This window comes from Lactuca serriola, chromosome 8, assembly GCF_051521515.1.
Source record: "Lactuca serriola cultivar US96UC23 chromosome 8, Lser_US96UC23_V15, whole genome shotgun sequence".
NCBI classification, from domain to species: Eukaryota; Viridiplantae; Streptophyta; class Magnoliopsida; order Asterales; family Asteraceae; genus Lactuca; species Lactuca serriola.
In genome coordinates, this window is record NC_136415.1 from 206,947,151 (window position 1) to 207,019,239 (window position 72,089).

Genomic DNA, 72,089 nt, shown 5'->3' on the forward strand with positions numbered 1-72,089 from the left:
CATAAAGTAAAAGAAGAGGAGTTGAACACTACGAGTATGCCTTTGTATGAGTAATCAGTTTTGGGAAGGATATAGCCTGATCAACTATATCTGTCCGAGAAGTGACTTACTCATATTGGGGGATAGTCGTAGGGGGAAACAAATCTAATAACCTAACTTCACTCTACAAAGAATGCTCTAAGAACCAAATCTAAAAATTTAAAATACTATAGGAGTATTTGTATGTTGCTATAGCGTAATGTTATTATTATTAACCGCTACCTGCTTCTTAAACCCCTATTCTCGAGCAGACGACATAGCAGGATTCCACTTACCAGAAGACCCATACTTTCCCAATCAGGGAAATGCCGGCTGGATTGAAGAAGAGCCCGAAGAGCTGATTGAAGAGGACCCCGAAGAGCATCCCGAAGAGGAATCCGAAGAAGAAGAAGAGGAGGTAGACAAACAAGAAGAAGAGGAAGATGACGAGGTAGACATGGATGAGGACGAAAGTGAAGAAGAACCAGAGGAGGAAGTCTCCAACCCTCCTTACATCGCCAAGGTGCCGGCGAACCGCTTTGGCCACAACGGGCCTGAGCCCTGTTGGGCAACCATGATCGAGAGGTGGAGCTGACAACAATGCCAACGGTCACCTTATGGCGACCAACGAGGTTACTATGACCTCAGCCACGGGGGACCGGCTGACAGAGCCCTCCCCGTCATGGTCCAACACATCACAAATTTGGGGAACCAAAGTAGGGAAATGGCAGATCAGGTTCGAAATCTTAGCGCTGTTACGGCAGCCACCGACGCATCCACCAGAGATTTGGAGAGGGACTTCTATCCAGTGGACCAACTTATCGAGGACCTTACCACTACTTGACCGGAGGTAAGGGAGTACCAGGAGAGGCACGCAGCTCTCGAGGAGATAGTGATCGTGGTCAAACGTCGGATTACGGAGCTTCAGCGAGCCTCGACCTCATCTCAGGGCCACCATGGACCAGATGCCACCCGCCACGAGTAGTGTTCGCACTGCTCATGTTTTGTTATAAATCTAGGATTTCTAGTATACGTTGGTGCTACTCTTTATTGCGAATAGGTTGACCCCGCGACTAAGTGATCACATTAGTCAAAGGGGCTTTTGTACTGCCAAAACTTTATCTTTACATTGATGTAATGTGGACCCCTATGGGGTCAAACCTTTCCCAAAACAATATTTACTAAAATTTTATCAATGAATTTGGCATGCGTTTTATTTCATTGGATGTTTGAGTCACTATTATCACATTCATAAGTTATTTGTATAGACTCTCACTCTGAATGGCTTGCAAAAAAAAAAGAATATACAACAAAGTCGGGACATAATGCTAATGAGTTAGAACAACTAACACTCGACTCATTATTACTATCGAAACCCTACCGACTTTCCATCTTTAAAAATATATGACAGAACCATGCCGCCAAGGAAGAGACCAAGACCATCCGGCAGCGCAACACCATCACCTCCTCCAACGCCACCTCCGCAGTTTGACTCCGTGATGTTCCAGACTGCGATAACAGCAGTTGTGGCAGCCGCAATGTCGCAAATAGGTACGACGGGGAGAGTACGCGGCGTACGAAGGAGTGCACTTACAAGGACTTCACAAATGGGAAACCCGATTCTTTTAATGGAAGCGGGGGCATCACTGCACTAATGCAATGGTTCGAGAGAACCGAAGCAGTCTTCGAAATTTGTGCTTGCCCTAAAGTGAGCAAAGTCAAGTACGCGGCACTCACTTTCACCGGAAGAGCTCTCACTTGGTGGAACGGCAGAGTTAAGTCGCTTACTCCTGCAGTGGCTAACTCTATAAGCTGGGAGGATTTAAAAGCTTTGATGCTGAAGGAATATTGCCCGAGGGGCGAAGTGCAAAAACTTGAAGAAGAACTCTGGAACCTCAAGATGTCGGGGACGGATCTCGAAGCTTATACCAGCCGATTCAATGACCTAGCACTCCTCTGTCCCGCAATGGTCACTCCAGAGGAGAAAAAGGTGGAACGATACCTTTGGGGGCTATCATCCCAAATTCATGATAGTGTACTGGCCTCGAAACCCACTACCTTTGAGAGTGCCAAGGAATTTGCACAACAACTTATCAACCATAGGGCCAGCCATGGTACCGTGATCACCACCCCCGGTCAAACAAAAGGAGGTAACAATAAAAGAAAGTTCTGGTGTAACAAAAAGAAACAGTCAGCACCAGAGTCCGCCAAGAAACAGCAAACGGTCACCATTCATGCTGCCACTACTCCATCCACTCCGGCCCCACGGAAGTGTTGGGCTTAAGGATTATATGAGGTTAGGGGTGTGACAGTTTGGGCCTTAATGATTATATGAGGTTGGGTCTTAGAATAAGACCATGTATAGGCTTGGGCCCAATTTGGAAAATTGGGCAAAGTGTTGGGCTTTGATTCCTAATTAACCTTGGGCCTATGGATTGGGCCTTGGGCTTGAATAAACCAAGATAGGGGTAATGTAGTAATTACCCAAAGAATATACTTATGGTTATGTAATGGGAGCCAATTATTAATTGGGTGATGTTTTAATATTGACAGATCGGGAATCTGTCATCCATCAGTTGGGGTTGAGTCTGTGGGACTTCAGTAGTGTGAGGTGAGTTATCTTCCAGTAGAAGTGGGCCTAAGGCCACAATGTCGGCCCACTAGTAGGAGTTGTATGATAGATGATTGTCTTTGTGATAATCATATGGGTTTGCTACTACCTGATATGTTTATGTGATAGCATGATATGATATGATGTTATGTGATAGCATGATATGATATGATGTTATGTGATAGTAGGTAGTAGCTGTTGGATTAATGTCTAAGTCCATAACTATAATTGGTATGTACTTGACCCGACTCGGCATGGTCCATTTGGGTTGCACTTCACCCGAACAATTTATATGGATAATCTTGTGAGAATAGTATAAGTTATGATTTATTAATATATTATAAGATCTAATATATTAATATGAAATCGTATTATTTAATTAGTATTGATCTTAAATTAATTTGGAATTAATTTAGTGATCATAAGTATGACTAATTAAATATGGGCTCAAGTATTTATATATTGTGGGGTAATGCTTATTTGGAATTGGCTAGGCTTGAATGGTAATACCATGGATAGTCCATGGAGCTTAACCCATGGATCTCATGGAAATGAAAGACATGGGTATTAGGGTTTACATGGATGTAACCCTAATCCACCACACTATATAAAGGAGTATTTGGCACAAGAAATGGAACTAGTGTGTGAGGACATAAGAGTGCGCCAATTTTAGTGTGCATACATATTCTCTCAAGTTCTTCCAAGGTGTTTTGGTGATTTGTGATTCCACTTGAGGCTTCCATACTATTGGGGCTAAGCTCATGAAGCTTGAAGACATCAAGCTACATCAAAATGTATGCCATCTAACTAGAACTTTGTAGTATAGGTGCATCATAATATGCTAGTTAGGATGAAAGCTTGGAATATTTAATATTTGCATGTATAATAGAGAAAACATAAATCTAAGGTTTATAGGGTTGCATGTACACCATAGGAGTGTTAGAATGCTCAAAACCCAACAGTGGTATCAAAGTCATGGGTTGTTTTCTGTTATATTGATGCAAATGTTTTATTTTCAAAGTTGAAAAAAAAAGGGAAAAAAACATGACGTTTGTCAAATTTTAAGATAATTACTTGTTTTTGTGAAAAACTAATTATTTGTAAAATTTGAATCATTTACTATATGAGTTGAATTAGGTCAAATTTAGTAAAATATAAAATGATATGATTATTTTAGTAGTTTTAAAAGTTTGATCTAAAGAGTTCTTTTTTTGAAACCTCCATAAGTTATGGATATGAAAAGGTTTTAAAAAAAATTGATTCAAAATTTTATGGAGTTACACAAATTTGGTGTTAATGTTTTATAGAATTCCATAACTTATTCTTAAGTTATGGAACATGAAAAGTTTCATCATAAAACAAGCATTTAACTCCATAAGTTATGGATTACCAAAAGTTTTATGTTTCCTTGATTTATGAGTTAGTTTAGTTAATGGAAAAAAAATTGTGTTTTAGTTGTTTTCAATCCTAATTAATTTAGAGGTAGTTCATAAAATGTGTTTTTGTAACTTTTCCTCAAGTTACATAAAAGGTCACATTTATGAATCTTAAAACTCATAAAAGTGTCATATGTTACATAAAAAAATGAAGAGTCTTTTTCATTAAATAGTATTATGACTCCATAACTTGTCCTCAAGTTATGGATGTTTAAGAGTCACTTCTTTAAAAGTGTTATTAAAGAATAAGATGTTACATAAAAAATGAAGAGTCTTGATTTTAATGAACCATTAAACTCATAAGTTATGAAATGAAAAGTTTTGAATAGTTTCAAAAACTTGCCCTTAAGTTTTGGAATTTGTAAAGTTTTCCCATGAATACTTTAATTCTAAGTTAAGCCCTTAAAATTTTAAAAGTTAAAATTCAACCCTTATACTTTATAATATTATAAGTTGATAATATATATATATATATATATATATATATATATATATATATATAAGAGCAAGTCGTCTTACCATTAGTAGGCCTCATTCACGAAGTCGGTCTATAAGGGGAGTATAAGGTTACTGGCTATAAAATGGTAGTTTAATGGGTGTCCACTCTCACCCACCGCTTCCTTGACTGGTGGAGGGTCGTTAGCCGAACGGGTAGGACAAGGACTATAATTCTCCCTTCATTAAAAGTATTAATGAAAATATAAAGTAATTAAATGTTTTTTATAATTCCCAATCTTAGTTACTTTAGGAAAATGTGAATAAGGTGCTAATCCATGAAATTACACTTTGCACTTTGTTTAAGTCGGTTAGTGGAGCATGTGTGGTTAACCGACACACTAACTCGTATTTAACAAGGTAGGAAAAGGGTAACTTAATATTTATCATAGTATCGATGGAGCGTGTGTGGTTAACCGGCACATCGATTGAGGGGTAAATATTAAGGGTACCAAGTAATTTGAATGGTTACTTCACACCTTGTTTTGTGATCCTCGGCATCACAGTTACAAAACCTAAAGGGCACACTCGAGATTGAAACATTTCATTAAACAGTTCAATGAATCTTAAAAGATCTAGGAGTTTCAAATAAAAACCTAATAAATTATTTCATTTTTCATGGTGGAAATTGGTGAATCGTCATTCCCCTACCTTCAAATATTCTATAGCTTGGATTACGGCATCCTTCTTCCAAGTTATAAAATATTGTGTTGGGTCCTAGCCTTAATATTTCATATTGGGTGTTATATTAAGGACTTTAAATCAACTATCTTGAATATCTCCCAAAAGATGTTTAATTCAGACATCTATGATCTTCCCAAATCTCTTGGAACTTCACTTCCTCCATCTCCTCCAATTATTCTCCCTAACCTACAAGTTCAAGGTCACTCAAGCCCTATTGGCAAGCAAAGTCTATGTGTGCTCACATCTTGGAGATAAAGTCACATATTGACAAGCCGGGAGAGTTGGGTGTCAAAATCTTGAGAAAGTTTGATGTTCAATCACTTTCTATGTCACATAGTGAGTTCCTTTGGGACTACTATGGAACAGACTATGACATGACCCTTAATGATATTATCTATTTGTTTGGTGCTTCTAAATCAGAAATGATTAGGAGGACTAGTAAAGCAAATTTGATTAGAAGATCAACTTCCCAAACTTCCATGGACATTGACAATGGTACATGGTAAGGGGCATTGGTTACAAAGCTGTCAAATTTACCTGAAAGATCTTCAGGTAAAGTCCATTATCAAACTCTATTAAGTTTCTATTTTGAGGTTCTTATTACATGATGTGACTGGGTCACATATTGATGTTTTAAGAATCAAAGAAAAAGTGAAGAAGGAAGTATATGCTGATTCTGATCGCGAAGATGGATTTCGATCGCATGGTTCAGTGATCAGAATTTTGAGCTGTTACTTAGGAGTTATGTAATATTGCTTAGGAATAGATAACAACAAGTTTTTCATATGCTTTTGCATTGTAAGGATAAGTTTTCCGCAGAGTTTTAAAAAAAATGGTTTTATTTATTCTAAGTATCCTTACAATGGCATTTGTGAAAAATTGTTGTTTATATGATTCCATTGATGGCAATATTGGAAATATGAATTTGATTCTATCATTTGTGGTAGTGTCTAAATTTACCAAATAAGGAAAGATTCTCATCACCCAAGTTTCAATTGGACCGAAACTTGGAATCATACAAGGTGTTTAGTGTGATTTATGAGAATTTTCGACTTTGGAAAATTAAAACTAGTTCCGTGTTCACATGTATATGTGACTCAAGAGAAGGACTAAGGGATCAAGTACACATTCTTGTGCACTAGCCAAAGTTTACCACAAAATATGGATATGACTATTCATCATGATTTACTAAGGTTTAGTAAATATGATTATACTTACAAGCTTAAGTATAATTCTAAGACATTGGAAAAGTTTCAATGTATGACAGAACGAATAAAAAGAATCAAATTAGGCAGAAGGATAAAAGCTTCTCAAATCTGAAAAGATGGGAGAGTACTTTATTATCATGTTTTAAGATCATCTTAATGATTTTGAGACCTTATCACAATTCATCCTCTAAGTGCATTATAATAGTTAAGAAGAGGAGTTATGAATTGTTGAAGTGGTTAAATTAAGAAGATGATTCATACTTCGTTCCAAAAAAAATTCTTAGAGTTATACTCTAAGATTGTAACTTGAGTGAGATGTCTTAAAGAAGGTTCAAAAAACTTTTCAAATGTAAGAGTAAAAGTTTTCTCCTCTTGTACATTTGAAATTGGTAAGTAGTGATGTTTTGGATAAAACAAAGACCAACTAAGGTCACTTGTGTTAAGTGTCTGTCTTGATTAGAATCCACACTATCTCTTGAATATTTGGTAAGAAAGTCTTATAGGTCAAGGAGGCAGTGGGAGTCTAAAAGATCCTAAAAGGGTTTCAAGAAGTAATCAAGAATAAAACTTGTATTTCATCACTAACACATAACTAGAGGTTTATAACCTATCGTGCTGACATTTCTGTGCCCATTCCAGTTAAGTTGGATATACATTTGAATTCTACATGTTCTCAATTGTTTGCATAGCTACTTGGAAGCAATGGCAGGCCCTTGAGCTGCCAGGTGGCAAGAAGTTAAGATTGCACAAGTTCAATCCATATGAGTTAGGATTTGTCACTAACCTAGTCTTGTGATTATGGTTTGACAAATTCACATAGATAAGAGCACATACACCATAAAATCTAAGTGTCATAAGGTTTCTCTCCAATTCATGAAAATGATGGTGAGGAAATTCTTTCACTACGTAGATTTTAAGTAGATAGCAATTGTGATATTTGCAATTCTCAAAGTCGTTAGTGGAGCATGCGTGGTTAACTGACACACTAACATTGACTTATGAGAAATGGCAAAAAGTCTAAACAATTCAGACTATGATTATGGCATCCCTTTTCATAGTTCTGAAATTGTTTAGACACACCTATGATCTATCTAAGATAAGGTGTATGATTTTGATAAAGTCTTATCAAACCAATCTAGTATCAGAAATCTAAACTTTGGTAAGAATGTCAATAAAGTATTGTTTTCCTATAAGTCCAGCTGATTTCTGAGTACATGTCAAAGCTAGTGGGAGCATAAGTGTTATGCTAATAATCATCATGTTAGTGGGAGCATGATAATTATGATAAAGGTTGCAAGTTAGCAATGTTAATTATAGAAAACAAAAGGTTTCAGTTGGGAAAAGTTGGTTTGCTATAATTAAGGGAGAGGAAATTATACTTCATCTCAAATCTATAAGCTTAGATCATGAGATTTTAATCAAATTTAGTCAAGAATATATATGAATTTCATAAGGAAATTCTATATATGGGTTCATTATTTGCGTTCTTAAATTCGATTATGACTACGGCATCCCTTTTCATAATTTGAATTATGAGAACTTGGCAAATAGAAATGGAAATACTATAGCAAAATACTAGTTTAGTCTTTATGTGAGACATCATGAATCGTGTCCCATATGCTTCGGATATAGGATCGATTACATGTGCTATATTCATCCTTTCTAAAATTTTCCAAATGCCTAGGGCATTAAGAAGGGAAAAGGTCTAGAACTGGATATGACTAAAACGATTAATCAATTGTCGAGAACAATCTAAGGTTTACCAAAGATTGGATTTATGCACAAGCTTTTCTTTGATCACTTTCTCTCTTCTCTTTATTTTGTTTGTTGTACTCATGAGCAAGTTCCATGATATCATCCTTCATGAAATTAATTTAAGAACTTATCAATGCATAAGCATATTTGGTTCTCACCCAATCCAACAACGCATCCTGAGTTCCTTCTTTTGGGAATCCGGTTTTGTAATCTGTTTCACCCATATACGTTTCCATGTATCTCATCACAAATACTCCACAATTTGTTTTGTTATCTTTAGTTTTACATAGCAGATGTAGTATTTGTGGTTTGATATATGGGTCTTCAAGGGCATGACATCGTGGATGATTTATCTCATTGAGATATCTCAAGAAGTATTTTTCTGAAAATTATAAAAATATATATAAAGTTAGTCAAATACAACTAAACATATAAAAAATGTTATTTACATTTATATAATCAGATGTGAATAAAAATAATTTACATAATCATATGTGATTAGAATCATGAAATAATGTTTTAGATAATCACATGTGATTACTTACCAGGTTTATAAGTCCAGGCTTGTACTTATCTTTGATTGTTGCTGTTGAGATGTTGTTGTCCAGTATTACAATGCTTGCATTTTTTATGTTAAAAACAAATACAAACAAGTGTTCCTGCCGGCAAGTAAGGAAAAATATTTGCATTTAAATATGTATTGTCATATTTAGGAAGGATATACACTATAATAAGAATAATAAGATTTTTTTTAAAAGTTACCATATCAACATCTTTCAATTTTATTTTTTCTTCATCTCCATTCAACCAATCTACAAAGTATTTTTTGAATAGATTGTATCTATTCTCATCTTTCTCCTTTACCTCCTTTTCCATTTGTTCTTTTACTTTTTTGTCAATCCTTTTCTTTTTGTCGTCCTTTTTTGGTTTAGGAAGTTGCTCATCCTCAATATAGTTCGTCTAAATGTTAAATCATTTGTGATTTTAGTGTATAATCATATGTGAATTTAAATATATGATATAGATGATATTAATTTAGTGTTAGAATCATATATGTTTTACTTACAGTCATTTGGACAGACAAGAAAACTTTGTATGGAGAATTATTAATGTCTCGGTCCTTCTCGTTGTAGCTGAGTAGTTCAGACCATGAGTCTATGACATCCGAAAATAGATATTCTCCGGGAAACAAACTTTCAAATACATATCGAAATACCACTCTTTTGTTTATTGTGAATAACAGTTGATCACTGTAAATATTAAAAAAAATGTTATTTCATATTATTATATACATGAATATAATCACATATGATTTAATAAAATATGTTAATATGATTATTATATTCATATCTTTAATCACATGTGATTTACTAATTATTAAACAAGTATATTTATATTTATTTTTGTAAATGTTAACTTACTATACACTTCCTTGCAAATTGAAAAGTCGAATAACCAAGAATTTCTTCTTCTTTTGTTAATTTTGTTTTCAAGCAAATGGCTCTCTCTTTATATGGAGATCTCTTATCTTCAGTTGGCTTCTTCTTTCGTTGTTGCCGAGGTTCCTGAGTTAGATTTTGGTTTTCTGTAAGCTCAGGCAAAGACTCTTTGTTTTGATTTGTTGTCGAGGTTCCTTAGTTACTTATCTTTGGGTGGCTCTTTCTTTTTGGATCCAGCATATCTTTCACCAGATCTTCTTTTTTACCTTCATCTTTTGCAATTTTCTGCAATTCATATATGATTATAACCGTTAGAAAAATATTAGAATCATAATTTTAAAATATTTATAATTACTGTTAATCACATATGGTTGTAAGTTTAAGTAAAGTGATAATTAGTTTCAATCACATGTGATTGTACCTTTAAGAAATAATAAAATCATATGTGTCTTTATAAAGATATGATACTGTACAAATAGACAAAATAATATTTACCTCTATCATGTCTGGGTGGTGGCTCTTTGTTTTTGTATCTATCACATCTTTCACATCTTCTTTTTTACCTTCATATTTTTCTTCATCAACGGTATTCTGTAATTTATATATGGTTATAACAGTTAGAAAAATATTAGAATCATAATTTTAAAATTTTTATAATTACTGTTAATCATATATGATTGTAAGTTTAAGTAAAGTGATAATTAGTTTTAATCACATGTGATTGTATGTTTTAGAAATAATGAAATCATATGTGATTGCATTCATAAAGATATAATATTGTACGAACAGACAAAATAATATTTACCTCTGTCATCTCTAGAGGTGTCTAGTGACTTATGTTGAGATCATATGAGGGCATCATACTCTCTTCTTTTTTATCTTGGTATTCTTTCATGGTCTTTTCATAAAGAGAATTGAATTCATCATCATTTAACATTTGGGTACTATTAAACTCTAATTTGTTTTCAAAAATACTTTCAATAATGTATGTTATTGTTTTGTTCACATCTTCAAAAATCAGATAAACAAAATAAGTTAGTAGAATAATAACTTGTGATTATATAGGAACAAATGTTGTTCAATGAAGAGTTTTTGTACATATTTATTTAATGATTAGTTATATTGTTGTTTACCTTCTCCTTCTACATTTTGCTCTTCTTCATTATCATCACCTTTTTCATTTTCAACACCTTCATCATGCAAATTCATGTCATCCAAACCTTGATCATTATTGACTGTCTTTTTAAGTATTGTAATCAATTTTGTTAAAAGCTATGGTTATAGTAAAACAAAATATTTTTTGTTGATTACGATCACATGTGATTAGTTATATAGGTACAATAATCACTTGTGATTATATAGGAATAAATGTTCTTCAATGGAGAATTTTTGTATATATTTAATTAGGGATTTTAATCATTTAATTATTTGTGGTTATAATCATATAATTAGATGTGATTATAGATGAATATTGATATGATTGAACACAGTCATATGATTTATCACCTTCATGCATGTTATTTTAAAAAAAATCTTTTTGTTTCAATCATAAATGAGTATAAAAAGGAATACATGAATAAAAAAACGTTAAATCGAGAAATTAAACGTTAATATTAGTAAAATTGAGTTTTATTTTAACTAGTAAACTTAGGTAAATTGTTCGACATCGAAACTAGGGTTTGATTTAAAAAAAACTTTTGAATAATGTCGATTTCTATATATTGATGAAACTAACAGTAGGAAAACTCGAAAATCGAGTGATATTCATAATAAAAAAAAAGAAAGAAAAATGAGAATCAAGTGATATTTACCTTTCAATGAAACCTTCGACAGCGTTTTTTTCTGTTTTTGACGACATATGTATCGTTTTCGTTGAAAATGGTTGAAATGTTAGAGGGAAGCAAGGGTTTCTGTTGAGAAAAATAAGGGTTTTTGATTGCTTCGAGGATTCCGACCATGTATGTTTGGAACCAGCTTATATTTTTTTTACGATTATAACTCCTTTATTTTTTAAATGTGATGTGTTTTGGAAGCAATTAACTTATTTACATTTATGCCACCGTACCGGATACAACTTTCATAGAGATGGAAAGCCCCAGCAATATAACTGGACAGCCCCTACAATATAACTTTTGTTCTCAAATGTTCTCACGGGATTGAATGCTCCCTATATATATATATATATATATATATATATATATATATATGTAGAGGTTCATTTGAGACCACCTATATTTTGTGAGACATGGGGACCAAATTTGAGCCTTTGACCAAAACTGATCTTGTGGCTCATAAGAAAACGTGATTAACACTAATTAATCTAAAAAATAGTTAATTAGGGGTAGATTAGTCGCTAGGTTAAATTTTAGATCATCAGATCTGTTCTCTTCACATTATCACAAAACCCAGCTGCTTAGATTCTTTCTACCAGTTCACACTAATGGATCAACATTCCATAATCTTCGATTCATGCTAATCAATCTTCTATTTGCTTTGATTTGAGTGATTGAGGTTTATGTTCATCTATCGACATCAACAATTCATTACAAGATTTTTATCGATTTTAGCTCTGTGATCATCGATTTCATCCAAGGTAGAAGTTCAAGCGTTCAGTCGATTTCTGCTAATCTTCATCTTCAACAATTGCTAACGATCTTTCAAGCTGTGCTTTTTACTCTACATCATGATTTTATCAATTGATCAAGGTTTGAGTTTTCTTCGCCTGAGTTTTCGTCACTTTCAGATCAATGATTTTTAGCTATTCATCAACATTGGTAATCAATCATCAACTGATATCGATGTCCATCACATTGATGCTTCAAGTTTACTCTCAAATCAGGTGTTTTATCAATTTAACTTCATCTTAAATTTATTATCATTTCAAGTATTTGATTTCAACCATCGATTATCAATTTCAAGCTTTTGGTTTTTTCTGTGCATTTGAGCACATATTAAATGAAGATAAGCAAGCAAAAACAACGTATTTTTGTGTTATTTTGTGCTCATTCTATAAAATCAATGAGGTGTGTATATAACTATTATTTTTCTTGAGCCAATTCTCTTACATTATACGTGCACTCCACTTGTTTGATGAAAGTCCTGAATGAATAAAGAGTCTGATGTAGAGTCTAATATATCACTCCTTCTTTCCTACCCTTAAACTTTGTTACTATTTAATGATATTGACCCTAAATTCCAAGCTGATTTTTCTTAAATTAGTGATGATTGGTGTACTTCTTTTTTCAGTGGTTGAAGGACATACAACTATCATCTATGCAAATGTTCAGTGTATATGTTGGAAGAAGCATATCATCCCTATCTTGCCACCATTAATTAATGATGAGAACTTCAAGATTCAAGAAGCATATTGACATGTTGGTTTCAATGGTTCTTGGTCCATGCTAAGAAGTTGATGGATGATGAGGACTTAGTTCATTTTTAGAATCGAAATCTGCAATGAAGATGTTGGTTTAATTTACTCCCTGCACTCTCTTTATTTATTTCTTGATGAAATTGTTCTCTATATTTGTGCAACTTTAAACATTGTTATTGCAGTAGATATATATCCTAATACCCATCAAACCCCTTTCATCCCTCTTACAGTGTAAAGTGGTACATACAATTATTAAATTAGCTAAATCTCTCATGTTCTCTATCATTACAACTTTTTAGGTAAGTCTTGAATGGAACTGTAGAGAATGTGGCTCGATAATAATTCTTGTAGTGTCTCATTCAATGTAGTGGGATGTTATAAATTTGCTTATATTTTTTTATTTTTGGTTTCAAGTGATGTAGTTGAGGTAACTGAATAAAACGATAACACTATATTCTAAGTTTTTTACTTTTCCATTGGTATTTACAAATAAATTGTGCATTATTTTAATTTTCTTACATATATATTGCTATATTCTAGTTTGATATTTGATATTCATATAATCATTTAGTGTTACATTATATTTAGAATGTTCTACATATACAAACATCCTATAGCATTATTCTATAAGAATATTAAGTTGTAACTTGAATATAGACAACCTAATTAAATTATTCTTTTAGAATGGTATGTATATTCAGAATATTAAATATAACATTAGAATCTTATGTAATATAAGTTCATTTTATATGTTATAACACAATTTAGAATATTACACTTTAATATTATAATATTCCATACAATTTCATAATATTATGTATCAATTAACAACATATTAGTAAATACTGTAACCTAGAGATATATTTTTTATAATACAAACTTGAAATTTGGTTTTTAATCTATGAGGTTTTTAGAATACGTTTCAACTTCCAGAGAAAAGTTTGATATTTATCCTAAAAGTATTCATTTCATTTTATAAACTTATATGTTTCTCACTCGTTTAAAAAGTTTATTAGTCTAGGTTCCTACATATTATTTGGTTTCCTACACACTTGAAGGAAATGATGGTATGAATTAGAATATTTCATATTATAATAAAATATTACATCATATTACAATCTTTCAGATTATTACATATTAACATTATAAACATTTCTTTTCTATAAATCATTTTTTCCTATAGACTATTCTATATATTCCTATAACACTATAAGTTGTAAATTCATAATATTACATAATATTTCATATACTATTAGAATCTTACATAATGTAAGTTAATTGTACACATTACAACATAATTTTAAAGGGCAAACATCTTTTGTATGATGATTGCAGTATAATCTTATATAATCTTACATAATTTTTGCATTGAAGTATATATGAATAGTCTTATGTATGATAATTAGAGTATAATGTTTTGTTACCAAATTATTATAATACAATATTATACATGTAACAATATTATATTGAACATCTTTTATTATTCTAATAGGATAATGATGCCTTTAACATTATTCTATTAGAATATTCTAAATTTTTTTTGTTTACTATTGAATATTCTACCATGACCATTAAGAAGTGATCATAATACCAACTATTCATTAAGCATTAATCACCTAATAAACCATATCAAATTTCTTACATAATACTAGACAACATTTTTTTGTATAATTTGTTCAAAATAAGATAGATATTACAAAAGGAATTGTTGTTTACTCACCATAACTACATTTAAGTAATTCCAAACTTATATCAAATCCTATTTATTACCCTTTTTCGACTAGAAAAAAGTGTAGTTGAAAATATGTCTCTAAACTTCCTTATCATCTCCTTCGTTCTATTGTCTTCAGAGAATTTCGATAGACAATGCAAAATAATATCTTCCATATTATCCTTTTCAGTTGAGACATTGTTGAAAATTGTTTCATACTTTTCGTCATACTCCTGGGAAAAAAAAGGCATTAGAATATTTTTCTTATATTAAGTTAGGACATAATTAAAATATATTCTAAAACATAATTAAATAATATATTCTACTTAGAATATACCTCAATACGTGTGTCCTGATTCTCATTCTTATCATGTTCTAAATTTGAACTTTGTTCAATTAGATTTCCAACCCCAAATCCACCAGCTTCAATCTCAAAAGATTGTCTTTCCTTCAACTTATCTGTTGTCCACATCGTAACTAATGGTGTTTTACGTTCTATTTTTTGGAGCTTGCATTCAATTTCATCACAGTAAATTAGCTGCATTATTTCAACATCATATTAGATATCCATTTTTAAGAAAAAAATAAGTATATGAAAAAACATACCAACAGCAACAAAAGTGGGCCTCTGTAATAACACTTGGGGTTGTCTGGACGCCATCTCCCTTTTGAATTTTTTACACAGTACAATAAATACGCACACCAATCGATTTTAGAAATGTCATCTACTTCAACAAGTGCTCTAACTGGAAGTAAGTTGTTTGTCCCCATAGGAATGGATTCTGCAAACGTATTAACAAATAAAGCTATGAAACCCAGCTTAAAGTTCATATCCACTTGTTTGGATTTTTGAATAATCTTCTTGTAGTTTGTTGCATTTGCCTTTCCACCTTCAAGTTCCTTCATCCATCCATCAAACACTTGATGATCTTCGCTAACCATGTCCAAGTCAAATAAGCATTTTCCAGTTTTGGGTAAACCAAACAATTTATGAATTTTTTTCCTTTGTGATCTTTATTCTTTTTCCTTTAATCGGAATACTGTTTGTGCCTTCATCATAATGCTCAAGCATAAAATGGCAAAGTTTTAAGGGAATACTCTTAATGTTGATCTTCAAAAATGCTTTAAATCTCATCCGTTTTACCCACTCTTTTTGTTCTGATGTCAAAGAACTTACAGCATCTGTCATTAATCCAGGTGTCGATCTAGTGTTTATTAAAGGCAACTCCTTCAATATATCTTTCACAGTCTTTTTCTCTTTGACGGTTTTTTGCTTCTTTATTGCTGCACGATTGTCCCCACTTTCTTCTTCCTTTTTGCAATCTTTGTCACTCCTTTAACATATTTTCTATCGCCGATTCTCTTTTTTACATAGATTCCTTCATTAGATTCATCATATAATTCATTACATTAGTCATAAATGTTAGTAACACCACAAAAATCCAAAAATCTTATATCATCTAATTACAAAGTAATATTCCAAAAGAATATTATACATATACACTTATTATATCAGAATATTTGTATGGATCAAATGGGTGTTTTTGTGTGCTGAACGAAAAAGAATGAAAATTTCTGTTCCTGCCCCTCTGTGTCTTGATCTAATACCAAAGTCCCATTCAGTTATTCTATTAGAATAAGATTAATAGAATGCAGAAAATAATTAATAGAATATAGAATATTTTATTATAATACATAGAATAACATAAACAAATGAGATAAATATTTTATTAGAATAGAATAACTGATAATGTACCTTTTTTTCTTTTTCTTTTGAAGTTGTAGTTGTTGATTCATCGATAGACTTCGATGATTTTCTTTTTTGAACCAACCATTTGCCTGTTGAAGTTTCCACTTCATTACTTCTACCCGCTGTCATCATTTTTATTTTTGATTTTGTCATTCTTGTTATAATATTAGCTGCATGAAAATAATTAATGTTAGTACAAACAGTTGCATAATATTATAATTATAAACTATAAAGTCAAAGATTGAGCTTAAAAGTGTAGCAGTTTAAAAGTATTTTCTTCATTCTTTAATTGATCATCATTTTTACCAATCAAACGATTCTAAAAATCTCTCAAACCAGCCATTTTTGAAACAGGGGTAAAATCTTCAATACTTTGCAATGCATTTGCACAAGGTCCTTACTCCTGCTAGTTTGATTACTGCCGATTTTGTAGATTAATTTAATGTTATTTTCTACATTTTCGCTTTCTTCTTGAAGGTATGGTATATCTTGCATCTTATTTCATTTCGTTTCACCTATTTTACTTTATGATCCTAATAATAGGTATTTGCCTAACCCTAATCACTAACAGTGTGTAGATTTGGAGAATGGAGCAACAATAGAAGACCAATTCTCGAAGCAACATCCTTGTTATCAAACGAGAACAATGATATATAATGATAATTAACAGAACTATTGAAATTACCTGGAATTTCTTGAGAAGTTTTGGTAATAATGTCATTTAGATGATCTGATGGTGTAGATTCTGAAGCACGTGTTGATGTATCCATTTTCTTTGATGGAAATATTCGATAAGAATCAAAGTAAGTAAGTTTAGGGTTTTATCGAGGGATTAAAGTGCAGAACTCCACAAATGAAATCAATCCAAAGAGAAATCGAAGATGACAAGTTCAAAATCACAAGACGTTAGTGTTCTAGTTGATTATCGAGGGTTTTCGTGTAACAATCGGAAGATGAATTTCAGGAAGCAGAACGATGATTGAGATTTAGATCAAATGGGTTTTAGTGTTCGTATCTAGGGTTTTTAAGAAGAATATCGGGTGTTTTTGTGTGCTAAACGAAAAAGAATGCAAAATTTCATTTTTGCCCCTTTGTGTCTTGATCTAATCCTAAAGTTCCATTAATTTACAAAAATGTCACCGCCTATTTTATGGTTTAATCTAAATTAATATCAGCCTTTCATTATTCAAGATGAGTGGTCAAGATTTGGTCTCCCAGTCTCACAAAATCTAGTGGTCTCACATGAACCTAACCCTATATATATATATATATATATATATATATATATATATATATATATATATATATATATATATATATATATATATGTGAGTTAGGTTCAAATGTTTTCACTATCTATTGTGTGCATGTAAGATTAATTCTGAACCAATCATTTTAGTTATTTTAAGAAAGAAATTAATGCATATTAAATGTTGAAGATGTAATTAATATCAATTATATCTTCAACATTTAATATGCATTAATTACTTTCTTAAAATAACTAAAATGATTGGTCCAGAATCAATTACATGCACACAATAGATACACAATAGATAGTGAAAACAAAATAACCTAACATATATATATATATATATATATATATATATATATATATATATATATATATATATATATGTATATATATATATATATATATATATATATATATATATATAATTTTCATTGATATTTTAGCAACTTTTGAAAGAGATTATACTGTATTTATGAACAGTAATTACAAAAGATATACGACATGTTTTAAATTTTATTATAATTGCACCAATATGAATAGTTTTCTAGGTTCTTGTTAATCATCTAGTTAGTTGAGTACTAACTTTGTTCTAGAAACAAAACAGATTCTCAGCCTAACATATACCTACATATAAAAATAAGAGTTGTCTATTTTTTTGCTTAACTAAATTTATGACTCAACAACGTTATTGAATTTGTACATAGATTATAAACCCTAGCTTCAAATATAATCATTACTTTGTACATATTAGAAAAAGCACACAAAATCATACCTTTTAAACAGGGAAATCACAGCCACAGTACTCTGGATCGAGTCGGAAAATCCATTGACAATAGTTCGTGAACTAAATTCATCGAAAATACCATATAAATATCGAAATTAACAGAAAAATTAATGATTCCATCCACCATGAACATTACGATAACCAAATGATTCTTGAAACTCAGATCCATAGCGGCTAGGTACAAGCCCTAATCCCGTACACTATTTTGGAAGCATAAGAAAGAGGGTTTAGTAGTACCAGGTTAAACAATTTGAAAATTACCAAATTGACCCTGGAAGGATCTGGAATATTTTAGTGGCGTCAAATTCGAAATCAATGTAAAATCCATATTTTATGCCTCAAAAAATAATCCTAATAAAATATCATCTGTAAAATTTAAATATAAAAGATTGGTTTCATTTTACAAAATACTTTTTGTCAATAATACGATTTTCAAAAAAAATAAAAATAAAAAAAATTATTGAAGATTAACTGTATTTGTAAAAAGAAAATGTAAATATGTCAAAATAGTATTGTGTTTGCTATTTGATTTTTTTCTACTAGAACTATATATATATATATATATATATATATATATATATATATATATATATATATATATATATATATATATATATATATATATATATATATATATTACCATGTTACCAAATGCTTAGATTTGAAGTGAATGGAACTTGATGCATATGCTTGACTCGCATGCTAGACATATATCATTAAATTTGTAATAAGCTTGTGTTCAAGTCAACATACAAGAACAAATAATATTTACCTGTTACATTAGAGAGCCTTCCATAGAGAAACAAGAGAGATCCATGCCACAATTTAAATCTCGTTTTAAACTTCCCAATAAAGATGAGGTTACTGCAAATTTAAGCAAACAAACTAAGTTTGTGGTACCTGATTTCATTGGAAAATAATGATAAAGCCGGCAACCATAAAGAAATTGAATTAGTGTACATATGAGAGTACCCAAATCAAGAAAGGTTTATGTTGTCAAAACACAAAGGTTTCTTGTTCGGAACACCAACCACAATATTTGCCAAAAAAATAGTAATTATCCAAATCAAACAAGATTTCTTTTCTTGTACACCGTTGTGGTTGGATAAAGACGAAATATGTTTTTTTATAGAATTTAAGAAACATACATACATAAACCCTTGAAAGAAAATATATCAATAGTCTAATTAAATTCAATATCATTGTTGTACAAGCTCTTCAATGGCTAAATCTTCTCCGCATTAAGACGAATAGGAATGAAATATGAGAACAAATCTAAAGCAACATGTGATTTGTCTATAAAACATTTAAAAAAAAGGTTGTGATCTCTTGAGAAAAATGCATAAGAGTGTCCTTATAAAACTTTACATCGATATAGCATAATAATTGTGCTTCAACATTATATCTCACCACTCAAATAGCATAGTATTATACAAGCAAACAAATGTATTAGAAGAAAAAAAAACTACAGCTACAGCTTCAGTAATCTCCAATGACAGAGACCACAATGTTATGATATAATTGACTTATGTACTTCAAGTTTATATTCTAAACAAGATTAAGTTTTCTTTTTCTTATTTACATTTTTCCATAATTCATATATGGCTGTTTGCGATGATAATATGGTATCAAAAGCCTTCGGAGTTGGTTATTTTCATTTCTTTATCTAATGGGTCTTATATTTTGGTTTCAATTTACGAGCATCAAGGGATGAGAAATATATGGGAATTGGATTGTCTGAAAGAAGAAAATTTTGCCTTAATACAAACTCCCAAGAATTACGCACATAAATAAATTAAGACCTTTGATGGGTTAACCCATTCAACATACAACAAAATTTTGGTAGTTTTTTTAGAACACTTGTTAGTTAAACTTTTCCTTCATATTGGAAATTCAATTTGTAATCATGTTGTAGATTTGCCAAGGTGTTCCTGCATGGACCCTCTGGAACATAAAAAGGTAAAACAAGTGAATTAGTGTTGGTGTTTATAATAATCATTTTTTTTTAAAAAAATAGTTTAATGGTTTGAATATATTGAGAGGGATTAAAATAAGAAAGGGAATGGGATTAATAATTACCTCCTAAAACTGTATGAATATATTGGAGATCATCTGAAGAGCAAGCATCTATTAAAGCATAAACACCTGGTCTCAAAGCTTCATCTATCTCCCTGCAATCAAAAAATTTCCATCAGATGTTGTAAATACAGAATGAAACGAAAGTAAAATTACAAAACTGACCTTCTGATTCCGGCTTTCAGAGGACCATATCCTGAAAACACCACTATGTAACTGGATAAAAACAGGCGACAATCCTGCCCAATCACATCTTTCTGTTGTCGTATCTGCCAACAAAAAAAAATTTAAAAAGATCATATGGATTAATAAAGAATGAAACTTAACAAAGTGATTGAATGAATAAACAAACCTCTTCATAAATTCTTCGAAGGAAAGCACCACATTTTACCCCCTCTTGTAACCCCCATACAACACCTTCGAGGGTAGTTTGGCCATTGTTTACCATCTCCAAACAATGAAGAAGAACAGAAACAGAAGCTTCAAGCAAAGCAATGTGCTGTAAACTTTCCCTGCAATGTACTTAGTTTTTTTACCTATAATTCAATCGAATATTATCCACATTAAAAAAAAAAAGTAAAGATTTCAAACCTTTTATGATGCCTAAGTAAAGTATGCAGCATCCTGCAACATGCTGCATATAATTCAATCGAATATTCTCTATCTAAAACCTCAGTTTTCACACCCTTATTCAGAATATTTTGGAAAAGTGTAGCAGGAATACTAAGAGCTTGTGCCACATGGCATGAATCCATTTGATAAAGCGCGTGTTTTCCCGACACTTTTGTAAGTACTTCAATACACATAAGAACAACACATCCAGAATCTGGATCAGCAGAATAATGTGTAACTGAAGTGGGGTCTCTGTAGAAGATTTGTGGGCCCTCTAAATGAAGAACAATGTTGAAGAGACAACAAAGTGAACCCAAGATATCAGTTTTCACTGTGTTCAGACTCTTCCTTCCTGTTTAAAGAATTGAAATTTTCAGTATACATTATAATTCTTCACTCTGATATCATATTATCAAAACTAGAAGAAAAAAAAAACATGCTACGCAATGGGGTTGGGTTTTTTCTTCTTTTTATGTATTATCAGCAGTTTAGCAAAAGCCAACGGGGACAATTTTTGTAATTAGTTTTGTACACAGGGGCCAAACCTGCCAAAATACAAAAATCTTACACATACGGACTGTTTTCGAAAAAAAAAATTACAGGGAACTTTTCAATAAGTTAAAAAACTGCAGGGACTAAATCTGCCAAAATGTAAAGCCTCTGTTGCAGGGACTAAATCTGTCAAAATGTATAACCTTTGTTGCAGGAACTAAATCTGTCAAAATGTACAAACTTTTTGCCAAAAGGTTTTGCAGGGACTAAATCTGTCAAAATGTATAACCTTTGTTGCAGGGACTAAATTTGCCAAAAGGTTTTACAGGGAGTAAATCTGCCAAAATGTAAGACCTTTGTTGCAGGGACTAAATCTGCCAAAATATAAAATCTTTGTTTGCAGGGACTAAATCTGTCAAAATGGAAAACATTTGTTGCTGGGACTAAATCTGCCAAAATGTAAAACATTTGTGGCAAAAGTCCAAAAGTGAAACATCACTATTTATAAGCACGATGAGAATTAATAGGTGCAGGGACTAAATCTGCTAAAAGCATAAAATCTTTGTTTACAGGGACTAAATCTGTCCAAATGGAAAACCTTTGTTGCAGGGACTAAATCTGCCAAAATGTAAAACATTTGTGACAAAAGTCCAAAAGTGAAAAACATCATTATTTATAAGCACGATGAGAATTAATAGCATATATAATGTTTTCAGAAAAATAACTTTACCTGTAATGGCCTCAAGGACTAAATCAAGACAATCAATTCCAGCTGCAACAAGTGAAGAAACATTTCCTCCACCTGAACTCCTCCCAATGCCGCCTTCCTGCCGCCCAACCAGGGCTCTTTTAATAGACTGCATAGCAGAAGATATATACACCTCTGAAGGTTTCCCAACAAAAACTTTGAATGACATTCTTAATCTGTTTTTGAGTTCATCTAAACAAGAAAGTCCACTAGAAGAATCATCATTCATTGTTTTTGTACTTGATTCAGTCTCATGAGACTCTAAAGCAGCTTCTTTTCCTTGTAAAGAAATGCATTTTCCAATTGCCTTTAAGTGCAAATCAATCAATCTTTCATAAACTTTTGGAGGCAAAGTAGGGTTAGATGAAGAAATATGGTTTCCCAATTCTTCTAGAAACTTCTCAATCGCATCCAACAACACGAAAGTTAACTCTGATGGTGGTGTTGTTCTATTTCCAGTGTTCTTTGAGAATCCCAACAACAAAACTTCTGAGATTTCTAGGAATATAACAACCACCTTTGACAACAATGGAGTTTTCATCTGTGAATTTAGCCTTAGAATAGCGGAATAGGAAATGAATAGCTGTCTAAGAAACAAACTTTCTCCTTCTAGAAGACTCTGCAAAAAGGACTTGTTTATATCTGTGTTTCCCATTTCTAAAGTTTCCAAATTTAGGCGTTTTTCATACCCATCAGAGGAAATTTCGGAAAAAGAAGCTTTCAGAAACAGCTCACACAAAGATTTGTTTATAGAAGCTGTGTAAGTGTCTATGCAGAGTTTCAATTTGTCAATAGGTTCAAATTTTCTTCTAGAGAAAATGGCTTTGAGATTAATATTCTTTGTGTCCATATGAGATAAAGCAGATGAAAGTCCCCACAAAAATCCCTGAAAGCAAGAAAGAACAGAAGTCGCCTTTCCATAACAACTGGTTTCCCTTTCCCCTAACATAATTTCCGCATAATCTTTTAATTCCTCAGATACATGAATCAGAAAGTCTGTTGCATTAATTCCATCTTCTTGATCAGATGCAGATACAGATTCAGTATTCTTGTGAAAAGGGTCCCTAGAGGATATAAGGGAATGGCTTGCATTGACAAGAGTACCCTTGATGAGAGTGAAAAACACATATGATGTGTAATCAGTTAGTGAAAACATCAGATTCTTCAATTCAGTGTTTTGATTTGTTGAAAATGTGTTTTGTAGTGAGAGTAATGACTTTAAGAGCCATAAAGCTGGAAACTTGCCTTTAAAATGTAGGGCATTAAGAGAGTTTTGATTGGTGGAAATATTCTCTTCACAGAATGTCATCATTAGATGCTTTAGGGTTTTTCTACAACAAAGAAAGAGCCTCAAAAGCTCAAGATGATCATGCAATTTTTCACCCAATAAAGTGTTGAGTATAACCCTGAAAAAAAAAGCATTTTTAGTTGTTAATCAATAAGAGGAAAGAGGAAAGAGTATTTTGTAATTGTTACCTTTCAAGATTTAATATACAAGTTGCATAGAGAGAAAAAGATTTAGAATTTATCCATCTTTTGGGCATCCAACAGAGAAAACTGAGTGAACTTTGACAAATTTTATATATCTGACTTGATTCATCAACTTCTTGCTTCTTGATAGAGAGAGAAGATGATTGATCAATTGAAGAACAATCATTCACCTCACTGATATTATTTGCAACTACTGAAGGAATTTTAAGGGAGCTTAAAACCTCAGGCCAATTGGGTTCCTCTTGCAATTCAATATCTACTCCATTGTTAAATAATGGTGACACTAACTCTTGAAGAAAGCTGCAAAATCTTGATGCCATATGTCTTCGAATAAACTGATTTAAAGAACAATGTGAATAATATTAGATGCAATTATTCTTCAACAAAGAATATACATACACAAACACTTATCAAGTAGAAGGATTAATTTTATAATACCATCTTACTTTTTCTTCATATAGCATTGTATTGCTGAGAAGCTCCAATGAGATTTCATGTATCATGACCTTCTTCAAGTTTCCACCTCCAACAACACTCTTCTCTCCAAATTGCTTCAAATTACTCTTCATGAATGGAAGAGAATTTTGAAGAAGAATTGAAAGAAACATCTTCACTTTCTTCTTAGCTGAATGAGCACTCCAAACATCGATATTCTGACATATCATGCACCAAAATGCAGAAGGGAATGACTTTTTATCTATGGAAGCAACCGAAAAATCCCATCCATTTTCATAATTTGGCTCAGATTTATTCAATAAAGACAGGTGTCCCATTATATAACTTGTAAGACCTTTCGCCTCTTCTGATAACTTCATAAGTCGCTTTCCCAATCGTTTATTTTGTTTACCATTAATACCCTCTGCTTCTTTCCCCTCACTAATTCTCATTTCATTCCTCTTGATCACAAACTCAAGGGAGTTGACCAATCTATTCAAGTCAACAAGCCTCTGAAGTGCCATAGCACTCAAAACATATGTTAGAGGAGAAAGATCGGTTTTGCTTTCTTTACTACATGCATCTGAAATTGCTTCTAGAATGAGAAGAAGAGAGACTGAAGGTTGGAGAATCCAAGAAAAATACCCTTTGTCCTTTTCTGTCTTTTCCAACCAATCATTTCCAGAATAAGCTGTAAAGGGGTCCCGCATTATTTCTGACATCTTTTTGGATGTAGTAGGAGGTGCAAGAGTGATGGCTTGTCGATATAAGCTTCTAGAAGACATATATAAACGAAAAAAGAAAAGAAAAATCCAATGAGATTTCACTTTATTGGAGAATTTTCTTCCGGAAACAACAGAAAGAAACTCATCAACTCCTTTTGGTTGTGAGATCAAAAGACTCATAGTAGGAGAAATTAGTTTCATCAAATCATTTAGAGAAACTCCAACAAGACTACTGTTACCTGTAGTGACAACCAATGAGTCCACAATTAAAGTGTACACTTCGGATAAACCACTACCAAGAACCTCTGCTTTCAACTGGACATTATGATGTGAATTGTCTAAAGTACCCTTCATCCATTCAAGGGATTCGGAGACATCAGTAGCTAATTCTTTAATAGATAAACCCACTTGCCCTTCAGGTATGGACTTTACAGCATTATGAATGGAAAGTTTTAACTCTGGTGAGCATAATATCAATCTCAATGAATTTGCCCATGATTTTGAATGATTAGATTCTTTTTTGTTTGCAGATGATATGAAACGCCTGATTGCTTTACAAAGTGCAAAAACAGATGTTCCCACCTATCAAAAATAGATGGTTTATGTTAATAAGTCTAACTTCAATTTGAGATAACAATTTACATAAACAAGTTAAGCTTATTAATATGTCAAACAAGTATTAGTTCAAATCAAAGAATGTTCCACTAACCTGACGAAGCTCACTGTAAAGGTTAACCATGTGGCATCCAAGATGAAGAATTTCTGGAATTATCGAGGGCTTATCCTGCAAATTGGTCAAACTGTGTCCAAGTGTCCCATATGAGAACATCAAAAGCCATAAACTTTCAAGATCATTCCCAAGAACCTCATAATCAATTTCCAATAAATAATCCAGGCATGAAATAACATCTTTGGCTACCAACTCCACCAAATCCTTACATGTTCCATTGTTTGCATCAAAAGTTGATGAAACTAAATGATCTATTTTGGAAGAAAGTAGTGTTATTTTATCACAGACCAATTTCAAGAAATTAGCACAAGCCCCTTCAGATGCATCATCTACCCTTGTGTAGACTTTTTCTTGCATTAAGTTGATAAGAATTGAGTTGAATGATGTGAGTGTGCAATGAACATCTTCTAACATTGTTCCTATTTCCACTTCATCTTGAAGGTAAATATCAATATCAGACAACAAAGGCTCTAGAATTTGTACAAAGAAATCAAACAATGACTTCCGAGTTTCAGCATTTAAAGCAGATAGACTATCTTGCCTTTTGATACAATGGACATACATACGAAAAAGCTCCCCTTCACCAGATAATGCCAAGGCTTTCTTCTCCACCACTATTCTTCCCAGTTTATCAAACAAGTGTCTGTGATAACTTCTGATAACTGTTTTTGAGTCTTTTGGCTTTCCTTCATCGGATAGTTTATACTTAGATAAGCTCTGTAAGCTCAAAAACCCATCAATGTGTGAAGGATGAAACAGTCCCTGAGAGAAGACTTCTTCAATTAGCTTCAATAATTTACTTGTGGCAAGTTCAGAAGAGTGTATCACATGCAGTAAGCACAGCAAAGGTTCCAAAAGCTTATCCACAAAATCTTGAAAACCATTTTTCCGATTTGGATGAAGCCTTAAGAACTTGATGAATGGATCAAGTAATATGCATGTCAAATTCATGACAATTGTTCCTGATATGGTAACATTGAGATTACTGGTGATAACTTTCAGAACAAGATCAAGTAAAGTACTAACTAACAAAATCCACAAATCTAGATTTTCATTTGAAACACCACCATGTGATGTGAAAATGAGTGAAATGCAATCAAGAATTGTGTTGTATAATGTTAACTCATCTTCATTCAAATCTTTGATTTCCATGTTTCTGGTGATGCAGTGAATAACTTTTAAGATATCCTTAGAAAAGCTGAGTGAAACGTGTAATTTCATACCCTCCTCCAGGCAGAACTTGAAAATCTTCCAGCATCTATAATCTAAACAAGAACCACTTACACCAAACTGAGGAGTAAGCCCTGAAACCCTAATTTCTTTCTCTGAAGAGATTAATGTTGATTGGACCCAATTGTTGAGAAATGTAATTACTCTATCAAAGCTAACAGCCTCTGATGGATGAGTTGTGTCATCTGCTACTTGACTAAAACTCAAATTCACAAACTTATATGCGAGTTCTACCTTTCTGCACAAAAAGTATTCGAGTATCAGAAATGTATAACCCAATATTACAGTCAATATAGCCATGTTCTAGTTACAAACCATTTGACCTCAAATTCATTCCGTTTCTATGATTTTTCCCTAACGTTTTTCATGTAAACAAGCATAAAACCTACAACATACGCACACACGGAAATGGAAACAAATACCAGGAGAGTAGAACAAACACTGTTGTACGAAAAGAGGCTTACTTCTCAATATTGAGATTCTTCTTCTGTAGTGACAAAATTAACTGCAAATTTCTCCACGGAGTTGCATCTTCAAGCAATTCTGTTGGTGTTTCCTTATCTTCTTCTATTGGTTCGTTTACCAAATCAGCCGATTGATTGATACGAGATGATTTCGAAGCCTTGTCCTCGTATTTATTCTCCGAATCTGGAAGCTTTCTCTTCTTCTTCCTCTTCATTGCGCTGCTACTGCTGCTCTTTTCTGCTCGCGGCGACTGATAATCCGCCATTGTTGAAGTTCAAGCTTCCAAGGGTTTTGTGGTTTCAAGGGTTTAAGACTTTAACCAAAGTAATGTTACACAAATCATCCTTTAATGCTCTTAAGAATTACATTTAAGCCCACTACTCATATGTTGTTACACAAAAGTTCCTTCTATTAAAAGGAAATACATCAAAAGTTCAAAACTCTTTGTTAGATGAAGGGTGTGTTCAGCACAGATCGTTTGGAAGCATTTGAGAGCTTCTAACTTTTAGCGCTTGACAAAACGCTTCGTTTTGAACAGAAAGTCTTGTTTGGCACTACAAACTTCTAGCGTTTAGTTTAAACAAAATGTTTTAAATTCAAATGCTACTTCATGTAGCGTTTAACTAAACGCTACAAGCTACAGTCTACCTGCTACGCGCTACAAGCTACCTGCTACCAGCTAATTTTACCGAACACGCCCAAAATACGTATACAAACCATCCTTTGTTAATTCTAATGATGCCTATACGGATTCCAAACAAAGCCAAAGTATGTTACATGTGTATTAAGAGATATAAGTTATAAATACAAAAACTTGGAAACATTTTATGAAGAAGTGAGGTGTTGGTTATTAATACTAAACACTTATGAAGATGTGAACAAATGTGTTGGTTTCAAATGATAGGAGAATACAAACACAAATAATAATGTAATATAGAATAATAAACCCAAAAAAATAAACAATTGCAAAAACACAAAGATTTAAAGTGGATCATATCTACAATAAGAGACTATTGTATTTTATCAAAATAATTTCGTCTATGAGGTAGATTTAATCTCGAAAAAAGACAAAACTACAAATTTGGTCCTTGTGGTTTGCAAAAACCTTTGGATAGGGTCCAAAATGTTTCCGGCTTGCACCGAATGTCCAAAATCAAGGTTTTTCATTGTTTTTGGTCCAAAAAAACTTGAAAAGTCGATTTTACCCTTTTCCATTTCTTTTTTCTATTTTCTTTATTTAGTTTGGTATTTAAATAATTAAAAAAATAAAAAATAAAATCTTACCCAGCACTCTCTCTCTCTCTCCCTCCCTCCCTCCCCCTCTCCCTCTCTCTCTCTTTCTCTCTCTCTCCACTGAAGAACTTCCCAAGTTGAAAAGGATTTAGGGCTTTTTCCCTCGTCACTTTGATTGATCGAGCAAAAGAGAGACGGATACGAAGTTGCGAACGAAGCAGACGAACGAATAAAAGGGAAGCAGGATTGTCTCCTGGGTCGACGAGACCGAAGAACGAAGATGTGAAGAAGCAAGCAGCGAAGCTTCGATCGTTCTCATCCGGTTGTGAGGTGCGAAGGAAGGAGGGTCAGAGGAGGGAGGTCTTTGATTGAAGAGAAAGAAAGCGAGGGGTGAGGCCAGAAGATGGGTTCGGTGTGGCCAAGAGGCTGCAAAGGGACGGAGGTCTTCGATAGGGCGAGACAAGCAGCAATGGTAATGACTTTGGTTGTTCGATGTCCAACAGGAGGTATGCGAGGGCCTTTTTGCTCCGTTAATTCCTTGCTTCATCTTCTTTTTGATTTGGTAGGAACAATGAAAAGGTGAAGGGAGAACGAAGGGGGTTTGTAGCTCCCTTGCTCACCGGGAACGCACAAGAAAACACCTCCGACGGAGGTGCTTCTGCCGAAAATCGGGACAGAAGAAGGAAAGAAACAGGAAGAGTTCCTTGATTGTTTTTTTTTTTAATCTGGTCAATTTTTATGTTCTTCAGTTAAGAGAGAAGGGAGTTTCATTGTGTGTTTATGTCGATTAACAAGATGATGATCAAAGGGAGGGGTATGTCGACGGATTTGTGGAAGATGAATAAGAATAAACCTGGGTTAGGTTAGGTTAGGTTAGGGAGAGAGAGAGAGAGAGAGAGAGAGAGAGAGAGTTGGGTAAGATTTTATTTTTTATTTTTTTTAATTATTTAAATACCAAAAACAATAAAGAAAATAGAAAAAAGAAATTAAAAAGGGTAAAATCGACTTTTCAAGTTTTTTTGGACCAAAAACAATGAAAAACTTTGATTTTGGACCTTCGGTGCAAGCCAAAAACTTTTTGGACCCCATCCAAAGGTTTTTGCAAACCACAAGGACCAAATTTACAGTTTTGTCTCGAAAAAATATTCATTAAAGAAGATGAATCACATAAAGGTGGTAAATCAATCTATCTAACTTTCCATCAAACCTTAGTTTCATCAAATAAATTCATATAAAATCTAGGTTATGTTTCCTTACCTTCCATCTATGTTTTTATTCAAATCTTTCCATATGGTGAAATATTTTTCACATTGTTAACTTAAGGGATAATGACTTAAAAGGGTAATGTATTTTCCGATTTGTACACATTTAGTTACTGAATTTTTTTTCCGTCCACATTTACCCCTTCAACTTGTTAAACTGTACACATTCAATCCTTATGACCGGCTACTCCAGGTTAGCCGGTAAAAATGACTTAATAGGGTAATATATTTATCACTTTGTACACATTTAGTCCTTAATATTTTTGTACACATTTAGTCCTTAATATATTTTTTTGCAAAAGAAGTCATTTTTATTTTTATACTCATTAAATACTTATGACTGATTTTTTTAGTTTTTTTCTCACGAAATCTTACGTGGGAAATTCATTAATGTAGTGTTCGGGCCTTTTGATGCTTATGTCCATCATGATCTCAACTACTTGGTTGCTTAGGTCATGTGTTCTGAATGTTATAACTTCTTCATACGATCTCGAATTTTAACGATTTTTATATCCATGTAAACGATCTTTATATCAATGTGAACGATCTTTATATCCATACGAACTCGTATTTTCGATTTTTTTTCGTTTATAGCTATTTTTCATATACCAGCAACACCTGTTTCATCTTGGTAACACCAACCATGTATTCCTGCGTTTGCCCCTGTCCATATTTTTTATGAATGCATGTATGGATTTTTTTTTATAAAATCGTAAGTAAAGATATATTACATTTTAACGGGAGTAATCTTAATGAAAAAATGAACACGTGGATATAAAGATCGTTAAAATCTGATATCGTATGAAGAAGTTACGACATACAAAATACAATACCTGAGCCAAACCACAAGACCTACACAACTAAGCAGTCGAGATCATGTTGGACATAAACATCAACAACCCCAAACAACTCATCAATAATTCTCTCACGTAAGATGTCATGAGAAAAACTTAAAGAAATCATTCATAAGTACTGAATGAGTACAAAAAAATGACTTATTTGAAACAAAACAAATATTAAGGACTAAATATGTACAAAAATATTAAGGACTAAATGTGTACAAAATGAAAAATATATTACCTTATTAAGTCGTTTTTTTTTCGGCTGACCTGAAGTAACCGGTCATAAGGACTAAATGTGTACAGTTTAACAAGTTAAAAGGGTAAATGTGGACGAAAAAAAACTAAGTGACCAAATTTATACAAATCGAAAAATAAATTACTCTTTTAAGTCATTATCCATTAACTTAATTTTACATTTTTACTAATGCTCGTCATTGGTGACATGTTTTGAAACACCACTTTTTGTATAGGTGGTTTAAAATAGCATTTAAAAATATTTTTTAAAACTATTTAAGGAAAAATTGTAAAATAAAAAAGCACAGAACAACCTCTTCCTTTGACAATAAAAATAATTTGTCAAAAAAGTATACTATGCATTGCAATCAATATAAGAGATATGGCATCATAATAATGTATAAGTATTTCAAAATTCAAACATATAAAAAGATTTTCAAAAATCAGTGTAAGCTTCTCGATCTTCGAGATGTCACTACAAGACTATTGATAACCTAAACACATGTCAAAATAATGTTATATATATATATATAATATCATAACCCCTTATGTCTTCAAAAACTTTGACAAAAATTCAATGTGGGGAAAACATTACAAAAAGATTATTACCTTGTCATTAATACAAAAACTTTAATAACATCATAGAAAAAAAAAAGTAGTGCTTAAAATGTAATGATATGGAACAAGTATCCAAAACACAAAATATTGTTCTACACCTCACAAAGTGAGTATACATTGCTCTTCAAGGACTCTCATTGTAAGTACATATAAAAGGTATGATGGTTAAACGAGGCATACAATGAAATTAGCATAAGGTATGATGGTTAAACGAGGCATACAATGAAATTAGCATATAACATTGTAACATGTGTATTTTGCGCATAATAGTTTTGATATTTCTAGTGGAAAAAATATTTGGGATATAAAATAAACTAAAAAAATAAATTAAATCCAAATACATAAACAAAAAAGGAAAATAAATAAAATAATTTATTATAAAAAGTTTAAAGTCACCAAGATGTTTTAAATCGCAAAAGTAAGGTTAGAAAAAAATCTTATGATAGAAGGACTAAAAGTGTCAAATTTGAGGAATTTACATAATTGTATTGATTTTTGAGACTAAAATACTGTGAAATCAAATTTTGTGTGTTTAAAATGAAATATTAAAGGTAAAAATGTGGATATATGTTCTTTTGGGAAAAATATTGTAAGAAAGACTAAAATTATACATTTGTAGAATTTAAGAGTTGACCTATATGACTTCAATAGGACTTAAGATGTTTATGGATGTTGTGAAGAAGGGTCAAGATTGTAAATTCATAAAAACTAGCTAAATAACTATATTAGGTGGTAATAAATTTTCAGAACGTAAGCGTATGAGGATAAACATGTAAATATTGGTTATAAGACCTGCAAACACATTTCCTTCTCATTTTATTCTATTCAACTGATCTTTGGAGTATATGTATTGAGAGAATCTTGATTCCAAGCAATCGATAGATTGTGGTGTGAGATTTGAATGAGATTTTGAAGATTGTATCTCTATTAAACCATTAGAGGTTCACATATATATATATATATATATATATATATATATATATATATATATATATATATATATATATAAAAGAATAATTTTGTCACATGTCCTTCTCTCATTTAATTGGCCACATGTCATTTTGTCATAATTTTGAGATATATATTTATTTTCCACTTGTCAATTATTTCATTATTCATTTCCATTATATTATTAATTTAGTTTCCATAAATTAAACCTACTATAATAACTATTAATTTCAAATTTGAAATTTCAATTTAAATTTCAAATAAATTTACACTTTAAACATTTGTATTTAACATTTTATTATAATAACTCGTTTAGTACACGGGTCTAACAATTAAACACATAATTTTAATTAATTTATTTTTTGCACGTTTTTTTAATAATTTTCACTTATTTCATATTTCAAATTCAAAATAAACTTTTCATCTAATCGCTCATGTTTAACATTATGTTTTAATTAACCCGTATAATATACGGGTTTCACAACTAGTATATATATAGATTCTAGATCAAATAAGAAGTGAATTATTTGTAGGAAGGTAGGAAGACATATATATATATATATATATATATATATATATATATATATATATATATATATATATATATGGAAGTTATCTTACAGTTAAATAATGAAATATATAAATACGTTACAACTGTTGTAACAACAAATAACAACTTTCATTTAAATGATGAATTAAAATAAGATAAATTCGCTTAAAACTTATCTCTTTGTTATCCCAAATATTATCACGTGTCTTTATGTCTTCCTTGCCCTAATTTCCGCCCAAAAACGAAGTCGGCATCAATGATTGATAAAGAAAAACCAATAGTTTAAATGAAAACTATCAAATTGAAGATCATGCTCTACGATATTGAATTTCTACTCGAAGGGTTTATACCAAACTTCAATATTCCTCTACGAATCCGGTTATACAGAACAATAATTTTCGCCCAAAAAAATCATTCGTATTTGCAAATTGAAAAAGAAGAATCGATGGTTTATTATTGGAGATTAGATACCATTAAATTGGAGATATTGTATTACGGATTTTTCTGTTATCATGGTTTTACAAAGATTAAATGGCCGGTAAAGCAATATAAAGATGGTCGAAGGCTTCATATCGAAATTCAGCAATCAGATACAATTTCTTATGGGTTTTGCTCTGGTGTTTGAATTTTTTTGACTAATGGAGTATCCTGGTGAAGCACAAACTCATACAGACTCGATGGGTAAGTACTTTTTGATAAGCTTATTAGTATTCACTTGTTGTGAACAAGACGTCAGTGCTTGACATTATTTATGCAAGTTATATACATTTGTTCTTAATGATAATAGTTGTCAAGTGTTTAAGTGAATCTAAGTGTTTTTTTATTACTATATATGATGTGAATTTAGAGTCCTGGTAATAAAACCTAGGTAGTAAAGTGATTATGTTAGTAGAAATGATTTTGGTTACCAATGTTTATCTGTCAAATGAATCCGGTTAAACAGGTTTTTAGTATTAGGGCTGTATAAGTTATATTGATAGATCTTTAACTGATTCAAAATACTGTAACATATATTCAGTTAGGTATTCACGTCAAATTTATTATATTTTCTCTTTAATTTTACATTAATAATTGTTTAAGTAATTTATTTTTACATATTTGGTTCTAAAGTGATTACATCAGATACTTATTCTCGAAAGCGTCCAAGTGACGATGACGACGATTTTGTAAACCCGCCACCTGTTACAATGTCGATACAAAAGATTGTGAAAAAGCAAACCAGAATAGAAAAGCCAAGAAACGTGGAAGATTCATTAAGATGTTTGAATACCAGGTTCCCTCCGGAACACATAACCAAAACCATGACCTTGCTGAACAAAGATCAACAAAGATGTGTACAATCTATTGGATTTGGATCAGCTCTAAATATGCATTTAGAAAAGCTACCTCGTAGGATATGTTACTAGGTCGTTGAAAACTACAACCCAACTAGCAATTCCATTCATGTACAAGACCAAAGACTTTTAGTGACAAGGGAAAGAGTACACGAGGTATATGGGATTCCAGTGGGTGACATACCAATGTCTAACCCTTCCAAAGCAAATTATGAAAATAAGGTTGTCAAACTTTGGAAATCCCAATTTCCAAAAACAATAAAAAGAATACGGCTAACACATGTTATTGACATGATAGTAAAGGATACAAATGTTGGTCCATTTTTTATCATTGAATTTTCTTGTGTTGTTTGTATCGGTGATGATTGAGTATTCAACGATGGGGACTGTCAATCAAGGGTTTTTGGAAAATATTCTGGGTGATATGGATATCAAACAACTAGAGTGGTGCGGATTTGTTGTGTCATGCTTGAAATCAAGCCGAAAGATGTGGAAACCCTTGGACGATAAGTGCGTTTACACCGGTCCCATTGTATTTCTTCTGATAAACAAATTTCCTTAAATTTATCAAAACATTATTGAAGATGCTTATATATATCTTATATATTCTTCATCAACATATTCTTTGCAGTTGTTTTACCTTAATTTTACAAAAGTTGAGGATGGCACAATTCAAAGTCCAATTGTTGGAATGATTCATTGGACAATAGACATGTTGAAAAGGAGGGAATTAGAAGAGCTATCTAAAGGAGGTTTCGGAAATGTAACCATATCATTACAACACATGAACATGAACCGAACTGAACAAGGTATATTCGAGCATTTTCAAACTATTTTTGTGGCATCAAACAAATAAAACGTACAAAATATTAATTCACAGAAGATAATTACAAAACAGAAGATGGCGAGGATGATGATGTTGTTGGATCTGAAAGAGATTGCATATCTCCTGATGGGTTTATTGGAAATGTAGTTCAAGAAACATCAGAAAATGATGCAGACAACAACTTTAAGGTAAAAAAAACATTCTTTTTTTAATTACTGATTCGCGTGCTTCATGTATAAACTGATTCAAGTTATGATGACATTTTGTTTATCAATAGCATTAAACATGGTAAACATTGTGGTTTTAGTGCGTCATTTATAAACTCATTCACATAATTTTTATTTTACGTTCTTTACTTTTTAAACTGATTCACCTAATTATTGATTCAAGTACTTCACTTTTTGTGACACTTGTGAAAATTATGCTTTTTAGTGATTCGTTATAAAACTAAAATGAATCAATTGCTTCATCACATTTTGTTGTATTGATGCAAGTGCTTTTTAGTGAAACTTATGCCATTTGTTTTACGGATTCAAGTGCTTCACTTTTTGTGACACTTATAGGATACTTGTGAAAATTATGCTTTGCAGTGATTCATTATAAAACCAAAATGAATCAAGTGTTTCATCACATATGTTTTACTGATTCCAGTTCATATATTGTCACAATATTACTTTTATAGCATTCTACTTATGTTATGCTTCTTCCCAGGAAATTATGAGGGAAATAAACTTCAATTTCAATGCATATCACAATGTAAAGAGAGCTATAGATAATTTGTTGATGCGAGGTATAAAGAAGTTTCCCGATTCTGTCGAACTGCGCATGCTAGTAACAAAAAGAAATCACGAATTCAATCTGGCATGGCCAGATTTTTCAACTTCCGATGATTCTGATGATGGGACAACTTCCAATGGCACCACCACACCTGTTATGCATTATCAACAAAATACAACCGCAATTATAAATGATCAATTTCAGGAATCAACAATGGTGGGTGATGATGATGCAGTTGCTGATGTTGTGTGTACACCTTTTACTCAAATTCTAAACGAAGATACTTTTGACATGCTGTTGGAATCAGCATTAGCTACCTCCATTAGACATTCAAGTCATCACCGTCTCACTCATTCAGATCAGCGTGAACCAAATATCAAAAATGATGATGTAAACACTGTTCCTGTTACTATTGTGGCACCAAGACGGTCGAGAAGATTGGTTCAACCAACTGACAAACTTAGATCACCTCATTATAGGAGGGTCGTTGATCCAAACCAACCGATTAGATCAATTGAGGAGAGAGTGGCAGGTTGGATTTTCGCAGGGCTGGAAGATGAATGGTACATTTTCTAAATTAATATATCCCCTCTACATTAAACAAATAATCACACTAACTATATAGAAATTGATGCGAGCTTATTTTGATTTAGGGATCCTGTATTTGAAACAATGTTTGGAGATAGTGGACCTCGGGAAATTTTTGAGAGTATGATTCCTGGATCCAAAATCCATGGAACAATAATTGACATTTGGGCTACTATTCTAAACCATCTAGAACTGCGCAGAAATAAAAAGTCACCGGCAAGGATGTTTTTATCATGCACACTCCTGGTAAAATTACACTTAGGGTGTATACTTACTTTAAATGATTCAATAATATATACATTTTAATTGTAGAGCAACTTCATACTGGATGAGGCGATTTGTATAGAACAACGATACAAAATGTTCATTGATCGCATGAATGAACATATCGAAAAGTTCAAGCAATGCACAAGCTTTAATGACGTGGACCTTGTAAGTCATTTTCATTACACTAATTCACTTGTTTTAGACAAACTGCATTCAACCAATTTTGTTATGGACATCAGGTATTCTTCCCGGTGCTTGAAAATGATCATTACTACCTTATTGTCTTTGATTTCAAAAAATCAGAATGCGTAATAATAGACAACATTTACTCTCAAGAATCGATTGAAGTAATTTATGGAAATGTGCCTAACGATCTGGTAAGGAAATTTCATTTTAATTTAACTTACCCATGATCATATATTATATTCTAATCACCTATCATATTTATTCCAGAAAATATTGTTTACTCTGTACATCGACGCTTTGAATCATCCAAAAAGAAATTCAATTAAGCGTGCAGTCACAGTTCGATTGTCCATGGCATGGATGACAAAAATGAACTACATAGATTGTGGAGTATTCGTTTTGAGGCACATGGAAACATATAAAGGTGAGGATTTGGATAAATGGAATGTTGGTTTAGAGCCTGAGTTCCCAGACAACGATGGCCAACAGATGCAGTTAAATGAATTGAGAAAAAAGTATGTTACGAAAATTTTGACATCCGATTTAAACCTTATCAAACCATCTCTGCACAAAAAGTTAGCATCATACAATAAGTTATCTGATTTGGAAAAGGAAAACTTCAACACCGAAGAACATCTCCAACGGATTGAGCGCAGAATCAGTTTGTTTTATTAGATTTTCATTAAGCTTTCAAGCATGTTTTATGCTCTTTTTTATTTGGCTTTGTTTTTTATGTGACAATGATTCAGTGTTTTGTTATCTGTTTCAAGTGAAAATGATTCAAGTGTTATGTTATCTGTTTTAAGTGACCAATCTTTCCTTATTATTCATTAATTTATTATGCATTTTTGATGATTATTGTAATTTCCCCTATCAAAATCGTTTATGATATTTCTGATATCAAATTCGAAACGAAGTTACAATCTTTGATATTTACTGCACTTACCTGTTCAATAACATTTTTATGATGTATGTATTAATCACATGGATTATTAAAATAAAACTAAATCTTAAGCCTCAAGTTGATTCCTTTGATTACTTAGGTTGTCAAATCACTTTCAGCAGTTTCTAATTCATGCCATTAAACTACATATGCCACATAAAGTAATTCTCAAGTTTGTTAAGGCATCACTTATCATATAAGCATTAGAGCTACTATAACATGTGGTTTAGACATATGCACTGACTGTCTTAATACATTAGAGCTACTATAGCATGTGAATACATTAAGTAAACTTATCATGTAAGAATTAGAGCTAGTATAGCATGTGATCTACACAAATGCACTTACTGTCTCAATACATTAAGTAAACAAAATTAGCTTCATGTCTTGCTACTTAGTGTGTTATATGGACAGAATGAAATATTGGATTCATCCAAAAAAGTTGGCTTAATTTATTAATACTCTTACCATTTACAAATACTGCTACCATGTCATATTGAGTCTACTTATTTTTTGACCAATCCTTTTAAGCAATAATTAATATATTTAAATCATTTTTTAATTCATGCCATTTAACTAACGTATGCCACATAAACCGATGCTCCATGTAGTTATGACATCACGTATCATCTAAGCATTAACAATACCATAACGTGGATTCAGGCATAGATAGTAATTTATTAAAAATAACACTTCAACTATCTGCATTTATTCTTGCAAGTACATTGCATAAATGTAGAACTCAAACATTCATTTTTATTTGTAAAATAACATTTTTTTTCTTGAAAACTTAATATATAAGAAGGAAAAACCAAACTATTTAGAAGTAGAAACATTAGCTTTTTGTTGGCAAGTGCGAGTATTATGATCAACATACTTTCCGCATCGTCCACATTTTCTCGAACCCTTTTTAGCATTCACAATCACAGTCTCTTTTTGTCCTATCATCCTTTTCTTAATCGGGCCACTACCTTTGTTTTTGATTCCTTTTGGATTTTTAACTGTTACTTTATCTCTCTTCTCAACACCAAGTACCGATCCGATGAAGGCTGTGTTCATCATGGGTCGTGCATTTCGTGTTTCTTCTTCAACATTTTTCGTCAACTCCTTTACTTTCTGTCTATATAACTTTAGGTTTTCCATATTAGAAACTAGCCGATCAACACAATAATCAACTGAAAAGTATATGTCCCAGATCATTGCTTTAAAATCTTCATTTGCATCATTTGTAGGAAACTGGCACGTATTATATCTGCTTGCTGATCTCGGCACCACATCCTTTGTCCATCTTCTTGAAACATATTTTTTAGGGAAATGTTCCACACCCGACATCCTTAATACATAAAAGCAGTGTCTACATAGACACCCAGTGAATTCGAATCATAAACATGAGAAACTAACAGTGCAATCGGATTTCATGAATGAAACCTGTCAATATTACAAAATAATAATATCAGTTTTTTGTCATCCAATACTAGATACAACGGACTAGATTATACATACCTCAAAATCACCAAAATGTTTTACATCTTTGTCGGTATCCTTGATACTGAATTTAGTTATTCCATCAAATTCTACTACTTTAATTGAGTACCATGTAAGCATCGATGCCATTATCTCTGTTTGAACTTCAAAGAACACAGTTTGTGTGAATGTTTGAGCTGCCTCCTCTTCAATCAGCAATTTAGTTATAATTTCAGGATTCGTGTAACGCGAGTCATGATTGTTTTTACGTTGAACAAAACGTTGTGCTTCCATTGCCGTTTCAAAATGACTGACAAACTCAATTAAGTGCAAATCTGCATTTGTCATCAACTCGTAGAAGTAATTCTCACCTTTCGGTCTTGATGTTGTTCGCATTAACCCTGATAAGTGGCAATCCTGAAAATAAGCAGGAATCCATTTATCTCGTATTGCAAACATTTTGTTAAACCAATTGTTATTATTTAAATCATATTCATCCATTATTGATTGCCATTCTATATCAAACTCGCTTGCACTGATTCGTTCATTCCATATCAGATTGTTTAAACGTTTCAACAACCCCATCTTCGACATATGTGAACCCAACTGAAAAATCAACTAGTAATCATCATTACATAAAAATTTGTCAATTCAAGTAATGCATACAATGTATTATATGGGTATATTCTTTACCTTATCGGTGAACTTCTGTGATATGTGCCACATACACAATCGATGCCTACATGATGGTAAGAAAACAGCTGGAACCGCTTGCTTGATAGTCGGGTATTGATCGGTCATCAACACTGTTGGTTCCCGTCCAAAAGTACTTTTAAAAGCCATTAACAACCATTTATATGATTCTATTGACTCACTAGCAAGTAAGCCAACAGCAAAAGTGACACGTTTTTTGTGATTGTCGATACCGGAAAATGGCATGAAAATCATGAAGTACCTGTAAAACAAGTAATACGATATGAATTAAACTTGTTAATACTCACTATAAGTTCATATGATACACCCAAACCGAAACAAGATAATTTTTTAATAAGTAAAGCTATTGCATACTTGTTTGTTCAGTAAGTAGCATTGAATCCAACAACATCTCCAAATACAGAATAATTACATTTTGCTTCTTCATCTGCCCAAAATAACCCACATAGCTTCCCCTCACTATCTACACAATATTCAAAAGTAAAGTCGTGTAAATACTCCTTTTTTTAGTAAGCTTCTCAATTACCATGTCCGCATCACTCTCACCAATATATGTTATCATATCCCTTTTCAAATTCTTACATTCAATTTCTGTTGCCCCTACATTGACAAATCCACCTTGTGTTTGCTTCAATATCTTGAATGCTCTAACCGGACCAATATTTATATCTGAAACATCATTTACAAGTTGTTTCTGATGATATGTAAGCCTCCTGTTACTTTTCAAAAAAACAAAATCTTATGGATTAACTAGTTCATGTGTGTGTTTCTCCTCAAAATATTTGACCACCCAAAGATTTTCATCATTAACCTTCAACCGGATACAAGCTTTACATCAGGTTCGGTGACTTGGCCGATTACGACTTTGTTTGCTCCGGTCTTTCAAACTATCAAATGAAGGTTTTTTTTTTCTCTCCCTCCCTATTACATACTATGTACCTACGGGAATAACCATCTCCCTTTTTTGACTGCTCTGTAGTTGCCTTTCGTATTTCAAACCCACTATTGCGTGCATATTCTCTGTAAAATGCCAGTGCTTCATCATATGAAGGAAACACTTGCCCCACATATGGTTTCAACTCCACTTCTGTGTCCAACCTTTTTCCACAAGTTCTAGACATTGAACCTCATCAGACTGAATACTTGTTGGTTGCGATTCGGACATATCTGTAACACATAAAAAGATTTATGTCAGATTCAGTTAATACACAATTAATAAAGATCACCAACTTTAAGCTATTTCCTGTTGGGTTTATTGGAAATGTAGTCTAGGAAACATCATAAAATGATGCAGACATCATCTTTAATCTAAAAAATGATTCATCTATAAACTGATTCACATACTTTAAATCTTACATTATTTAATTTTTATACATATTATACGCGCTGTAAAATCATTGTTTTTATACTTACTGATTCAAGTTATTCAAGTGATTCAAGTGATTCAATTCAAGTGCTTCACTTTTTGTTATACTTGTTTTTTTTAACTGCTTCATTAAAAACACCGTAACGAATCCATTTCATCATATCTGTATTACCGATTCCAGTGATTCAATTCAAGTGCTTCAGTTTTTTTGACACTTGTGTTTTTTTTAAACTGCTTCAGTAAAAACACCTAAACGAATCCAGTGTTTCATCAACTAACCGAAAAATACGAGGCACAACTCATATTTAATTAAAACCTTTGTTTAGCATTTTTTACAAGACAAGAAACAACTTGCATCAGTTATCAACTTCTTTTATAACACGATTGAATAACATAAGTAGCATCACAAAATGTAATGAATCACAAAAATTGTTCATCAGACAGATTTAATCACTAGTTCCCTAGTGTATAAAAACATACATCATATTGAATCAATATATTCACATTAACATAGAGTTAAAAACCGCATTCTTTAGATTCAAATACAAAATAAAAAAAAAAAAAAAAAACGTGAATCAGTAAACTTCTTTCTTCGAATTATGTTTAACGAATCTGCAAATTCATTAATTAATAAGTTGAAGCTTCTAACCTTTGATGCGTCTTCTTCTCTTGGTTGTGAATTGTGAATCCGTATACCTCTGCCTTTTGAATCTGGAAATCAGTGGATGTATATATGAGCTTCTTCACAGAGGTTGGTTGCTCTTTATATCATGCTTAGTCGTTCCAAAAAAAGCCCAGGCAAGAAAATAGGCAAAAAAACAATTTTTACTTTGTAACTGATGCAAGTCTTTAATATCTCTGTCTCTTCCCATTTTCTTTTCTTATTGACGAATGAAGAAGAAGCGGTGGATCTGCAAGTCTGTTTCCCCATTTCGTTGACAAGATGAAGATGTTATTCTCAGCGACTCCATCTCCAATCGAAGCTAGTTTCTATCTCCAATAGTTGGTCAAAGAGATTTCTACAATTTAATTTACCAGAATTGCAATTCCATTCCATAGAAAACATGTTCTTTTCTTCGTTCTTCCAACTAGCCAATTTCTACAATTTCAACTTTTAGTTTTAGATTTATATAATGGTGTTGAAATATCTTGTTGTTCATATGAATTTGATGTTGATGGTTCTGAATTGGATTTTTTTTTCATTCATGATTCATAGAAAATGTGGTGATTTAGGAAGCGCCCTTAAAGTGTTTGATGAAATGTCAAAGAGAAATATGGCAGTCTCATATTGTATTCATGGTTAGTGATGGAATGTTTATTGTTGTTCATCTCATCTCCAAAGGTAAACAAAATCAAAATAGAGAATTATGTTATTCTATTATACTTTAAATTTAGAATCACTCTCATTTTCTTTCAATATTGAAAGAGAGGAAATCATTTTTCAATTATGAAAAATATCAGGTGCTGGAAATCACATAAGAATATTCTGTAGAATAATTATTGGGTGTTTATTCTTATCTTAAATTTTTTCATTCTTTAAGAATATTTATTTCATTCTTTAAGAATATTTTGTAGAGAGTATTATCATCTTAGAAATAACATATGAATGATTCTTCCATAATTGTATTTCTGGTATAATCACATAAGAATGATTCTGCAAGGGTTGTATTGCAATTGGCTGATGTTTTAACATGATTTTTGTTTCTTATGTTTTTCAGATGTTTCAAGTTTTACCTAGGGATCACTTACCATCTTCGAGTTTATATCCTTTTGCAGCTCCTTGTATAAAATCATTCTCATGCAATACAATTCCGACAGAATGTCAATCTCACAAAATGTGAATCTCATAGAATGCTAGATATTTTGAAGTAGCTTAGAGGTCAAACATACACAAGACATCTAGGAACGAAACAAGAAAGTGAATGAGGATTCTTTCAAGAATGCCGATATTTTTTTTTTTGCAAGAAATTTCAAGAATGAATGTAATTTATGTTCATAGCATAGTTGTATTCTTTAAGAATGAACGTAATTACTTATTCTAAAGTATTAAACTTCGTCTTATATAAAATTTGTATTCATTAAAAATTATTGGTCTTGATAATATGTGTTTATAATATTATGTTCATAGTTGTATACCATTCTGACAGAATTACAGAATATCATTCAAACAAAATGACATTCTGATAGAATAAAATCAGTTTATACTTACAAATTACGTTTGAAATTGAATTAATTTGAAAAAAAATCAGATTTTTTAAACCAAAATCATTAATTATCCCATAAATCTCGATTTTTCCTTTTTTAAATTTGTCTCAAATGACTAAAATGCCCTTATGCTGAAATTTGTATGATTATATGGTACATGTTACCCTATTGTAATATCATAGACCCTCAGATCATGACCTTTGATTCTATTCCATCCGGTGGTCTAGATCTGTGCATTCTGGCACACAATAGTTAGTAAAAACAAAATAACTTAAGCATATATATATATATATATATATATATATATATATATATATATATTGTTGATTTCAGCTTGTATTATGGTTCTAACATCAAAATATGCATCTAAGAGCTTGAATCATCACATGGTTGAGTTTTGGGTTTCCAAACCCTACATAAAGAGGAATCTGAATTCCAATAACCATTTATGCTTTATGTATGTTTTAATATGAACTTGTAATAGATAACGTATGTATCATCATTTCACCATTAAAGTAGTTGATTTCATCTTCAAATGTGAAATTAGGGATTTGGAACCCAAGTTCATTGAGAAGTTGTACTTTAGCCATTATAATGTGTATATAATCTTAGTTTTATGATTTTGAAACCAATTCTAAAATCCTTGGGTTAAGGATAGATTAATTATGGTGTTTATGATTAGAATCGTGAGCTTAATTGTTAAATCCAAGAGAATCCACTAATTGAAATGGAGTACAAATATAATTATAAGATAATTTATGTCACAAATGTATTTTGATCCAATCAAATGATGTACGAGAATAAATTATAAAATGTCTTGATGATTTGAAAATGAACTAAATAATTACTTGAGCTCACAATCACCACAATATGATCTCAAGAATAAGGATGGTTCACACTGGATGTGTCTTGATTACCGGGAGTTGAACAAGCTAAGAGTGAAGAACCGTTATCCCATTCAGCGGATTAATGGTCTCTTTGATTAGTTGCAGGGTGCATCTTGGTTCTCCAATATAGATCTGAGGTCTGGGTACCATCAGGTCAAGGTGAGAGAGGAGGACGTGGAGAAGACCACGTTTCGGACTCGTTATGGGCATTACGAGTTTGTGGTGATGTCATTTGGGCTCACCAATGCGCCTGTGGTATTTATGGATTTGATGAATCGAGTATGTAGGGTGATGCTCGATCGTTCAGTTATTGTATTTATTGATTATATCTTGGTATATTCCAAGACCAGAGAGCGACATGAGGAGCACCTTTGTGGGCTTCTGGGGTTTTGAGGCGAGAACGGCTTTATGTTAAGTTCTCAAAGTGCGAGTTTTGGTTACGAGAGGTTCAGTTCCTTGGACAACTCGTTAACCAGCTGGATGGGATATTGGTGGATCCGGCCAAGATTGGGGCAGTGATGTAGTGGGAGATTCCGAAATCTCCCTCGGATATCAGGAGTTTCTTGGGGGTTAGAAGAGTACTATCAGAGATTTATTCAGTATTTCTCCAAGATTGCAGTACCCCTCACTCGTCTGATGAGGAAGGGGGTGGATTTCCGGTGGGGCCCTGAGCAACAGTCAGCATTTGAGACCCTTCGGCAGAGATTATGTGAGGCCCCTGTTTTGACCCTCCCAGAGGGAATTGAGGATTTTGTGGTATTTTGTGATGCTTCCATCACTGGTTTGGGGGCGGTTCTCATGCAGAGAGGATGAGTGATAACATATGCTTCATGGCAGCTGAGGTCGCATGAGACGAGGTATCCCACACATGATCTGGAGTTGGGGGCAGTGGCTTTTTCCCTCAAGATTTGGAGGCATTATCTTTATGGAGTCCGTTATACTATCTACATGGGTCACAAGAGTTTAAGGCACATTCTGGATCAGTCGAACCTGAACATGAGGCAGCACAGGTGGCTGGACGTAGTCAAGGATTATAACTGTGAGATTCTTTACCATCTGGGTAAAGCGAATGTGGTGGTGGATGCTTTAAGATGCAAGTCGTCCAGATCTTCATATGGGGTATCATGTATGAGGATATCAATGGATTCCCTGTTGTTGGGATTGATTAGGGAGGCTCAAGTTGAGGGTGTTCGGGAAGAGAACTGGAAGATCGAGAGGATCAGGGGTGAGATCACCAAATTTGTTCTAGATAGTCGTGGATTGTTGACCCATTATGGTCGGTTATGGGTTCCTATGTATGGTGGGGTCAAACAGATTGTGTTGGAAGAAGCTCACAAATCTCGCTCTTCTATCCATCTGGGGGCCACCAAGATGTATCGGGATCTAAAATTGAGCTATTGGTGGCTATGTATGAAGAGGGAGATCGCCTGGTACGTGGAGAGGTGCTTGACCTGTAGGATGGTCAAGGTCGAGCATCAGAGGCTGCATTGTCACACCCACAAACCAGAACGACGGAAATGTTTAGGCGCGGATGACTTTCATGTACAGTATCATAGCAATTTAATAATAGAGATCAAAGCATTACAACCATCATATTGATAAATAACATGTTTACATTGTACTCAAAACACTGTTTACTTGATACCATATACATATGACCAAAAATAAATAATGTGATGCGACAACGTCCCATCCTCCAAAAAACTCTTTGATTATATGTTTACTGATTTCCTAAGAATACAAGTGATTTTGAAAAGTGTCAACAATTGAGTTGGTGAGTTCATAAGCATTTTGTATGAGAAGTATTTTGTAACTCTTTCGTGTAATATGATAGCATATGCTTTTAGAAAATCCAATATTTTCTTTAAGAAAATGAGTTGTAAGTCTTAAATCCCTAGACTAAAAATGTAAGTAATGTTGTACTGAAAAATGGTGTTATTAGGTTTTATCTTTATATAAAACAACTTGAATGTATGTTCACCCGTAAACCAAATGTTTTTGTTAATACCCATGTGAGTTATTATTGTTGGATAAGGTGTCTAAGTCCGTAAGTATATTTGGTGTGTACTTCACCCGACTCGGCATGGTCCATGTGGGTTACATTTCACCGAAACAATTTGTATGGATAATCTTTAGAGAATAGTATATTTATGATTTATTAATATATTATAAGTACTTATAATATATTAATATGAAATCATATTATTTAATTAGTATTGATCAAGAATTAATTTGGAACTAACTTGGTGATCAAAAGAAACTAATTAAATATGGAATCTTATATATATATATATATATATATATATATATATATATATATATAGAATGGGCCAAAGTTCATTTAGGATGGGTTAAGCTTGCATGGATAGTCCATGGAGTTTTTAACCATGGATCCTATGGAAATGAAAGGTCATGGGTATTAGGGTTTACATGGATGTAACCCTAATCGACCATACTATATAAAGAGGTCTTTGGCACATGAAATGGCACTAGTGTGTGCGAGAACAAGGGTGGGCCGATTTCTAGTGTGCTTCATACTTTCTCAAAGTCTTCCAAATTGTTTTGGTGATTTGTGATTCCACTTGAGGCATTCACATTATTGGTGCTAGGCTCTTGAAGCTCCAATTAATCAACCACAAGAAAAGGTAAGTCATTCTTCTAGTTTTATGTTACAAGTACCACATGATATGCTAGTTAGGACGAGAACCTTGGATAAATCAAATTTGCATGTATAATAGAGAAAACAAAGATCCAAGGTTTATAGGGTTGCATGTACACCATAGGAGTGTTAGAATGCTCAAAACCCTTCAGTGGTATTAGAGCCTAGGCTTGTTTTCATTATACTTGATGCAAACTGCTTGGAAAAGTAGAAATTATGCTCACTGTTCAGTGAACTCACCGAGTCCATGGGGGGACTCGACAATTCCAAGTGAAAATTCATCCTACTCGTCGAGTAGGTTATTGCACTCGGCGAGTAGGAGGCCCTGTGTGCAAATTTTCGAGTTTTGTTGTTGGAATTGGACTAGAATCATTACCCTATACTGTTTTGGACTTGTAAAATCTGTTTTTGATGTGGTAATGATTATGTTAATCCAATTTCAATGATAATTATCAAAGTTTCAAGTTTTATATTATGTTTATATGATTCTTGAAATTTTTTGATATGAATGTTCATGCTTATGAGTTTTAGTAGATCATAGGAATTATTTGCAAATTGTTTGTTAGTGTAATTCTTGATCTAAACGCTAATTAATGGACTCCATAACTTGTCCTCAAGTTATGGAATTCCAAAAGTCTTTTCTTTAAAACCATTAAACCTCATAAGTTATAGAAATGAAAAGTTTTTGAATAGTTTCAAAACTTGCACTCAAGTTTTGGAATTTGTAAAGTCTCACACACACTTTAATTCCAAACCCTAGAGTTTTAAAATTTAAAATTCAACCCTTATACTTTATAGTATTATAAGTTAATAATATATATATGTATAAGATCAAGTCAGTCTTACCGTTAGTAGGCCTCATTCACGAAGTCGGTCTATAAGGGGGGTATAAGGTTGTTGCCTAAAAAATGGCAGCTTAATGGGTGTCCACTCTCACCCACCGCTTCCTTGACTGGTGAAGGGTCGTTAGCCGAACGGGTAGGAAAAGGACTATAGTTCTCTTTAAAAGTATAATGATGAATATAAAGTAACTAAACCATTTATAGATTCCCAATCTTAGTTACTTTAGGAAAATGTGAAATTAGTGCTAGCCCATTAAATTACACTTTGTACCTTACCAAGTCATTAGTGGAGCGTGTTTGGTTAAACGGCACACTAACATGGACTAGTAAGTGTGGTAAAGGGTAACTTAATGTTTATCATAGATCGGTGGAGCGCGTGTGGTTAACTGGTACATCGATTAGGTGATAAAATTAAGGGTACTAAGTTAATTTTCATGGTTATTCACACCTTGCTTGTGATCATCGGCATCCCAGTCACAAACTTGAGAGGGAACAATCGAGATTTAAACCTACCATTGAAAAGTTCAATGAATCTCAAAAGATCTAGGAGTTTCAATCCAATTAAAACCAAATACCTATTTTGTTTTTCATGGTGGAAATTAGTGAATCGTCATTCGTTTACCTTCAAATATTTCATAGTTTGGATTACGGCATCCCTCTTCCAAGTTATGAAGTACTGTGTTGGGTCCTAGCCTTAATATTACATTTGGGTGTCTTATTAAGGATTCTTTATCTAATCTAAACTTGTCTTTCTTCTTTTCAGACGTCTTCCAACAATGCTTCTGGCTCAAACCCTACCGGCTCCTTCTCTCTCGTGAACCTTTCCGAGAGAGTCATCTTTGATGGTTCCAACTTTAATGATTGGATCAGGAACATAAGGATGGTCACGCGTTACGAGGACAAGGAATATGTCATCGACAAGGAGTATTGGATTAAACCCACGCTCACTTGTATCACTTCATGGAATTTATCTCGAGTGATCGTGAAACAGTAATATCATATAAGTCTTCAAACCTAAATATATGAGTTGTTGACTATGAGTTGGTTGTGCATTGATTGTACGAAAATGCATCAGTAACTTGATGTTATAAAACGTGCCTTTGTGTATGATTCAACAAGTAGTAGTACAAGCATATGAGTTGAAGTTTATCTGTTCCTTTTAATCCTTGGAAGATTAGAAGCGATATTTGGGCCCCTCGATGATTTTGTTTTGACCTATGTGTCGGGCCCGGTCAGAACCAAATTGATGTGTTCATTTTAGTCTTATGTCAAACAAATCGGAAATCAGGAAACAAACTGCTAGACAATAAGTGCGACGTTGTTCCATGTATTTGTCCAGCTGATATCTTAAGAACATAGGATTATATGATCACTTATCTAAAATGGCACCTCATAGTTCAACAAAGTTTTAAGAGCTAGGATTGTTGGTTGGTTCTTGAAGTCACACTTACAACTATAGTTATCAGACTTATCCAAGTGGGAGACTCTTGGATAAGGTGTCTAAGTCCGAAACTATATTTGATATGTACTTGACCCGACCCGGCATGGTCGATTTGGGTTGCATTTCACCGAAACAATTTGTATGGATAATCTTTTGAGAATAGTATTTTTATGATTTATTAATATATTATAAGTTATAATATATTAATATGAAATCATATTATTTAATTAATATTGATCAATAATTAATTTGGAATTAACCTGGTGATTAAAAGAAACTAATTAAATATGGACTTATATATACATATATGTGACAACCCAAAACTTTCCATTCTGTTCAACCATTCACTTCAATATGAGTTAAAACTATTTCTGCTAACTTTCAAACTTTTAGGAATAAGTTTGAGTGGTTTAAAGTTAGTGCTTCAAAAGATATCAGGAGAGTAGAAACCCTAGGGTGTGCTATGTAGCAAAACATGCCCAAAACTTCAAGAGTTTTGAGTTTACGGTCCAAAATGATATTAGGACCGTAAACCCAAAAGACTATATAATTGTAACTTAGTTATTTTAATCACTTTTTCACAATTTCAAAGACTAAAGCCATTTCTCTCTCAAGTAGCATCCCGTTTTTCTTCAAGATCTTCAACTAGTAAGTGTTTCTAGCCTTAGTATGTTAAGATCAAGTGTTAAACTCCATGAAATCATCAAAATACCTCAAGAACAAGGTGTTCACGGCCCAAGAATCTTCTTGGACCGTGAACACTAAAAATGGGGCTTAAATGTGCCCTTTGTCCCTTTAGACCCTTGAAACAAACATAGAAACAACCCCTCACATGTTTAAACCATAAGAGCCTCAAGAAAGCACCCAAATAACACAAGGATAAGGTGTTTATGATCCAAGAATCTCCTTGGACCGTAAACCCTATTAAGGTTGCTAAAAGTGTGCCAAAGTGCCTTAAACTCTTGCCAAACCCTAGAAGCAAACATGGAACCTTCCTTGGATGTGTTTAGCACATGAAAACCACAAAAATGTCCCATATATATATATATATATATATGTGTGTGTGTGTGTGTGTGTTTACGGTTTGGGGATCTCCCAAAACCATAAACACCTCTTAGACATGTTTTGATGCCCCAAACTCATTCCTTAAGCTTAGAAACTAGCCTAGATCTTTACCTAGAAGTGTTTAGGACTTGAAAACTTCATTAGACCATAAACCATTTGAGTTTACTACCGTAAACTCAAAGTCATATGGTCCAAAAACCTTAAACCCTATAAAGGGGTGATATGTTGCCCTAATCACTTCCTAAAGCTAAAACTTGAAGTTAGGATGCTTCAAAAGGACTTCTAGGACTTCAAACCACCACATGGTCAAGGTAACATGAGTTTACGACCGTAAACTAAAGTGGAGTTGTTTCCAAAACCGTAAACACCATTTAGTGCCATTTCACTTCCCTTTGTTGAATCACATGTGATTCCAACACCTAGCCAAGGTGTTTCCTAGTCCCGGAAGGTGTTATCTTTCATATAGTTGTTTATAAACACTATATTCATGTCAATATGTGTCCTTATATATCATTTAGGACTTACTGTGTCTCGGGACTTCATTCGTGGAACTTCTCATTCGTACGCGCATACCCGTTTGAATCACCCACATCAGGTGAGTTCATACCCCGTAATGAATCATTTAACCATTTTAAACTGTTTTAAGGGGGGAATACAGGTTGAACACAATGATAATTGTGTAATTTAGTTGTTGTTAAACATTCTTCAAAATGTTACTTATGTCATTTATAAGTCGTCTTTACATTTCAAAACTCTTTTAAAGGTTGTGTCACTTTATAGTTGTACAGAACTCCGTTTTTAAAGTATAAGCATAACTTGGTAGACAAACGAGTCTTTTCATCATCAGTACAGTTAGAACATTAGTAAACTATTATATGTATAGTTTAGGAGAATACTATTCATTACTTCTAGTACAATGAAGCACACAAAGAAACAATACCAGAACAGAACAATTAGTGAAGAGAATCAAACAACACCAGAACAGAACATAACAAACAAGTTAATTTGCTATAGCATGACAATACGCAGACAGGATCTAATTATACCAATGAATCGCTAATGCATTAGTGATAGTTATATTGGGTATACATGATCATATAACTTTAATGTAAATTACACGGCTTGCATGGATTTGCTCGGGTCGCGTTGGGTTCCCTCAATCTCCTTTCATGAGAGCGTTTAGTAGGGGTTCTAGCTTTCACATTATGACCGTAATAAAACAAATATGTTTTAGGTTAATAGTACCTCCGCATGTCATTATAAACGACATCAGGGTACTCACTTCTCCCATTACTTTCCTAAAGTGTCAGTAACACTTGAAGGTTAATCTATTTTCTATTCGAGATGGTTATAAACTAGGGAGAATATACTTTACATACGACAAAGGAACAGTCGAGTCTTAGCAGAAGACTACTTTCAAAACAGTTGAGTCTTGGTAGAAGACTATTTTCAGAACAATCGAGTCTTGGTAGAAGGCTACTTTTAAAAGTTGGGACCATGATGCTAACTTTATGATTCCTTATTGTATACACTATAGGATACATATATGCTAAGTAGATTCCGACAGCTAATACAATGTGTGTTCTTCGCTGTACGTCCTGTTCCCGTTGGATGTGGGTTTACACCGAGGTCACCCAATCTATTATCTACCGAAATCTATATATATTTATGCTTAGTATACATTAAGTCATCATAAGGGTACCAGGTATGGATCAGGTTATAGGATACAGGGTCAATGCATAGTTTTTCTAGTACAAAACTTTCGTTTCAAAGTCAGTACTTTTGGTATACAAAACTAGCGATTTCCCAGTTGAGGACTTAATCCATTTTATTAAGCCAGTACAGTTTTAAAGACTTTAAGTGAGTTAACTCTATAACAACTTAGTTTATACACCATGTTTATATATAAAACTAATATCCGACAGCTAGTAGGATGTGTGCTCTTCGCTGTACGTCCTGTTCCTGTTGGATGTGGGCTTACACCGAGGTCATCCAATCTACTATCTACCTGATATCAAATTATATATAGCAATATAAACAAAGCTATTATAAAAGTAATCACCATAGTCAATATTTTACTATAAGAAATATAGGTTTTCTTAAAAGGAACTCTCCATTTGATATAAAGGAACCATTACAAATAACTCCATGAGTAACAAGTGAATACACCAAGGTTATATATGACAACGATCAAACAACCAATGGAATGTGTGCTATCCGCTTTATTTACTGTACCCCGTTGGGTTGTGAGTTGAGGACAGATGCGCACAATCGATTATTTGTTTACTCCAAGTATATATAACTTGTACCCACTTATTACGCATAAAAATGATTGTAGTGTCATTTTACACAACTTCCATTAAAGTAGGAAATATAGGATTTTCTAGAGGAACAGGCGATCATTTCAAAACAGAACTTACATCTTACATCACTTTTACATATACTTTTTCCACATTTTACAACTTACTCACATCACTAAAATCTTATGAACTCACCAGCTTAATTGCTGATCAACTCTTTCAAATAACTTGTATTCTCAGGAGACTATTAGACAGGTGCTCGTGTTGGGACTTCAGAAGATGGAGCATTATAGCTTCAAGTCTTGTTTTGTTATTTGGTTATGACTTCTATGTTTTGTAAACACATATATTGTAAACACTTTATTTCTAAATGAAATGGGTGTTCATTACTGGCTTACCATATACATATCTCGTGATACTTGACATGACGTCCTCCACCCCCGAACGTTTCCGCCGTTCCGGTTTTGGGGTGTGACAATATATATATATATATATATATATATATATATATATATAATGGGCTAAATTTGATTTAGGATGGGCTAAGCTTGCATGGATAGTCCATGTAGTTTTTAACCCATGGATCCTATGGAATTGAAAGGTCATGGGTATTAGGTTTTACATGGATGTAACCCTAATCCACCATACTATATAAAGAGGTCTTTGGCACTAGTGTGTGTGAAACAAGGGTGGGCTGATTTCTAGTGTGCTTCATACTCTCTCAAAGTCTTCCAAGTTGTTTTGGTGATTTGTGATTCCACTTGAGGCATTCACATTATTGGTGCTAGGCTCTTGAAGTTCCAAGTAATCAACCACAGGAAAAGGTAAGTCATTCTTCTAGTTTTATGTTACAAGTACCCCATGATATGCTAGTTAGGATGAGAACCTTGGATAAATCAATTTTTCATGTATAATAGAGAAAACAAAGATCCAAGGTTTATAGGGTTGCATGTGCACCATAGGAGTGTTAGAATGCTCAAAACCCTCAAATTATAACCATACTAATGTGACTAGTGGCCTGAACGACGTTCTTCAGACATCGGAATTGTTACGACATTTGTCACCCTAGACTGATCGGTCTAACTGTAGCTAACAGCTGAGGTGCGGGGTTGTCAATCTCGTATAGATCTATACACAAGTGTTACACTCTCCCTACAAGAGACTCTGGTTATAATTCATGACTTTAATGTGTACTCTGGTATGTACAGTGAAGCCAAATGTCTCATAACCAGTATCAACCGATTTACGTGAACTGAAAACCCATTTTTCTTGTAAATGTAATAATTATACATTTAAATAATTATTTGTTTCTTCTGTAATGATAGTGTAGTATTTGTTACTCTCAAACTATACCAATTATAGTTTATCTTGTTTGTTTGTTAAAAATATTTATATAATCATTTACATAAATACATAATAGTTATCTTGTCTGGTTTCAAAATGCATGTCAAAACATCATGTTTTTGGTTGTAACCCACTAAATGGTGAAATATCTCGATTGTAACCCTTTTATGTTTGAAAAGCTATATGTTGGTAAGAAGTCCAAAAAATCTTCGTTGTTTCGAAATCATAACTTGCCTTGTGATTAGATAACAAAATTTTATCTTTTGTTTTGTTAGTTTTGCATTTCAAAACTAACAGATCACAAATAATATCTACAAACTAGTGGTAACCATATTCCATGCAAACAACGTTTTATATTTATCATAGAGATGAAATACGCAAGTATTTGTGTAAAAACTAAACTTTACTTGTATCCCCCCCCCCCTAAAAACATGAAAAAACTCGAAAATGTGGGGGTATGAACTTACATTGAGAGTGGTTGTGGGTTGTTTGAAGAGATGATGTGAAGATTTCCAAGCCTAAACACTTGAATGAGGTTGATGAACTTCCTTGGAAATGATATTATCCTAATAGTTTTAACACATAATAATGTGTGTAAATAGGATGAAACTAACATGAAAGTGTATAAAAACACTAGATTAACAAGAAAAGCTTACCAAAATTATAAGAACCACTTGGAAAGATTTATCTAGAAAGAGCTTGAACTTGTTCTTTGAGAGAATATGGAGTATCGTAAGGTAATATGGAAATGGTGGGGGATTTATGGGGTTGATCTCGACCATATATGAAGGGAGAAAGTGATGGGATATTTGCCTAGTTACCTATTGGTTTATTACATGGATAACTGTTGGGTATTAATTCTTATGGGAAACTAATGTATCCATCAAGTCACAAAGTAAACTTCCTTATCTTTTCTTTATCCCACCGAAATCACACTGGGAAAGGATCAAATTGGTGATTTCGGCCAAGGCATGACCGAAATCACCTTGTACACCACCAAAATCACATGTGATTTCGGTCCTAGTGCTTTTGGTCTTGGTGTGATTTTGGCCTAGAGGTGCTTTTGGCCATGACATCACCCACTAAAGGGTGATTTCGGTTTTGGCATGGGATCTGGGTCCTTAGCATGATTTTGGTCCTAAGCCATCCACAAATGGCGTTTTCGGTTTGGTATCACCCTCCCTAAAGGGTGATATCGGTTCTAGGCCTGAATATTCCAAAGCAAGGTTTAATGTATGATTTTTGCTCTACTTGTTGAGTTTCAAGGTTCATTATGAACATGGTTTCAAAGTATATATATATATATATATATATATATACTTATACAAATGATGTCTTTTGGCTTTCAAAGATTTATTTCAACAAAGTTATGATGTGGTTTTACTTATACATAGATACATTTCAGACCTTGCTTGACCCAAAATTTATCAGATGTCACACGCATGGCAAGCTGCAGCCTCTAGAGCTTCCCATGTGGAAATGGGAGCATATTTCGATGGACTTCATCACCAAATTGTTGAGGACGACAAAGGGTTTTGATGCTATTTGGGTCATCGTGGATCGATTGACCAAGAGTGCCCATTTCCTGGCAATTCAAGAGAGTTCTTTGACCGAGAAATTGGCCGACGTATATATTCACAAGATCGTTGCTTGCCATGGGGTTCCGGTCTCTATTGTTTCAGACTGTGATGTTCAGTTTACCTCCCGTTTTTTGGCAGAAGTTCCATGAGAAACTAGGCACGAGGTTGCACTTCAGCACTGCTTGTCATCCGCAGACCGACAGCCAGAGTGAGCGGACGATACAGACCCTTGAGGATATGTTGCAGGCTTGTGTCATTGATTTTGGTGGGAGCTGGGACTCCTACCTATCTATTGTGGAATTCTCCTACAACAACATTTTTCACTCCAACATTAGTGCTCTTCCTTTTGAGCTCTTGTATGGGCGGAGATGTCGTACCCCTGCCTGCTGGGGTGAGGTTGGTCATAGGGTTATGGTGCGGACTTGATGGGTTTTGAGCATTCTAACACTCTTATGGTGTGCATACAACCTTATGTGCCTTGGATCTATGTTTTCACTATTATACATGCAAATATACAAAAATCCAAAGCATCATCCTAACTAGCATAGTATGGAGCAACTATACTACAAAAGTCTAGTTATATGACATACCTTTTGATGGAGCTTGAAGTCTTGAACCTTTAAGAGCTTAGCCCCAATAGTGTGGAAGCCTCAAATGGAAAACATCACCAACAAATGGAATAACTTGCGAACAAGGTTACTTTGGTTCTCCCTATGAAATCAGACCTTGCCCTTACTATGTGTATCCACTAGTGTCATTTCATCAACCATGGGATCCTTTATATAGTGTGGCTCATTAGGGTTACACCATGTAAACCCTAATGTGCATGACTTTCCATTTCCTTCATGATCTATGGATTTTAACCTCCATGGAGTATCCATGGTATACCACATGGGTTAAGCCCAACATGAAGGAAAATGGATCACAAGCCCACATATATAAGAATGAATGATATACATAATCAATCCCCATATATTTAATTAGTCTCTTTTGATCACAAAATTAATTCCAAATTAATTCTTGATCAATACTAATTAAATAAGATGATTTCATATTAATATATTAGAACTTATAATATATTAATATAAATCATAAATAACCTTTTCTCACTTATCAATCCAATTGTTTCGATGCCATGCAACCCAGATGGACCATGCTACTCTCGGGTCGAGTACATACCAATAATAGTTATGGGCTTAGACATCTAATCCAACAGTCTCCCACTTGGATAAGTCTAAAACTATTATTCAAGTATGACTCCAAGATCTTGACTAGCAATCGTAGCTCTTAAAGCCGCTATCGAACTCTGACCTAGTCAAATAACGTGTCCATTAGATAAGGGATCATATATTCCTCCATTCTAGATATCATATGGACTAAGACATGGATTATAATCATTCTCTCTGTCCTTTTTTTGTTTCCCGATTTCCGATTTATGACGACTAACTAATTGAACAAATCAAATCAATCCAGGCTTGGCCAAGCACTTAGGGGTGTCATCACTAAATCATCGAGGGTCCCACAAGTATCACTTTTATCCCTCCAAGGGTAAAAGGAATGGATAAACTCACTACTAGAAAATTGGCCTTTACTGACGCGCAAACAATGACATACACTGATAGACGACGCGCATTTGTACGTGCCTTAAAAACTAATGTCAGTTTTCCAAAATTTTAAGGATTGAGGACGCGCATTTATACGTGCCCTAAAATTAGTGTTAGAAAAGAAAAAAAAAAAAGTAATGCGGAGGGCGCCTTTCATAAAATGTGTGTCGTGTAAGTGTGTCGTTTTATAATTTTTTAATGAAACACGCGTATTAGGCGGGAAATGATACGGTGGAAACAAAATCCCCAAATTTTTTGAAGACCCGCTCATTCTTTTCTCTCCACCTACCGATGACCTTCATTTTCTCCCCTCCTTCTCTCTGTAAAACCTAACAGCCGCCACCACCAGAAACATGAAGACCATTCTCTCGATCGTATCTTTATGGCGACGATTCTCTCTCGATCGGATTGAAGAACGCTCACTCTCTCCTTAGATCTCCCGCGATTCTGATCCCCCCTCTTTGTAACACCCTCGCTTCCTTCCATAAATCGAAGACCATTCTCTCTTGATCGTATCTTTATGGCGACGATTAGACACAATAATCTCAACATAAAATTGGTAACAGAACTCGTCTTCACCTCTACCCTACTCCATCTACAACGACTTCTCACATTTACAAACCCTAGTCCAGTTGCGCTTCTAGCCTTGGTCCTTTTTCTTCATCCGTTCAGCAAATAAGGGGAACACGGCTTCTCATTTACAAACCCTAGTACAGAAGCGCAAGGATTTGGTTCGACCAGTGGGTTGTGTTGTTTTAGTTTAATTGACATCTTAGAGCTAATCATGGTATGCTCAATTGTAATAATCTCAATGCAATTCTCTCTAGTTGAATTCTACTTTTCCATTTGTCTATATGAACTGCCTTGTAGTTTTTGATCTGTGTATGGTTTAACAAACATCTTTGGGCTACCTATGTTCAATGGATATGTAATTTTAGTTTTAGGTTTAGACCTATGGTCTACTGTTCATGTTTAGGAGAATTTACCGAGTAAAATATGTTATACTTATAACTATTACATGGTGTGTCTGCCTAACTTTTTGATATCATTACAGAATAACTCTCCATTTCCAAATGGAGGAGATTTAATGGCAGACCTTGAGGAGGCTTTGGTCAAACATCGATCTAATCACATAACAAGTTCTGAAATGGCAGAAACAAGGGAAAAACGGATCGAGAGCCACATCTAAAATCGTTTGACACAACTTGAAGGTTGCCATAAGAAGCATTTTTATTATACTTTAACATTGTAGAGAAATATTCAGATTGCTTGGTAATCTTTGTGTAGTTAAATGCAGTTTCTTTTTGGCAGCGTAAACTTGATTTTTGCATTTTGCCTATTTTCATAATTACATGAAGGGTGCAAATTTGATTATGGGAGATTGATAGAAAGCACCTTCATCGTTTCCATGTTCTTGCCTTTGGATTCAAGAAGGCTTGATATCCTGTAATGGAATTGAGACCAGTCAACTCTAATATATTTCTGTTATTTTCATTGTTTCTGGTTCCCCTTCTTGAAGAAGTTATTACTATGTTGATGGTTTAAAATCACATTGCATTGTATTTAAATGGAATTCTCCTTTCATAGAATTCAAATTGTTTTACCATAATCTTTGTAAGGAATTAAAGTCCTAATGCTCTGTAAACCAACACCCTAGACCTTTATTTGATGTCTTATACAATTCTACATGAATATTTACTGGCAGGTGAAGTTGTTTGTAGATATCATTTAACTTTACTCATTTGTTTTTTTTATCATGAATTTAGAATTACCTTTAAGCAGAGGTGAAGGCCTTCAGTCAAAGTGTTTGCTTGAACTCCATGGACTTAAGGTATACTGTAGTTTATAACATCTTGCTTTTCCATATTTTCTTTTGTATCTAAAGATTAACATTTAATGGGTTAAATGCAAGAAACAACTATGTACTTTCATCTATTTCCTTATCATAGCATTCTACTTGCATCTTTTTCTACTACAACATTGTACTTCAGTAGATTTTTTCAAGTACAATGTTGTAATGAGAAAAAGAAATCCATAGTATAATTGGATAGAGTTTTTAAAGTACAATGTGTTGATAAGAAAAAAGTTGAAAGTACAATGTTGTAATAGAAAAATGGAAGATTAATGCTTATGCTTCTTTGAACATCATTTGTTGCAGAGACTAACGAAATTGGAGGAGGAAGAAAAGAATAGAGTAGAAACTAGGAAGAGGAAATTCTTTGTAGAAATACTTAATGCAATAAGGGAACTCCAGTTGCAAGTTTAGGCCTCTCAAAAACGTAGGAATCAAAGGAATGATGTTGTTCAGGTATGTAAATTATTTCCCTATATTTATATCTATGTATAATATATAATGTATCTACTTTTATACATCAGGAAGCTTACATGAGAATGGTTGAGGAAAGCAAGAATGAAAGGTTAACTATGCTTTTAGGGAAAACAAATGATCTTCTTGTGCGTTTAGGAGCTGCTGTTAGGCATCAAAAAGATGTTGAACATGATGGAATTGAACCTCTGAATGCTCCAGAAACTAAATTGCCTGAATCATCATCGGCTACAAAGATTGGAACTCCCGATGAATCACAGCTTGATGTGGATGTCGATTTAGTTGAGGCAAAACTTGATAATGGAGTGAAGACCTCTGACTTACTTGAAGGACAACGACAATATAAGTCATCCATTCAATTCAGGAGAAGGTAATGTTTTTCTCCCACTCAAAAAGGCTCTTCATCCTCATCTGTGTAAAAGACATGAATGCCATCTTTATCCTGATCATTGAAAATAACCCATGTAATAGATACAATCTTAAAGTCATTGAGCTACTTTTTCAATAACCCAAAATATACTTGTAAATAACATAAAAGAGTTAAAGTTATATATTTAAGATAAACAAAGGAAATATATATGCAAATAAAAGAGTACTTTTTTGGTCTCTTGAGTATAGCTGACTTTTTCAATTTTGTTCTCAAAAAGATTCCCCTTGCTATTTTGGCCCTTATTTGTGGTTTTATAACGTTGTTGGTCCCTGTTCCTAAGTAAAATAACTATATTTTTAAGATCAATATTGCAAAAATCAGCCATACTCAAGAAACAAAAATATTCATTTTATGTGAAACAGGGACCAAAAACATCACAAGAACCTCAAAAAAGGGACCAAAATTGAAAAAAAAAGTTAGCTCTACTCAATTCATTCTAAATAAGAATATAAAATAAAGTAGGTTTTAACTTTTCATTATTAGATTTCCTGCCAACTTAATAATAGTAATAGTAATAATAATAATAATAATAATAATAATAATAATAATAATAATAATAATAATAATAATACTTGGCAGGTTATGATTCTTTCAGATTTCATCATTTTAGAAAGGAAACGCCAAACACCCCCTAATGAGATATGAGCTAATGGTATTTAGTATTTTTGTGGTTGGGATGCATTTTTGTACAGGTAACAGAGCAGCCTGCAACACTTCAAGGTGGAGAACTAAGACCCTACCAACTATAAGGGCTTCAATGGATGTTATCTTTATTTAACAATAATCTGAATGGAATATTAGCTGATGAAATGGGATTGGGGAAGACAATTCAAACCATCTCCTTGATTGCATATTTCATGGAAAACAAAGGTGTCTCTGGTCCTCACTTGATTGTCCTCACTTGAGTGTAGTGAAGAAAGCACATCTTGGCCTTGTTACAACCCTAGCCTTCTCACAGGATTCAAGGTTCCCTCTCTTTCTTTCTGATAAATTCTTTAATTCAGACTTCAGACCTTTGACCTTTCCATACCCATATTTTTTTATATAAGAAAGCTTGTTGTTTTTTTTTTGTAATATAGAGCCCTCGTGTTTACATCTCTTGATTCAAGTGCAAGGGTCACACAAATCAAAGAAACCAAAAACAGTGGTATATCACTTTTTCTCTCCTCACTCACATCATCATATAAACACGTGTACTTTCTATTGGATTTTTGTAGCTTGCTTATAGAAGAGAAAACAAACACTGATAAGAACATGTTAACCATGTTTGATGTGTTGAGAAGGAACAGAACTGTACAACCTGAAACTTTAGTCCTGAACTGTAAACCCTGGTAATCATAATTTTCTCACTTCCCAATTCATATTTATATATATTTTCTATGTACCATTTCTTGTCGTTTTCCTCCTTGACCAGGTAATATCATCAATTTGTTTCTTTCTACTTAGTATTTCTTACTGGTTGTGAACAAGCCTCTCATCTTACATTTGAGTTTATAGGAATCAACAATTATTGTGAAACTTCTAGTGTTTAGATTTCTTACTGGTTGTGAACATTTGTTTCTTCCCTTTCTACCCTTCACTTGCAGGTTGATGATTTGTCAAGAATGTTCAGAATATTTTCCAAAAATACCCCATGGATTGGATCCTGTCTCTAGTATGTTTAAAAAGGTTTGTGATTTAGAAGCTTTCGAGGAAACGAGACTCAAGCAAAAGTAAACACACAGAGAGTTGTTGGCACATAGTAAGCTAGATAATGCAATTGAATATAAATGAGTTCATTTTTTTCTAACATTTACTCAGTACTAGAATAATTATTTGTATTTGACATATTAGTGAAATGAATTATCTTTGTTATTTATGGTATTTTATTTTGTATTATGAGATTTTTAATGTATTATTTAATTTGAAAATTAGTAAATCTATAAATAATATTTTTTTTAAACATTTAAAATTATGATAAGCAAAAATGTGTGTCATCTTCATTTATGACATGGCCTTTCTTGACAGGGGCTTTCTTGATACGCATTGTGTGTCATTAACACGTGCGTCGTAAGGTTACGACACGTGAATGTGTATCGTCTTCCTTTATGACAGGGCCTTCCTTGATACGCATTGCGTGTCGTAAACGCGTGTTATAAATGTGCATCGTAAATGAGCGTCGTAAATGTGCGTCGTCTTTCTTTATGACAGGGCCTTCCTTGACGTGCATTTGCGCGTCGTCTGAGCCTTTTATGACGCGCAATGAGCGTCGTAAAAGGCTGTTTTTCTAGTAGGGACTTCGACCCAAATGCTCGCTTGTACTTACTCATCAAAATCACACACAACGATATGTTTTATAACAACCAAGTTACTGGTTGCGTTTACATATGTCAATGTGCAACCAACTCGCAACTACAACTCACACTTCTCCGTTTGAAGAATATAAGATATTATCGTCTCATGATCACTCGTGATAAAATCCATGAAGTGATTCAAATGAGCGTGGGTTGAATCCAATACTCGAATTTCATTCCAGGAGCACTCATGAACACTGCAGCCACTTTGTCCCAGACAAACTACATACCCATTCATGACAATCTTGCCTCAATACCTACTTCCAAAGTATGATCGACTGTGGATGGTTTGAATAACTTAGTTATTCGGGAAGTCAAAACATGCAATGTGAAACACAATATGTTCTCAGACCTTATGAATATAAATAAAACACTTTTTATTTAATCACCATATTGATTACACATTATTCATTGCATAATGTTTCAAATAATCAACTTAATACTTGAACTGAAACAATAATCATGTCATGCTCCAAGCATGCACACTATGTTTGTCCAGATAATAGTTATGACATACTCCAAGTATGCACACTATGTTTATCTATGATCCTTACTTTGTGAAATATACCAATTGAACATGATTTCAATGATGCTCATTTCACAATCCCAAATCCTTACCGTAAATGTAAGAATACCAAATTCTTGTCATTTACTGTAATCTGTTAGATTTTACATTCATATGCATTGGTCCTCTTGTAATGACTATGCAAAAAAATCACAAAGACTTGACAACAGACATTACAAAGTATTCGAATGGAGATCAATTCCATGGAAACAAAGTCTTACATTCAAAGTACACTCCTTTGAACATCCTTCTTGCATTAAGTTTTTCTAATCATACACAATTTTTTGAAGAATAACTTCCTCCTATGGAACCATTTCCATATTCCCATGTCAATATGGTCCCTCTCCAAAATTTTACACCATACTTCCAACTGTCCATGAGAAACCAATCTTAGGTAAACCTCAGACTGTCCTCGACAATTGCTTAATCATTTCAGTCATATCCGGTTCTCTTCCCTTTTCCCTCTTAATGCCCTAGGCATTTGGAAAATTTAGAATGGATAAGTATTATAACACATGCAATCGATCCTATATATGAAGGATACAAGACACGATTCATGATGTCTCACATAAACACATGATACTTGACCAGTCTTTTGCTACAATATTTCTTATAATTTGCCATGTTCTCATAATTCAAATTATGAAAATGGATGCCGTAATCATAATCGAATTTTAGAATGAAAATAATGTAATCATGACTAAATTTGATTAAAATCTCACAATCTAAGCTTTTAGATTTGAAATGAAGTATAATTTCCTCTCCCTTAATTATAGCAAAAAAACTTTTTCAACCCCTGGAACTTCACGAATTGAAACTTTTGTTTTCTACTCCCTCTGTCCCAAAATTATTGTCCACGTTTGACTTTTGAAGTCTTTCCATGTCAACTTTGACCATAAATAACTTTATTTGTGTTATATAATTTCTGATGAAACTTATAACCATGAAAATACATTTTAAAAACAGTCTATTAATATATCTTGCATAAAAAATTATATAACAAAAATTAAATTATTTAAGGTCAAAGTTGAACAAAAAAGACTTAAAAAGTCAAACGTGGACAATAATTTTGGGACGGAGGGAGTATAATTATCATTGCTAACTTGCAACTTTTACCATAATAATTATGCTCCCACTAGCATAAAAATTATTATCTTACCATCATAACACTTATGCTCCCACTAGCTCTGACATGTACTCAGAAATCAGCTGGACTTCTAGAAATTGATGCTTCATTGACTTTCATTACCAAAGTTCAGATTTATGATACAAGATGCTTCGAAAAAACTTTATCTAATCTTCTCAAAATCATACACCTTTCCTTAGATAACTCACATGTGTGTCTAAACAATTATGAAGAGGAATTTCGTAATCATAATGGTTAGACCTTTTGTCATTCTCACAATTCAAACCATGAAGAGGGATGTCGTAATCATGATCGAATTTGAGAATGAAAACATCACAATTGCTATCTCCTTAAAATCTTCTTAGTGAAAGCGTTTCCTCACCATCATTTTCATGAACGAAGAGAAACCTTATGACACTTAGATTTTATGGTGTATGTGTCCCTATCCATGTGAATTTGTCAAAACCATAATCACAAGACAAGGTTAGTGACAAATTCAAACTCATATGGACTGAACTTCTTCAATCTTAATTTCTTGCCACTTGGCAGCATAAGGGCCTACCATTGCTTCCAAGTTGTTATGCACACAATTGAGAACTCATAGAACTCGCATACATAGTTAATTTTACTGGAATAGGAACAGAAACAAGAATTATGTCAGCACGATATGTTACAAACCTCAAGTCGTGTGCTAGTGATAAACTACAGGTTTTATTCTTGATTGGTTCTTGAAACTCTTTCAGGATCTTTATGAAGGGTTTTGAGCATTCTAACACCCCTAAGGTGTTCATGCAACCCTAAATACCTTGGATCTATGTTTTCACTAATTATACATGAAATGTTGTTTCCAAGTTATTAAACCTATGACTAGCATACAATTGTCATATACCACACGAGAATCTAGTTAAGATAACATACCTTATGGTGGAGATTGAAGTCTTGATGTATCCAGCCTTAAGAGCTTAGCCCCAATAGTGTGGAAGCCTCAAGTGGAATCACAACACATCATGGACAAAGGAGTAACTTGAGAGAGAATCTCCATGCACCCAAAATCATCATGAACTCCAAGAATACACAAGTGTCGATTTGGGGCAATGAAGTATGTATTTATATGTGAGATTTCTAAGGTCATGGATATAACCCAAATCCATACCCATGGATCTTATGATCCATGGTTCATGTGGCCCAACTCTTTATGTATCCATACATAAACTTGGTCCAACATGGATCATAAGCCCAACACACATGAATATAACAAATTAACATAATTAGTCCCCATAGATTTAATTAGTCTCCTTTTGATCACTAAATCAATTCTAAATTAATTCTTGATCAATACTAATTAAAACCATATGATTTCATATTAATATATTAGTACTTATAATATTAATAAATCATATATAACCTTCTCTCAAGAGTGCATCCTAACAAATTGTCCTGATGATGTGCAACCAAAATGGACCATGCTACTCTCGGGTCAAGTACATACCAATAATAGTTATGGTTTAGACATCTAATCCAACAGTCTCCCACTTGGATAAGTCTAAAACTATTATTTCAAGTACGACTTCATAACCCGACTAGAAATCGTAGCTCTTAAAGCTGCTATCGAACTCTGAACAAATCAATGACGTGTCCATTAAATAAGTGATCATATATTCCTCCATTCTAGATATCATATGGAATGAGACATGGATTATAATCATTCTTTGTATCAATTTGTTGTTTCCTGATTTTCTATTTATGACAACTCACTAATTGAACAAATCAAATCAGTCCAGGCTTGGCCAAGCACTTAGGGGTGTCATCACTAAATCATCGAGGGGCCCACATATATCACTTTTATCCTTATAAGGTAAAAGGAATGGATAAACTTTGACTCATATGCTTGTACTAATTACTTGTTGAATCATACACAAAGGCACATTTTATAACATCAAGTTACTGATGCGTTTTCGTACAATCAATGTATAACCAACTCATAGTCAACAACTCATATCTCTAGGTTTGAAGAATATAAGATATTATCGTCTCATGATTCACTCGTGATAAAATCCATGAAGTGATTCAAATGAGCATGGGTTTAATCCAATACTCGAATCTTATTCTAGGAGCACTCATGAAAACTACAGTTAAGTCTAGCCACCTAGATAAACTACAGTCTCATTCATGATAGTCTTGCATCAATACCTACTTCCAAAGTATGATTGACTGTGGACGGTTTGAATAACCTAGTTATTCAGGAAGTCAAAACATGCAAAGTGAAACACAAGAATAATACTAATCCTATATGCCCCAACACTTTGAGAGTAAATAAAAAACACCTTTTATCTAAGCACCATTTCGATTACTCATTATTCATGTAAAGTTTTGAATTATCAACTCAATAGTTGAATTAAAACAATAGTCATGCCATGCTCCAAGCATGCACACTATGTTTACCTATGATCCTTTCTTTTGTGAAATAGATCAATTGAACACGACTCCAATGATGCTCATTTCATAATCCTAATCCCTTTTGTAAATGTAAGAATACCAAACTCTTGCCATTTACTATAATCTGTTAGATTCTAAACTTATATGCAATGATTCTCTTGTAATGAATATGCACAAAAGTCACAAAGACTTGGCAACATACATTACAAAGTATTCCAATGGAGATCAATTCCATGGAAACAAAGTCTCATATTCAAAGTACATTCCTTTGAACATCCATCTTTACATTAAGTTTTCTAATCTTACACAGATTCAGAGAATAACTTCCGCCTATGGAAACAATTCCATATTACCATTTTAACTATCACTTCTGAACAAGAGTTGCCTCTTTTCAGAATATGTCAATATGGTCCTTTCCAAAGGTTACACTATACTTCCGATTGTCCATGAGCAACCAATCTTTGGTAAACCTCATATTGTCCTCAGTAACTGCTTAATCATTTTAGTCATATCTAGTTCTATTCCTTTTTCCCTCTTAATGCCCTAAGCATTTGGAAAATTTAGAATGCATGAATATTATAGCACATGTAATCGATCCTATACCCGAAGCATATGGGACACGATTCATGATGTCTCACATAAAGACGTGGTACTTGACCAGTCTTTTGCTAAAATATTTTTATTTGCCATGTTCTCACAATTTGAACTATGAAGAGGGATGTCGTAATCATAATCGAATTTTGAGAACGCGACATATATAGAATTTCCTTATGTTGAACCATTCCAACAAAACATTCATATATATCTTTGACTAAAGTTGATTAAAATCTCAATCTAATCTTGTAGAATTGGAATGAAGTATAAAATCCTCTCCCTTAATTATATCAAAACAATTTTTCAAAGCGAATTAAACCTTTTGTTTTTCTATAAATAACATTGCTAACTTGCAACACGTAACATAATAATCATGCTCCCACAAACATGATAATTATAATTTAACTAGCATAACACTTTATGCTCCCATTAGCTTTGACATGTACCCATAAATCAGCTAGACTTCTAGAAATCAATACTTTATTGACTTTCTTACCAAAGTTTAGTTTTTTGATACGAGATGCTTTGATAAGACTTTATCAAAAACATACACCTTTCCTTAGATAACTCACATGTGTGTCTAAACAATTATGAAGAGGGATGTCGTAATCATAATGTTTAGACCTTTTTCCATTCTCACAAGTCCATGTTAGTGTGCCGGTTAACCACACGCGCTCCACTAATGACTTTGAGAATGCAAATATCACAATTGTTATCTACTTAAAATCTACTTAGTTAGAGAGTTTCCTCACCGTCATTTTCATGAATCGGAGAGAAACCTTATGACACTTAGATTTTATGGTGTATGTGTTCCTATCCATGTGAATTTTTCATAACCATAATCACAAGACAAGGTTAGTGACAAATCCAAACTCATATGGACTGAACTTGCCCAATCTCATTTTCTTGCCACCCGGCAACACAAGGGCCTACCATTGCTTCTAGGTTGTTATGCAAACAATCACTACTAGAAAAAAGGCCTTTTACGACGCTCATTGCGCGTCGTAAAACGCTCAGACGACGCGCAAATGCGTGTCAAGGAAGGCCCTGTCATAAAGAGAGACGACGCGCATTTACGACGCGCATTTATGACGTGCATTTACGACGCGCGGTTATGACACGCAATGCGTATCAAGGAAGGCCCTGTCATAAAGGAAGACGACACGCATTTGCGTGTCGTAACCTTACGACGCACATGTTTATGACACGCAATGCGTATCAAGGAAGCCCCTGTCAAGAAAGGCCATGTCATAAATGAAGATGACACACATTTTTGCGTATCATAATTTTAAATGTTCTAAAAAAAATATTTACAATATCTAAATTTGATGTCATACAATTCATAATAGAAATAAAATATCATATACAAAAAATACAATCCATTGCATAAAATTTAATGTCATACAATTCTATTTTTTACAATATCTAAATTTGCATCTAATCTACTCTCTACATCAAATTCCAACTAAATAAAGTTGCATCTTGCCTTTCATAATTCTTTAAGACTAATGCTCCAAACAGCTGTTATATGGATAAGAAGTTGTACATTGGCCCATCTCACTCAAGAAAGACTTAGCCAAATTCAACTCCAAGTCTTTACTGCATCTAGCTTGCTGATAATGCTGCAAGATTTGAATCAAGTGGCTTCATATTCTTTTCTTCCACCAACTTTACCTGATGCACAAAATACACAGAAACAAAAAAACATTGTATAGGACAATCCAAAAACACATTATAAGCATAACAGTCAGCAGTCCATGGACTTACTGTGAATCAATAATTGCAAACACCAAAGTTTGTTTGTGTGAACTTCACTTTTCTCATATAAAAACCTCTAATTCAGTTGATTGCATAGCCTTTGTGGACAACTGTTGGGGTTTCTCTTTGGGTTCTACTGAGGACTATGTCTGCAAAGTCTTTTCCAGTGGGTACCCTTGTGATTTTCTTGAAATTGTATTGCACCATGTTTGAATATTTAAGCAAAAACTGCATCAACACAAGTCATTATATCAGAAATCTACTGAATATTTGTTTCTTGGTATATACTGTTTTGAGTTTTGAGTGATTTCAGTGTTTACAAGACCAATGCCCTATGGGTTTTGAGTTAAATTTAATAAGATAATTGTGTTTATTTAGTTAAATGTAGTTGAAGAGACAAGAATAACATAGCTCTCGCTCTGTAGTCTATATAAGAACCGTTTATTTTGACATCCCACCATCAAAAAAGAAAATAACCCAATGACACCATACAAGAATTATAAGAAGCTTAACCTAAAACTTGGATTGCAAGTGTCGATTCATTACCATGGATGCAGATACATTAATAATAACCTCCTAAAGGGCTCAACTAATTAAGGTTAGAATAAGCCTAAAAATCAAGGAAAAGATACCTTTAGTCCCTGGTCGTTAAGGTCTTTCAAAGTATAATGAGTTGTTCCACTAAACTCACCGAGTCAACACAGTCCAAATCTGGAAATGTTTCTCGCCTTGGAAACACCTGGATATAAACAAAATGTATACAATTTAACCGCATTATTATAGAGAACAGTGTCCCCACTCTTGTACTAAAGAAGTTGCTTTCGGCTCATTAGTTGCCCATCACTTACACCATCCCTGCAAATAAAAAACGAAGTGAAGATTTAGTTTTTTTTCTTTAATTGTACCACTTGAAATTATATTTATATATATACCTATAGAATATGATCCCCAGTGGTTTTTTCCCTATTGCCTTCTCAAAAGATAGTAAAAGATCCCTGCATTTTCAAATATTCGAGTTACTACATTACCCAACTTATTAACATCCATAACATATACTATCTTTTGACCAGTCAACGAGACAAAATGCACCTTTGTTGATTTGCAAAAAATTGGATCAAACTTCTACAATGTTTTGCCTTGTCCAGACTCTAATTTCTGCGTGCAGCTGTTTTGACTTGTCCAGACTCTAATTTCTCTTCTACCTACATATATTTTGTAATAGAATCAGATTTTTGGATTGTTTTTTGGGTATTTAATAATGAGGTAAAGCCTAAATTTATATAAAAACTATAACCCTTAATGGGGAAAAAGAAAACATACTTGCTCCATCTCCTTTTTTTGAGATGCTTTTGAATCTGATCTCCAAGCAATATAGAGCAAACACAGCCCAAAGAAGGCATAAAGAACTGCATTGTAGAAAAAAACAATTTAGATGTCTCACAATCCTCATATTTTAAATTGAATTTTAATATATATATATATATATATATATATATATATATATATATATATATATATATATATATATACTCAATACATACCTGTAGCAACACTGTTTGTGTGTTTCCTTGATATTAGATTTGGAACAATCCTACCAAGCCCTGTAGAAAGTATCTACATACCAAATAAAACCAAACTAAACTTAAAAGCAAACTAAAATATATGTTTTTCATTTATGTTCACTAAAATATGAAAATGGTAAAAAAGAAAAGTAGCAAACTTACAGTCATTACAAACAGAGCACTGAGTGCACCTGATAGAACAATTGACTTTGGATGATGCATTGCCATAAGAGCTGCTATAATAAAAGTTTCATCTCCAATCTAGATGGAAGCAATAAATGGAATATTGGGTAATGTAATTTTGAGAAATAAACATTTGTGGAAACTTATGTGTGCCTATAAAAAAAGATAGGGAAAGAACATACCTCACTGACAAGAATCATTGACAAACTGGCAAAAAATGCATCCAAAACACCAAGACCAGGATCCAAATTTACTACAGCTTTTGGATCAATCTTGTCACCTATGACATTGTTTTTAATTCTTTCCACAATAACCTGTTTCAAGTAAATACACGCATTAAGATGTATGATGAATAATAAGTAGAATCTTATTCAAACCTTAACATAGACTAGCATATAGTATTTACATATCTAAAACTTTCTATAGCATAAAGAAACAAAAATTTGAAATCCAACTATAAAGTATAAACACAGGAAAGAGGAAACTTATAAATTAGTATTGAAAGTTCATATGTGTCTAAATGCTCATCCTCAACAGAAAGGTTTCCAATGTATAAGGGTTTTAATAGCTTCAAGTTTGTTCACAAATCACAACATTATAGCTATATCACTAAACCTTCTTCTTTTGCTCCTCTGGTGAATCAAGAATAACCCCACTTTTCTGCAATACCTGTTGGATAACCTAGAGAAATTGGGACAATTTTAGCCCAGGGGTATTTTAGGAATTTTTTAGTAAACTTGCATTTTTTATGTGGTATTTGAATTAGACTACGTTTCATTTGTGTTTAGTATAAAATAGGACTTGCATTACATTGTAATTTCATTCAAAATCATGTTTTTAATAAGTAGTTTTACCTTTGGCAAGAAGTAAACATTATTCCTCTGTTTTTTGGTTCATTCCCATGTTCATCTTTTTTCTTCTACACTTCCTATTTCTCTTTTTTCTTTTGCCTTGGTGAACAAGATGCAAACTAAAATCTGCCCCTACGTAATAGCAATTCTCTGATGACACTTGGTATTTAGGTCGCCACTTCCCCTGTTCATCTATTATTATTTTCCATTTAGCAAGAATCAAAGTCAAACAGTTCATGTTGCTGAAATCCATCTCCATTCCAACAATGGCATATTGCTTTTGTATTTGTATTCTAAGGAGAATTAGGTGCCCTACCCTCACCCTC

At 33.2% G+C, this 72,089-nt stretch overlaps 4 protein-coding genes and 1 long non-coding RNA gene across 6 annotated transcripts; all 5 read right to left on the reverse strand.

Moving 5' to 3' along the window:
• Positions 1-14,604: 14,604 nt before the first annotated feature.
• On the reverse strand, positions 14,605-18,727 carry LOC145070954 (uncharacterized). Of its 2 annotated transcripts, XM_079017903.1 has the most exons (6): positions 18,505-18,727; positions 17,166-17,253; positions 16,487-16,650; positions 15,337-16,109; positions 15,068-15,268; positions 14,605-14,963 (listed from the first exon to the last, which is right to left on the reverse strand). In XM_079017903.1, exons 4-6 carry the CDS (start codon positions 15,670-15,672, stop codon positions 14,772-14,774), a joined length of 729 nt encoding a protein of 242 aa, XP_078874029.1. In that variant the 5' UTR covers positions 15,673-16,109; positions 16,487-16,650; positions 17,166-17,253; positions 18,505-18,727; the 3' UTR covers positions 14,605-14,771. The 2 variants fall into 2 exon arrangements, with proteins under 2 accessions (XP_078874029.1, XP_078874028.1); XM_079017902.1 differs by lacking the exon at positions 17,166-17,253.
• Positions 18,728-20,227: 1,500 nt separating this feature from the next.
• Positions 20,228-27,824, reverse strand: LOC145065538 (Urb2/Npa2 family protein). Its single transcript, XM_079012555.1, has 10 exons — positions 27,520-27,824; positions 25,805-27,293; positions 24,382-25,677; positions 23,921-24,270; positions 22,427-23,850; positions 21,184-21,556; positions 20,945-21,104; positions 20,758-20,861; positions 20,596-20,687; positions 20,228-20,460 (listed from the first exon to the last, which is right to left on the reverse strand). The coding sequence occupies exons 1-10, from the start codon at positions 27,783-27,785 to the stop codon at positions 20,384-20,386; spliced, it is 5,631 nt and encodes a 1,876-aa protein (XP_078868681.1). The 5' UTR covers positions 27,786-27,824; the 3' UTR covers positions 20,228-20,383.
• An 11,120-nt stretch (positions 27,825-38,944) lies between these two features.
• Positions 38,945-39,460, reverse strand: LOC145067792 (uncharacterized). The gene has a single exon (XM_079014839.1). The coding sequence runs from the start codon at positions 39,458-39,460 to the stop codon at positions 38,945-38,947; it is 516 nt and encodes a 171-aa protein (XP_078870965.1).
• Positions 39,461-39,508: 48 nt separating this feature from the next.
• On the reverse strand, positions 39,509-41,427 carry LOC145067794 (protein FAR1-RELATED SEQUENCE 5-like). Its single transcript, XM_079014840.1, has 6 exons — positions 41,246-41,427; positions 40,833-41,019; positions 40,708-40,769; positions 40,286-40,547; positions 39,632-40,198; positions 39,509-39,556 (listed from the first exon to the last, which is right to left on the reverse strand). The coding sequence occupies exons 1-6, from the start codon at positions 41,425-41,427 to the stop codon at positions 39,509-39,511; spliced, it is 1,308 nt and encodes a 435-aa protein (XP_078870966.1).
• Positions 41,428-70,708: 29,281 nt separating this feature from the next.
• LOC145070774 (uncharacterized) lies at positions 70,709-71,211 on the reverse strand. The gene is made up of 3 exons (XR_013690072.1): positions 71,095-71,211; positions 70,892-70,990; positions 70,709-70,781 (listed from the first exon to the last, which is right to left on the reverse strand). It is a non-coding gene; the product is annotated as an uncharacterized LOC145070774 (long non-coding RNA).
• Between the last annotated feature and the right edge of the window lie 878 nt (positions 71,212-72,089).

What these genes read in the sequence shown, in the direction of transcription:
- LOC145067794 (XM_079014840.1), bottom strand. Translation starts at nt 41,427, where the DNA reads ATGTCTAGAACTTGTGGAAAAAGGTTGGACACAGAAGTGGAGTTGAAA. An exon ending in GTGAGAGTGATGCGGACATG is followed by an intron (nt 40,770 to 40,832) that starts GTAATTGAGAAG and finishes AATATTGTGTAG; the next exon opens with ATAGTGAGGGGAAGCTATGT. An exon ending in AACATTTTGGTGATTTTGAG is followed by an intron (nt 39,557 to 39,631) that starts GTATGTATAATC and finishes TAATATTGACAG; the next exon opens with GTTTCATTCATGAAATCCGA.
- LOC145065538 (XM_079012555.1), bottom strand. Translation starts at nt 27,785, where the DNA reads ATGGCGGATTATCAGTCGCCGCGAGCAGAAAAGAGCAGCAGTAGCAGC. An exon ending in AAGAATCTCAATATTGAGAA is followed by an intron (nt 27,294 to 27,519) that starts GTAAGCCTCTTT and finishes CTTTTTGTGCAG; the next exon opens with AAAGGTAGAACTCGCATATA. An exon ending in TATTCATACAGTTTTAGGAG is followed by an intron (nt 20,461 to 20,595) that starts GTAATTATTAAT and finishes TTTATGTTCCAG; the next exon opens with AGGGTCCATGCAGGAACACC.
- LOC145070954 (XM_079017902.1), bottom strand. Translation starts at nt 15,672, where the DNA reads ATGGTTAGCGAAGATCATCAAGTGTTTGATGGATGGATGAAGGAACTT. An exon ending in GCCCACTTTTGTTGCTGTTG is followed by an intron (nt 15,269 to 15,336) that starts GTATGTTTTTTC and finishes GAAATAATGCAG; the next exon opens with CTAATTTACTGTGATGAAAT. An exon ending in ATCAGGACACACGTATTGAG is followed by an intron (nt 14,964 to 15,067) that starts GTATATTCTAAG and finishes TTTTTTTCCCAG; the next exon opens with GAGTATGACGAAAAGTATGA.
- LOC145067792 (XM_079014839.1), bottom strand. Translation starts at nt 39,460, where the DNA reads ATGTCGGGTGTGGAACATTTCCCTAAAAAATATGTTTCAAGAAGATGG.